Source organism: Tiliqua scincoides, chromosome 8, assembly GCF_035046505.1.
Source record: "Tiliqua scincoides isolate rTilSci1 chromosome 8, rTilSci1.hap2, whole genome shotgun sequence".
Taxonomy (NCBI): domain Eukaryota; kingdom Metazoa; phylum Chordata; class Lepidosauria; order Squamata; family Scincidae; genus Tiliqua; species Tiliqua scincoides.
The window spans coordinates 18,193,078-18,264,701 of record NC_089828.1 but is presented as its reverse complement, the minus strand read 5'-3'; the positions used below and the strand labels follow the sequence as shown (position 1 = coordinate 18,264,701).

The 71,624-nt window shown below is 47.0% G+C and overlaps 1 protein-coding gene and 2 pseudogenes across 1 annotated transcript; 2 read left to right on the top strand and 1 right to left on the bottom strand.

Annotated features, from left to right (window-relative positions):
• Positions 1-4,433: 4,433 nt before the first annotated feature.
• LOC136659793 (5S ribosomal RNA) lies at positions 4,434-4,553 on the top strand (annotated as a pseudogene).
• Positions 4,554-30,645: 26,092 nt separating this feature from the next.
• Positions 30,646-30,765, top strand: LOC136659476 (5S ribosomal RNA; annotated as a pseudogene).
• Positions 30,766-32,170: 1,405 nt separating this feature from the next.
• TBC1D21 (TBC1 domain family member 21) lies at positions 32,171-62,376 on the bottom strand. The gene is made up of 10 exons (XM_066635461.1): positions 62,311-62,376; positions 57,543-57,650; positions 46,420-46,523; positions 45,536-45,630; positions 41,676-41,786; positions 40,919-41,019; positions 40,375-40,471; positions 37,639-37,736; positions 32,522-32,638; positions 32,171-32,323 (listed from the first exon to the last, which is right to left on the bottom strand). The coding sequence occupies exons 1-10, from the start codon at positions 62,374-62,376 to the stop codon at positions 32,171-32,173; spliced, it is 1,050 nt and encodes a 349-aa protein (XP_066491558.1).
• Positions 62,377-71,624: the final 9,248 nt, after the last annotated feature.

Sequence of the window (71,624 nt, the reverse complement as noted above, 5' to 3'; positions counted from 1 at the left end):
CTTTGTCACTTGGGTTCTCAGTATAAATTATTGCAAATGCCATACCATGAGCTAAGCCCATGGGAGCAGGAAGTTGTATTTTTCTCATAGCAAGCTTCACAGCCTCTAGTTACTTGAGTGGCTTATGGTTGATCTAAATAGTAGGGGCCTGAAAATATGATCTATTGAAAGCACAAACTGCGACAAGATCATTACTGAGTGAGGTGAGCGTGGGAGAGCTTGCCCAGTCCTAGTTCCAGTCACCCGTTCGTCCTATGAAAAAAGCAGAAGGTCAAGTGACTGCATCTATAGCCTATTGGAAGATGAGCTGGTGACACAAGCCCCTGATGGTACCTCTTTTATGGAAATGGAAAACAACGATTGAAGATAGATCCGAACACCAGGTAGTATTCGTCACTGGGAATAATGCAATTTGACTTCTCTTGTCCTCTTTCAGTGAAACCTTGAAAGACCTGTGATTATGGTGGTGAGTCGGATGAAACAGTATGATAGGCAACACTTTGTCAGAGACCCTGTTTGCCAGGTGGAGGTTAAGGGTTAACACCAGCATGAAGGAAAGAAAAGCGGCGTTGATAGATTGGGGAACAAATGCTTTGTCCCATCTCTCCATGATGCAAAAAAGGGACAGTCCCAAATAAGTGAGGATTATGCTGCTACTGAATAATCTACCTTGCACCACTTATTCATACCTTCTCTGATCTGAGTAAAATGAGAGAGAGAGAGAGAGAGAGAGAGAGAGAGAGAGAGAGAGAGAGAGAGAGAGAGAGAGAGAGAGAGAGACTATCTTAGATCTTTTGGAGATGCTGTGAACGGAATATGGCATCTGGTATATGCAAAGTCCACACCCTTCCAATGAGATGTAGTCCCTGATATTACATCATATTTGTAGGATTGGTTCAGGTCAGCCTACCAAAGGACAGACTTCCATATGGCTTGGAGGAAGGGGTGGATCCAGAGTTTGTGTTTGGGGGTGACGGTATAAACACTATTTTAATGCCAGAGCCCAGGTCAACCAGGTGGGTAGATTTGGGCTCCAGGTTGAACTTTGGCCTCCGTGGCCTCCGTGGCCAAGGTTTTCTGGGTGTGTAGACCTGGGCTCTCATTCTGACTGCCCTCTTGCCTGCCCAGTGGGCATTCCCCTGGCGTGCGACTTTGCTCCCCATTCTGGTGGGCACCCTTCTCCACTGTCGCAACCGTTTGGGGGGGCACACACCATGGCCCCCCTTTGGATCCGCCCCTGCTTGGAGATAATAAGCACATGATAGAGTTTTGAATGCGAATTTTTATATTTAGAGATATCAGAGTTCTGCACATTTTTCTGCATAAGCTCAAATGTAAAATGTAGGTCAAATGTAAAAAGCGCAAGATCGAGGTTACCTTTATGTCCCTTTTTCAGACTGGAGAACTGAAGATAAGATGGACACAGTGCTTTGCCTTAAGATTGTGAGTTTGCAGATGAAGACATGTCACCTATACTTGAAGCTCTGGAACATCAATAGGTAAACACAGTGTATAAAGTCACCAGTTCCTACTTTGTCACCACCATTGCTCTTCTTAAGAACTGGTATATGACATTTTCAACCAAAACCAGAGGTCACAGTGGCTTATATAGCAACAGAAACAGGAAAATAGATGCGTCATCCCAAAAGGGCTAACCATCTTACAAAAACCAAAGACAGAAGTGAAATAGCTGCAAGCAGTCCTTGGAAAAGATGGTGTGCCTTGAAAATTTTAGCACCTTGTCAGTGTCCCTTGAAATTGAAAATCACTGCTATACACACATACCTGGGAGTAAGTCCCATTGAACTTACTGCTTCTCCGGCACAGAGGGGGGATAAGATTGGCCATAAGGCAATCGCTTTAGACAGTGGATGGGGAGATTTGGGGGGAGTGCCACCTCCATTGGCTTGTCTGCCTTCACCATTCCTCTTTCTTCCATTGCGTAATTCAGAAATGAACCAGGGAAAGGACAGGAATAGGAAGTGTGGAGGAGAGGAGAGTAGTGAGCCAGAGTGTTGGAGACATTCTATCCCATGTTGGGAATATGCACAGTTTAGGCCTAGTAGCATGTAGAGCCTGAACCAAACTAAACCAGTAACAGAGAAATGGCTTGCAGTTCCTAGCTGCAAGGATGTGAGTAACAACAGCCAACGAAATTGACAACTCAATGGAAGGCAATAATGTAGGACCTAGGCAGACAGAAAGGCACCCATCAAGGATGGAATGCAGCTGTGGATCTCCAGTGGGGAGGGGAAGAACTAAGAGGGCTAGCATCCAGCCCCACTTCTGGAAGATTCTGTCCCCAAGAGTTTCTGATTGGACAGTTTAAATAAGTACAGAGTCGCTTCCATTCTGTTAGCGTGAGAAGTATAAGAACAAAGCCCAAGGGGTGTGTCTGGGTCTTTTGGTGGAAAAGGTTGTGGGTGCAACATCCTGCAGGTTGAGAGCCTGGTCCACCAGGGCCATGTGGCCTCATAGGTAACCTGGAGCTGAAAGATCTACAAAAGAAAGCTGACCCAGGTAAGAGTTAAGGAATAATGGAGATAGCCAGCTAGCTTTGTTATTTTAATGCTGATATGTTTCCTAGAAGTTTTATGCCTCTAGCATTTACTGCCTTTTGTAACTTTATGTAACCCTATGTACTTAATCAAGTAAAAATCCTTTTACTGTTTCATTGTCTGTTGGGGACAAAGGTTCATAATCCTGCCTAGCCGTTCAGCAAGCTACCAAATACTCATTGAGGACTAGTAACTTGAGGACTGAGGCTTTAATTAAAGAAAGTGCTCAGTGCCTGCAAGGGATAGAAGTAAGCCTAGAGGGTCTCGGTGTCCATGGACTGAGACACTGGCACATACAGGGTGGTGGCAGTACTATGGAACAGGGGTCCTTGAGGGCTCTAGGGTTTGAGAACCAAGAAATCTGAGCCCCCCAAACCCCTGGAATTTATGACACACTACTATATTCTCCTCCATGCTTTCTCTCCCACATCCTTTGTAAATCCAGAGAGTAGAAGGAATAGGAATGGTGTAGGCAGTAGAGGGCACACTCCAGGGTAAAGGGGTTCCATTTGGCATGTTGCCTTGGGCACTGTAGTTTGGGTAAATGGTGATGAGGCAGGGCATGAAATGTTTAAATGAAGAATCCACAAATGAAACATTGCTTACATCCTTACTGTATGCTGAACAAATGCACATGGGCCGGACCAAGGCAGCAGACCAGGGAACACAGTGCCTTTTGATGAAGCGATTCTGATCAAAAGCTTGCACTGTAGCTGAACCGAGGCAAAACTTTTGCTTGCTTGCTTCCTCTCCCGCACAGCCAAAAGGCAGAGCATGTGTCTGAGCAAGTGATGAAAATGAGCTTCCAAACTGTTTTGGCTCAGCCCTCCTTTTAATTACTAGCATCCCCAACATCTCACTACGTCCATAGTTCTGACCTGGACGTTTTATAAATGAGAGACAATTCCAAACAAACTGCTTCTGCTCTCCCTTACTGTACAAGCCACCCCAAGGCCAAGTCATTAAAATTAACTCCGATGGCAGCACCAAGACCTTTCATTAAAGGAACAGCATCGGCTGACTCACCGCCCGCATTTGCAAGATTAATGGAGGCCTCCTGCTTCCCCTTTCTCACACCTGGGATCTGCCGTTTTTCTAATTAGGGAAGGCATGAAATAATCATTGCTATTACTGGTAAACTTTTTTCCCCCCTCTTTTTTGCTGAGGCAATACTTCCCTCCAGGAACACACGAGGATCTATTCGCTCAAAAAATCCGTAGCTGGAAAATTGGCCTTTGTTCAAACTTGGGCAGCTTTCCGCCTTGACTGTAAAGACAATAATACTTAGGATGGTTACAGCACTTTCTGAGCGGACCAAGCTCTTTCCATGTATTATTTCCTTGTGAGCCTTACAAGAATCCTGGAAGTATTCTTGCCCTCGAATTGCAGCTGAGGCTGGGGGGGGGGGAGTGTCCTGCCTAAGGCCACTTTGTTCATTCATGGGAGAGCTGCAAATGGAAGCACGGAAGTCCTGTTTCAAATCGCAGCTCAGTACCTTAGTTGTGAGTTGCAACCCACTGCCTAACTTCTGTGCTACACTGGCTCTCTTGCAAACTGGCTCAATAGAAGGAGCCTATTATTGATCCTCCTCAATTGGTGACCTTTTCGGATACTTCACATGGGCACTGCAGGTTCACGTGGTAGCCTGAGTGTGAATGTTCGATCACAGCGAAAGCACCACATAGAGAGCTTTCATCATCATTATCATCATCATCACTGTCTTTGTAATAGTAGTTATGGTGGTGCTGGTACACCATCTGAGCATGTCACCTTACAGAAAATGAGAGGATAGATACAAACCTCGAGGATCTTACAAAATAAAATTAGAAACAAGGGAGAGAGCAGAGGAGGGTGGTGGTGGTGAATAAAAGAAAAATATGCAGCAACAGTTACCCTGCACATGCCCGATCTTGTCTGATCTCGGAAGCTAAGCAGGGTCAGGTCTGGTTAGTACTTGGATGGGAGACCGCCTGGGAACACTGGGTGCTGTAGGCTTATAACATAGTCTTTTGAGACTGAAGGTTGCCAACCATTTTTCTTAGTCTTTATTATGGGAATTAGAGGGTTAGTTCGACACAGATAAGGTGACAATGCAGCAGCTTAAAGACTAACACATTTATTTCAATGTAAGTGTTCAAATGTTGCCTGCAAAAGCTTATACAGCAAAACCTCAATATCCACTGGAGTTCCATTCCAGAATTCCCAGTGAATGCCAAAATCAGTAGATACCAAAATCAGTGGACACTGTGGTCCACCTTTAAATCCCTTGTAACAAGGTATGGACGCTATACCGCATTCAGACATTAGATGGGATGAATAATGGAATCTAATGGAATGAAATCATTCTGATATATTCCATTATTCACCCAATCTAGTGGCTGAATTTGGTATAGCAGCTATACTATGCATTCTGGGGCAGAAATAGAGATGCAAGGAACCCGGAAGTGGGCCTTTAAAGCTATCTTTAAACCCAAGAAACTTACAACCAGTGTGGTTTAAGAGCGTGGGAGTAGGAAATGGAATTTTTGCACCTTTTTTCCTTGTTACAAGGCATTTAAAGGTGACCCCAGTATCAGTGGTGAGTCAAAAAAGTAGATATCGAATCAGTGGATACCGAGGTCCCAGCTGTATTGAAATAAACGTGCTATGCCCCAATCATAACCCCCTTCCTGTCCAGGGTAACTAGCATTGTGCCAGAGGAAGTGGCTTTCACAAAGCAACCTCTGTTGATGAGCACGGCAAGTCTGCCAGTGAGGAGGTTGCAGTAGCTTCCTGCTCAACAGTGGACCCATGGACACCTGCCAGAGCAAGGTAAGTCTGTACAGGGGGGTGAACAGGCCAGGGGGGAGGTGGAATGGGAGAGGGGGTGGATAGAATGGGACAGTGACAGGGCAGGAGGAGGATGAGATCAGACCTGGCAGCAGGACAGGATCAGTGGCATACAACAAATCCTGGCACACAACAAATCCACAACAAATCCTTCGTGGGCCTGATCCACCTGCATGGAGCAATGAGGGCTTGCAGCAGTAATTGAGATGGTGCAGGTCAGAGTTGCCTCATAGTGGATGCTGGGGCTTACCCTGAGGAAAGGGGACAAATGTTCCCTTGACTCCAAGGAGACCTCCAGGAGCAGAAAATTCCCTGCTGAATGCCATGGAAGCCACACCAGCATCCCTGTGTTGCTGCACATGGATTTAGTTAGGACTGGGCTGACGGTTTCTAAAATGCTATAAGTCTTGATGATGTTTTCGTTGCAGCAAACAAACACAGCTGCCCCTTTGGAAACGGTCAAAAAAATAGGTGGATTTCAAAAGGGGTTTAAATGAAGTAAGAGAGGTGGCATCTAAGAGGAGTCTTCAGGCATCAGGGCACAGCAAAGAAGAAGCTGAAGAGATGATTCTGCCTCTTATATCACTGTAAATCATCATGCATAATGTTTTTCAAAGGAGTAATTTTCAAATTCATCTGCTTGGGACATGAAGCAGCCACTTCCCTCTGCCTGTCCACCTGGATTATTTCTCCTTTTCCTGCTCCTTTGATTGGAAAATGGAGGGAACAGAGCAGAAGTGTGAAGCAGAGGATAATGGTGGGCTAGAATGTGAGCAGGGTTGGAAACACACTCGTCCAGCGGTTCTCACACTTTTAGTACCGGGACCCACTTTTTAGAATGAGAATCACCAGGAAGTGATGTCATGACCAGAAGTAACATCATCAAGCAGGAAAATTTTGAACAATCCTAGGCTGCAATCCTACCCAGACTTTCCCAGCAGTAAGTCCCATTGACTATCTTTGTTAAAAGCATATACAGAGCAGCCCGCTAAAAGTACAGATCTGTAACATTCCCCCAATGCAGTCACATGCCATGGTAGCGTCAAGTCCAATATTTTAAAAATAAAATATTGAAATGAATGGCGACCCATCTGAAATTGACTCGTGATGGTCCCGACCCACAGTTTGAGAAACACTGCTCTAGTCCACCGCTCTTCTCTACACTTTCTCTTCTGCAGTGTCTCCTTCTTCCTTTTGAAATCCAGGAAGTGCAAAGAAGAGGGATGGGAGTGGAGGATGGCATGGTGCTGGGTAAGGGGGCAGGATTAGCTGCACCGCCTAAGGAGATCTTGAACCAACCCCGAGTGAGAAATGAACTCCATGCATGTGTGAGAACTGGCCCAATCCTCATTCCCCTCACTGTGTAGCTGGCATTCCTAATGACCTTTATGCTTCCACATCAAACAGAATGTAAAGACAAGTGGTCTGAGATGCCTTCACTATCACCGCCACACAACCTAGGCTCTGCTGCTTAACGTGGATCAAATTCAGAAGGCAAGTTATGGCATTGTGCCAGCACTGCTCCAAGCAAGATGCCCTCGTACCTGCCCATATTCCTGGCTCCTTTGGCATTTGCGAGTGCCCCGGCACCCCCAATTTGCTGCCTCCGCCTGGGCAACTTTCTGTCACAACCAGAATTGACTGCGCACACCATGGCCGTATCTTTTTAACGATGGTGCATCCTTTCCCTGATCTGAGCCAGGTAGGTGTAGAGAAAGCTTTGAAGACTGGTAGCCTCCTTCCTCTGCCAGGAGAGAAACAGATTGATCTGTCCGCTTGTCCAGATGAAACTCGCAAGAGCTTGTCAATCTTCCTCCGGCTTTCACTTTCCGCTGTTCTCCCAGCTGTTCCCTCGTTCAGAAAATCCGCTGCCCTCATTTCCAATTCTGATTTAAATCCAATGAATATTTTAATATCCAACTGGTATTTCACAAGGGAAGCAAGCGCTTGCTTCTCTTCTGAACACTTCTTTGGGAGACTTTGTAATTTTCTGTACATTTTTCTCCCCCAGACTTTGTCCGTGTCCAGGTGCGGTTTGCAGGCTGGATTGGAAAAGTGGAAGAGAGATTGGATGGAAGTGGAGCACGACCCTTCACAAACCCGCACCATTGAAAAAGTGTGCTTTGGTGTGCTCTCAACATTGCAGAGGGTGCTTGGATGGACTTCCCAGTTGCAGAGGGCTGTACAGGATTTAGCATTTGTACTCACGGTCCTCGGTATTATTGCCAGAGATCCTGGAGCATAACTCCTCATTCTTCCTAAATGCACTTCAAATGATCGTTTGGGTTATTGGGACAATCCTGTGAGGTAGTGTTGGCTTCAGCTTTTTAGGGGCCCTGGAGCAAAAATCTGAGGGGTGTGTGTCAATTATATAATACGCTCTCCCATGTTTTGGAAAGCAAGTGCATCCACCAGCTTCATGGTGCTTGAGAAGCAGGTGGACTAAGGCTTAACAGATGTGGCCTCTGGTTGGCTTGTGAGCATAGAGCCATGTTCATATGGGATTAGGCTGTTGGTCCATCTAGCTCAGCCCAAGTGTTGATTGATGATGGCTCCCCAGGAGTCAGACAGGAATTTTTCTCTGTCCTACCTGGCTATGATGAGGATCAAACCTGGGACCTTCAGTATGCAAACCAGGTTCTCTGTCACTGAACCAATGACTCTCCTGTTGTTGGGGGGGGGGGGGAGGAACAGGACTGATACGAAGTTGCTGAGGGATGAAGAGACTGGGTGTTGTTGCCATTGCTGCCCCACAATTGCCTAGTCAGCATCCCCGGTAGTGAGGAGCAGAGGAGAAAATGGAGGGCACCCATCTCGCAGTGCTCTGGGCACCCACAAAGTCTCCTCTCCCACCCTCCCAATCTGTGAATGAACTTCCTCGAAGGCACTTGCATCATTTAAAAGGACTCTGAGGAAGACCTGCTGTGGATAAAGAGGGCGAGACAGGACAGCAAGTTGTAAGTTTCTGGGTTGAGTGACTCATGGTACTGCTGCCTTTGCGGGGAGCTTCAGGCAGCTGTGGGTACCAATTGGAAACCTTTTTTGCAGAGCCCAAAGATCACTGCCAAAAGCTGTAGAATATTAGAGACATAAATAAAATTTATTATAGGCTTTTCATTTCTATGGTAGAATGGAAAGCAATCAAAATTTTAATGCAAAATTGCATACATGTAAGATTACAACAAATAAAATGTGTAGCTTACATTACCGGCGGGTCCCCGCATCAGCAGATCTGGTATCCACTTCCTGTTTAGCATGAGGTCTAATTTCATCAAGCATTCAGGGTGCCAGCAGCCTGCTCTCGTGGTGCTATTGTGGGAGAGAAGCCCCAGAATTTAAAGTGCGTGAGCCCATTCAGGCCCCGTTTGGGCCTGACTCTGAGCATAAGCAGAGTGCTTTGGCCAAAGTTAGGCCATATACTTAGCTGCTTGGGTCAAAAAGACATTTTAAAAGATGCCCCTTGAATGCCCTTTCATGTCTGTGTTAAAAAAAAAAGCAAGTGGTGTTGCAGCTAGTACCCCAAAACAGGAAACTGCTAGCTAACCGAAACAGACAGGTGGTTAGAAGAGAAAAGGGATTTTTGCAGGCGAGTTATGAGCTAATACGGAGAAGAGAAGAGGGGATTTTTACGGTAAGAAAGATTTTACATGTTTCTAAAGTGCCATATTTAGTAAGAGTATGCTGGACAGGAATTGAGTAAGGGGCTGTATAGGCTGGGACAAAGCAACATGTGATATGCTGTTTGCCAATCAAGAATGTATCCAAGGCTCTGCAATTTACATTCTGCCAATCAGAAGTCTAGCCAATGCTTTGCAATGAAAGTTTGTTTTGTATATCAGCTCAGAGAAATTCGGGGTCGCAGACTTTGGAAGCTATTCCTCTGTGACCAGCAGCTGGCTGATAAGAAATAAAGCTTGTTTTCCTTGAAAACCTCCTGGTGTCCATTTTCATCCTTGCCTGTAACCTGCAACACTATAAGCCGGAATGCTTATAGTGTCCTATTTAAAGCAAGTTGCAGTTCCTGGTAAGCCATTAAAAGTCATTAATGGGTGCAGGGGGAACGTGGGGGGCTGCTACAGTATTAAAACAGACATTCCCATATCTGCGATTTCTGAATCCATGGGGTGTTCATGGAATGAATCCTCCATGGATAGGGGGGCACGCCTGTAGTTACAGTTTCTCTGTTTTTCCAGAGAAATAAATTTTTATGCTGTCCTAAAATTAACATATTTATGTAATTCATGAAGAATAAAAAAAATCAAAATATAAACAAACACAATTGACTTTTTAAGAATTCGGAAGAAAATGTAAATTGTTGCTGTCCGCTTGAAGACCCGCAACGTGATGTTAGGTGTCCTTTGCAATGTGTTGTTGTGTTTATTTGACAAGACTAGAGTACATTACCTTGGGGTTGGGGCTCCTTAGGCACAGGGCCCAATTGGGAACAATTGGTCCAACTGGCTTAAAGTCGGCCCTGGTTTCAGGGATCACGTGAGTGGGCTCCTGGGAGTCAATGGGCTGTCAACCAGGGCCTCATCTGGCCAACCTCTGACACCGCCTCCAGGGGCAGGAGGTGGACATAGGTGGAGGGAAGACACCCCACCAATCTGCCATCAGAGGTAACCACCTATGCCAACCTCATAGATGGATCAGCCTCCCAGGGCTGCATTTCTGCAACAATGCATCCAGCGCTGTTAAATGTGCCTCTGCGCACGTGCAGTAACATGGATGGTGTGGACTATTTATTTATTTATTTATTTATTTATTTATTTATTTATACAGGTATTTATATACCGCCTTTCTTTGGTCGTCAGATTTCTCCTCAGACTTTACTCCAAGGCGGTTTACGTAGGCAGGCTGTTCTAAACCCCCGTAGGGATTTTTACAATTGAATAGTTCTAGTCTTTCATCGAACTCCTCGTTCCAGCTGGATTCCTTCCCAATCTGGCCTCTCTCTGGCCCTTCGCCTCCCACGCTCCACTTGACGGCAACTCCTCTCTGCCACCGAGGGTCAGCTCATCAGTATATCAGCGTATCATCAGTTCTCAGGTAATTCCGGTTGTTTCGAACTGGCAGCCTCAGATCTTCAGGCATACAAGGCGGCAGCTCTACCAGCTGAGCCAGACCTCCTGCCCACTGTTTAGGCTGCCTCAGGAGAAGGGGATTTTCACTGTTTAGCCTCCTCTTTAGGCTGCTCACACCTTTCCGAAATGCAAACGCTTCTTCAGATAGTTTCCTGCCAGTGTTTTTACACACCTGCCCTGAGTTGTTGCTTAGTGAAGTAATTTGACCACTTGCAAAGGATTTATCAAGTCTCCAGCAGAAGTTGAATATTTGACAAAATGTTTCTCCGCAGGCACCAAACATGAAGGGGAAAAAAAGGATGAAGATAGCAGCAGCAGGTTGAGAGGAAAGCTGGCTATTGATTATCTTTGGGATAGCTGGCCAAACAGGCACTAGATTGAGAGAGGGAGTCATTTGGTGTGTTAACGTAGCACAATGAAAACAGTGTGTTGTATGTGTGTGTTTGTACTGTCACAGGCTTCTGCCATTCCCCAGAGATGGAAAAGGAAAAGACAGTGCTGTGGGGGTTATACTGAACGCCCTGCTCCAATATCTGAGCTACCAGCAGGGCCCTGAAGGTACCTGCACTGGGCCATGCCATATATAGTGCAAGCAGAGACGACACTAGGATTTGCTTCACCTAGCAAGAGCTCATTGTATGAGAGCTCTTTGTGTCACCCCCAAGATGAACCTCATACCGGACCATACAGATTAAATTACAATATCATACCCGCAGCCTAAATGCTGTGGCATCACCAGGGTTGGCGTCACCCCCATTCACTTTATTTTAATATATAACAGTCCATGTCACCCAACAAATCAGTAATCAACAAAAAAAACACCAGTGGCCATCTTGATGACACTCACACAACTGAATAACAGCCCAATCCTGAGCTGCCCAGGGCGCACAGGCTCAGCAGCACAGAGGCCACTAGATCCTGCATGCCCCAGGTTACTGCAGAAGGTGCCTCAGGAGAAGGGGATTTTCATCCCCTTCCCTGGGTAAGGTAAGCAGCCCTGCAATGGGGCTATTCACTTTACCACTCGTGCGATAAAGGCGCTTGTGTATGGTGCAGAGCCCTCCATGAGCACCTTGGATCCTGCGGAGCTAAGCTCCGCTGACCCTCCTCCCTTCCTCCCCCAGGCACGCCTCCAGCCTGCCCTCTCTCCGCCCCCTGCTGGCCTCCCACCTCCCCGGAATGCCTCCTTCCCGCCCCACCCCTGCTTACCTGGCAGTGGCTTGGCAGTCCAGGAGACCGCCGAGTCGCAGAAACTGGGTGACCGCCCCGTGCTAGTCCAGCACCGGCCGGCACTGGGCTAGCACGGGTGGGAGCCTGGCAGTGAGGCTTGCAAACATGCCTTACGGCATGTTTGTGACAGTACTCGGCAGCACGGAGCCATGCCACCGAGCACAGGATTGGGCTCTAAGAGTTCTAGCATTAGCCGTCATACATGGAAATGAGAGCTGACTCATACTAACATCTTATTGGTTCCCTGCTGTGTTCATAATAACACCTTATTGGCTCTCAGAAGAATCGGTTTCATTGGTTGGTTTTGAGTTAGAGAAATCCACTTTTTGTTACATAAGGCAGTGGTGTTTTCCTTTTCTGGTTATTTGGCTATATCTTTTGATAGAATACAGATTATTCAATGCTTTTGTTTCATTGTATTCTGCATTAAACTACCTATCAAATGCTATATAACACAATGGTATTTGAAAATACTAAGAGTTTCACAATTCTGGTCAGTAGTGGTGTCACCCCTCCCCCGCTAAATGCATCACCCGGTGCAGTCTGAACTCCCTAGTGACACGTCTGAGGTTATTTCTTATGTTCTGTTATCCTGTCCTTTTTCCTTTGTACCTGGAGTTCAGTTTCTTCTGTCCAGGCCATGTTGTTTATTACTTTCTTACTTGTTAAAAATGTTATTCTTCAGAACCAGCCCTTCCATGACACTGACTGGCCACCTCAGGAAGATTGGGGGGGACCAACCTCCACTGTTCCTCCCCCTGCTTGCTAGATTTGAAAGGAAGAAGGGAATGGAATGGAAGAGGGTCTCTGACGTTCTTGCCCACCATTCTTCTGTCCTCCATACTTCCTTTTCTGCTTTGAGCTGCTGTAGCCCACCACTTTCCTCTCACACATTCATTTCCACCCAGTTTCCTCATTCTTTTTCAAGTGGGAGGAAGAGGAGAATGAGGAGGAATGATAGAGGTGGGCAGGGAGGAGCCTCTTACCAACCTGGTGCCTGAGGTGACTGCCTCAGTCAATCTCCTGGATGGACTGGCCCTGGGCAATTGATCATTTTGATTGAACAATTGATTAGTGAAGGAGCATATTTAAATACATGTACACGCTAGTGCTTCAGATGGCAAACTCCATCTCAGAAGAGGCATTCCTTCCTGTGTGTGAGCCAAGAGGGGAATCCCTCTTTTAAGATTACTACTGTGAAACAAACAACATCTTAAAAACAAAGGTGGGGGGTGTACGTGCTTGTGTTACAGTTTTTTCTCCTGTGCAGCTGAGATTGATGCAGATTTAAGTGATTATTTAAGTAACTGATGCAGATTTAAGTGATGGACGTAACGATTAAAACTCATACACTTAATCAGCAAAGACTTCTTTAATTGGATTACAATCCTCACAAATAGGTCTTCATGCTGGAGGAGATCTGTCTAGCTCTTCCTAGGATATCTGCCTCACAGAAGGCTCCAGCCACAAGACTTAATTGTACTAAATACAAGTTTTGGCATTTCGCGGCTTTCTCTTCATTTCAAGGCACTTTCCCTCAAATCGTACCTCGCTCTTTGAAGTGACAGACAACGTTGTCTTTGATTTGAATGGAAAGGGACTGAACCCAATGTCTTGCTGGCTTGATCTAGACTAACAGAACAGCTTGCTAAGGACTCCTGATAGTATCTTATCATAAGAGTCTGAAAATAATATCCAGGCAACATTCTTCCTTCCTTGATCCCTGTGCAGGTTACGTTTCAGAAGCCTTGATAACATTCCTTGTAGCCATTTTTTTTAAAGAGGTGCCAGAAGGCACCTCTTTAACCAGATTTTTCCTGTTAAAAAATGATCCTTGCTGGCCTTGCTTTGAAACACAGCTGCAGCTAAAGTGAGGGCTGCCAATTTTTATTCTGCTCGAGCTCCTATTTCTTTAAGAGCTTCAGGCCAAGCAAAGAACAAAGGCAACCGATACAGTTTCTCCAAGCATAGGAATGCAGTTGTAATAGGCATGGTGTTTATATCATGCTCTGGTGCTTCTGAGCAAGTGGTATAAGTGCCACTTTTAGGTCTGCAAAGGAGGTGGTACTTGTCATGTAGATTATTTTGCATGTGTGTGAAGCAGCACTGCTGCCAAAGGGACCCTGTGACACAGTCCAATCAGGGCTGAGGCACAGGATGCCAGCAGTAAGACAGGAGAGTGCAGAAGCCTAGATCCAGTCAAATCCTGGGGCCTAATGGTGCCCGGGGCAGGCAACACTGTGATGACAGTGATGACAGTGTGATCCCTCCGCATCATCATATCATCCCTGCACCTGTATGTTACCTCCCTCCTGGAAGGGCTCTATTTCAGAGCCAAACAGGAGGGGCGGTTTGCCCCACCTGCAGGCAATGAGCACCCCCCCCCCCCATGGAAAAGCAGGGAACCACACAAAGACCCACAGCTGGGGGTGCACCGTCGGCTGTGTAAGTTCGCAACTGGTGCCCCCGTTCATTAGCGCCCAGGACAAATGCCATAGCTTGCCACACCTTAGATACGCCCCTGCCTAGACCATGCCTTTCAAATGAGGTACAGGCAAGGAGAGGAGGAGGACACCAAATAGAGAAGAGACAAAGAGTCAACAGCCACTGAACAACATTCACAACTGCTGCAGAAACAATTGTGCGATGAGCTGCTCAGTCTTGCATAACAGTGGTTCTCCCTGGGCAGCTGTACTTGTGAAAAGCAGCCTGTGCAAAAATGTGATACTGGAAAAAGAAGTCGATACACTCTGATGTAGACTTCTCACCATCCTATAAGATGTGTCAGTACTGGGATGGGTTCACCCGTTGGTCAGGTTGTGCACAGGCCAAGGATCCAGTGCCCAGTGCCAGTGGCAGCAGTGGCATGAGTTGGCCAAGAGAATCATGCTCCTGTTGCACCTGGCACCCCATCTGCAAATTTAGAGGTTCCCGAGTCATTGTGGGGTTTCTAAGAAATGCTCCCATTGATCAGTGGGGAGTGCAGGGGAAGAAGGGGCTGTTGCACAAGCTTCTTGGACAGAAGACTCACATGGTGGTTCCTTCTCCCACTGTTCCCAAGCAGCCAATGCACTTGCTCTCAAAAGCCCTTGTGAGGATATGGGGTGTAGAACATGGTGGTGACTCTTTTTCCTCCATTCCATGAGTGGGAAGGGGAGGAGCTGCAGCCACTGTTGAACAGTTCCCTCCATTTGCTAATGGGGAGAGCTGGAATAACCACCACCTACTGCTGGTAGGATTGGGGAGACTTTGAATCAGGGCTTTCAGCCACATAGTGTAGGCACTGGTCAGTATGATTATTGATGAGAGGTGAGGGGTGAGGCTTAAGCATCAGCTCTAGTACAATGGACTTCAATCTTCAAGAACTGGGGCCCTCAAATCACTTTCAACAGCCTGTTGGTGAAGTCTAACAGTAAAGGGGTGGACTCCTGAAGGAATTGACACTCTTATAAGGGAGTTAATTCATGTAGGACCCCTGATCCTGGTTACTGTTCAAATACTGCAGGCCTGAGCCTGAAAAACAAAATGGCAAAATAGTGCGATTAATCTGTGCAACTCCTTGCCACAAGATGTGGTGATGGTCTCTGGCCTAGATAACTTTAAACAGGAATTGGAGAGATTTATGGAGGAAAAGTCCATCACAGGTTACAAGCCATGATGGGTATATGCATTCCTCCTGGTTTTAGAAGTAGGCTACCTCAGAATGCCAGATGCTGGGAAATGGCAACAGGATGCAGGTCTCTTGTTGTCTCGTGTACTCCCCGAAGCATTTGGTGGGCCACTGTGAGTTACAGGAAGCTGGACTAGATTGGCCTGATCCAGCAGGATTTTTCTTGTGTTCTGATGGCAGTAGCAGCACAGCCACAACCCACCTGAGTTTGGGTCATGACCAACTTCTGGGTCCTGACCCATCTGCTAACAACCTCTCTCCTCTACACTTCCCCCCTCCCAAGTAATTTTACCCTTTTACTCTTCAAATCCAGGGAGCGGCTGAGGCTGGCAGAGGCAGTTGTATACAGGCAAGCAGGCAGTGGGTACCCCCTGGCCATCTGCCTGAGGCAACGGCCTCAGTTGGCCTCATAGATAAGCCAGCTTGGGTGGAATCTCTTCAGTTGAAACACAGCTTCTTCATCACTGAGATAACTCAGGTGTCACCCCAGCATCTATTTTCTAAAGAAATTGTCAAGCATTTCCAATAAACTTATTCTTATCCTATAATTTGCCATCTACGGAATCATATAACCGTTAAGGTTACAAAGAAAAGAATAAACTCGCTTTCTCTTTGCATGCAGAGCCAGACAGCTCCAGGACATCGTGAGATGGAACAGAGATGCTCACGGGTGCTCTGAGACGAGAACTGTTTGCCTGATGTGAATGCAACCTGTGTTCCATGGAGGTTTCCCCCACTCCTTTAAGCAGTAGAAGCAGGTCCTTTGTCTGGTAAGTAGACCGAGATATTCATGCAACTTCCTCTAGCTGAATGCTTCTTGCTGACAGCACTGGAAGGTCAACAGGAGAAAGTTGCATGCATATATCAACCAGTCCTATGTATCTGGAAAGGAAAGAAAAAGAAAAACAGATAATCGCCAGAGCTGCTGTGCTTCAAATTTCATCCTTGTTTATTTGATGGTGATGATGACCAATATTATTTAGCTTTATGTAGATCATCATCATGTTCAAAGTGCTTCACAGATATTCTCTCAGCAGTCCTTATACCTGCCTGATGATGCAGACCCAGAGCCGGCCCAACACCTTTTGGCATCTGAGGTGCTCTCCGGATTATAGGGGGGAGTCTCCTGGGGACGCCTTTAAGTTAAATGAAGAAGCCCTATCAGGGATCTGGTCATAGATCTCATGTGGCACTTCTGCTTCAGTCTTCAGCCCCACCCCAATTTGCAGTACAGATGTGCGCCACTTAATGAGCGGTCCCCCAACCCCCGTTGTTATGCAATTAGGTCATCAAATGAATTCAGTCCAATCTGTTGCCTTTGTTGTGTAAACAGACACTTCCTACCAGACACTAGCTGGCTGTAGGTCTACTGGAGATAGATTGCCTCTTCTTTGCGCAACAGTGCAAAGAGATAGATTGCCTCTTCTTTGCACATCAGCCTCTCTGTTGTGTAAACTGCTGTCTATGGGAGACATGATTGCCTCAATAAGAGCATCTTTATTGTGCTTTGACCACTGTCATATATGCGGTCCATTGTTAAGTGAATGGTTGTTAAGCCGCGCACACTTGTAAAAATATACCAGTCTCCTTTCTCTAACACTTCCACCTCTCTCTGTCTCTGTTCACTTCTGCAACATCACACATTCTCACATATCACAAACGTTTATCATGCTGCAAGTCAGTGACGTGCAGTGAAGTGAATGGCTGAGGAGGCACTTGCTGTGGTGCCGCAAAGCATTCTGGTAACAAATAGTAACAAGTAAATAGTAACAAGCACGTGCCTGCGACTACACAGGGAGAGAGACTAGAGCTGCAGCAGAGGAGAGCCGGCAGGAGCTTCAGCCTCTCCTGTGATCAAGCAGTTACGCGGAAACTGAGTGGTGTGCTTGCACAGGGAAGGCTGAGGCTATTTTCCTTGGAGTGTGCCAGGTGTGTGCCTCCCCTGACCACACAACAGCCTCTTTTCTTCTCCAGCCATCATCTGCAACTCTTGAAGCACCCTCTTTTCCACTCTCAAAGATCAATATTTTGCTGCCCTGGTCTTGGGCCAAGGGGAAGGAAGGCAAAGTGAGAAGCCGCCCAGGCTAACACAAGGCTTGCTCTCCTGCACACAACTGCAGCTCAAGCCTGGAAGGCATCCCCCCCCCCCCGGCCTTCGCCCTTTCCTTTTGCTCTGCATCCCTTAAAAAGTGCTGGCTATTGACTGCGAAGCAGGTTTCGCAAACAGCCGCTGGTCACTTCCACCACGCAGATGCGGAGGCAGCTTTTGCGGCCTGGCTGGGCTCCCGCTGCTGCATTTGCGACGTGTTTTGCCGCTTAATCGCCTGCAATGGTCTTGATTTACTCTGATGGCACCCAGAAGAAGGGCCTTGATGGAATGCATCTCATTAACCATTCTGCAAGGCACTTTGTATCTTATCAGTCTGTAATGAAGCTGCCCTCCCGTTAGGCAGATTTGTAGCTGCATGAGGACATGAATGGATGGCGGGGAGAAGGAACAAAAAGGGACTCCTGAGTACTTAAAAAAACATACCACACACACAAAACCTAATCTTCAAAGTGCCAAAGTCATCACATTTGGGAACACAGAAACCAGAATAGCATCTTCGCTTGGCAAATTGGATTGAATCAGACAACAGGGAATTACTTCGACCCAAACTTGGAAAATAAGTTTATTTTTGAGCCAATCCAAATTCAGATTGAAGACCACACCTCCACGAACCTCAGACAGCCCAATGCATCCAACACAGGATTGAAAGTGAAAGGAGTGCAACTTGGAGTAAGGGAACTTATGTCCCTGTACTCTGAGTAATATCCCAGCCACCTCAATGGGGCTACTTGGATCTATGCTAGCTAAATCACTGGCACAGACCTGAGCAGCCTGCTGTAATGCCATGCTGCATGGGAGTGGGGTTAGATCTGGCCTAACTGCTGGCTAGTCCCATCCCCCATCCCTCCATGCACGAGCCCTTCCCCCGCCTGCCCTCCCCCGCCTCAAAATGCCCCAGTTCTGCCCTCCACATCCCCACAAGCCTCCCTTGGCCAGCATGAACTCACTGGGTCCATCGCTGGATCCAGTGCAGGGAGATCATCATGCATATTTGTACCAGCATCCCTGACTCCCAACGTGGCACGAATGTGCTTTACAGTACGTTTGTGACACATGGAAGATGGCGCAGGTGAGTTAAGCCAGCATATGTGCTGGTTTGGATTGTGCCCTCCCTTAAAAAAAAAAGGTCTAACTCCTGCCCAGCAAGTTCCTAAACCTACTCCCCACCCACTGATCCTCCTGGCATTGTCATGGGAAAATTACATTTTCCAGGGCAACAAGCACTCAGCTCTGGAAGGGGGGAAAGGGTGAGAGACCCTCTCTTCATTTCTTCTTCACACTTGTCACCTCTACCAGAACAGGCCAGATAAGTGGGTGTAATGTCCATGGCGGGCAGAGGCCCCTGCCCTGGGGTCGATTCCGAGCACGAGGGGCTTACCCGGTCTAGGCGTGGTGGTTGGCGATGAACAAATGAGTGGGAAACAGGTATGGCAGCTTTACACAGATGCTTTATTTGAGTCAGCCTCTTTACATTCATGGGGGCTCATTACTTCACGACCCCCTTCCGTCTAGGCTGACTGATGTCGCTGCCATCGGCGCAGCTCAGGCCCCGGTCGTTCGGGTCCTTTGGAGCTTGTGGTCCAGGCCTCCCTGCCCGGGCCCCTCGGCCCTGTGCCTGTGTTCTGGAAGACCCTGCCCCTGCTGGCTGGGGTCAAGCTCACAGTCCCTTGGTGTTGGCTCCCTTCTCCATAGGTTCTCCTGGGCTGTAGTTGGCATCCCATCTCACCCACCAAGGCTCTCCAGGGCACGCCCTCTGCATCTGGGCAGGCCCTGGGTCAGGGAAGTCTCTGTCCCAGCCTTCTCCCTCTAGAGCTGACCGCAGCCCCCTCCCTATGGAGGCCTCTCTCCTTTCTCTTTGGCCTGGGTTGCCTTCTCCCACCAGCTTCCCTCTGGACTTCCACCCCTCTGGAGAGGAGTGACCTACCTCTTCCCTCTCCAGCTCCCTTATGAGGCTTACCTCTGGTCTGCCTAATCCCACCCTTCCGGCCCACATGTCTTCCTGCTCACAGCTGTTCCCTGTCCCTACTTCTGTGTAGGTGTCCAGCACGGGCCTCCAGTCCTGCTGACACTCAGGGCTTACTCCCGAGTAGGCCTTGACTCCCGAGGAGACCCCTGTGTCCAGGGAACTCCTGGCCACCTGAGCCGGGCCCAGGTGACAGTGGGGTAGAAAGATAATGTGTTGACTGGGTACAAGGTACACTTACTGGGAAAAGTGGGCAAGACACCCTCTTTACAATGCAATGCAATGTGCAAGCAAAAATCTGTCACTTTTTTGACCCCCCACATCTGCAAAAATCAGATTTCAGTCCAGGAGAATATGCCCCTCCAGCAGTCCCACATCCACTCTAGTTCAGCCCTCACGGAGCTGTTGTACACTGCTCAGTTCTGCGTACAGAAAAGCCCAATTCCCTCCCTCTCTGCTGAAATGAAAAAGAAAATCCTCTCTTAACATGCTATGATTTTTTAATATATGTAGTGAGGCAGTGCTCCTCATAAGGAATAATCTTGTTAAGAATCTCAGCAGGGATGGAATGTAATTAATACGAACAAATTCATTTTGCAACAATCCCTCATTCACCTGCAAAATAAATCAGCAGCTGTCACATAGTTCATTTCTCCCGCATAAAGAGAAAGATTTCTCCTCATTCTCTCTCCCCCCCCACTTCAAAAAAATACCCAATATCATATTTTTCCTGTGATATTGGGCCAGATACACAATGCAATTAACCCTGGGATACGATGACTATAATAAATCCTTCTCTATTCTAACAGGTTGCTCTAATTATGGTTGTTGTGTATGGGAAAGATATAGCTGAGATGGGAACAAGAATTTTGTCTTTGCGTATCAAAACTACACAACCGTTGCTCTGTTGTTGCTGAACCTCCATGTTCAGAGGCAGTATACCATTGATGACCAGTTGCTGGGGGAGCAGCAATGAGAAGAAGGGCTACTGCCCTTACATCCTGACTGTGGTCTCCCCAAATGCACCTGGCTATCCACTTAGGAATCAGGACTCACTGGATCTGGCGTGTGACCTAGCTGATCTCTTATGGTCAAAGTTCACATTACAGAGAAGGTGAGGGTTTGGTTTAGGGTGCATATGTAGTAGGGGTGTAGTAGGGGTGCATAAAATGGCGTTAAACCTGTTGGCAACCTTCAGTCTCGAAAGACTATGGTATAAGCCTACAGCACCCAGTATTCCCAGGCGGTCTCCCATGCAAGTACTAACCAGCCTGACCCTGCTTAGCTTCCAGGATCAGACAAGTTTGGGCATGTGCAGGGTAACAGTGGCAGAGATAAAGCACCAAAAAATGCATTATGCAGAAAAGTCCAGACAAGAAGCTTCACTTGAAGCTTGTGTTCAAAAGTCAAAGATAAGTTTAATGTAAGGAAAATACATCTTGGTAGAAAAGGATGGATGTGGATTCTGTGGCCTGCCTACATATCTTCTCTTGGGGGAGGGGGAAGAGACTCATAACCTTGCTTGCTCTCCACAGGTACTTTGTGGCTCTATGGCTTCTGTCAGAGAGGAAGGGAATGGTTCAAGCTGAAAAGACCTCAGATGTTGGAAATGGTGATCTGGCAGGAACTGTGGCGGGGTTTAATTACTGAAAGCTCGTTAATCCCCTACCACAGTTTGGCTTCATTTTGCAACCCTGGTATGCTAAACAGAATACCTAAATTCTGTATGCTAAATCTCTTGTGTATTTTTAGGGTTGGTTCAAGATCACCTGACACCTGATCATGCCAAACGTGCCTCCCCTTATTCAATGATGTGTCAGGCTGTGCTCCTCCCATTCTCCAATGTTCTAGCTCAGCAATCACCTCCCACCCACAATTCCTCTTCCTCTGAGACTGCACCTTCCTTTTCCAATCCAGGGAGTGAAAGGTGAAAGAGAAGCAGTGGAGACAAGCAGATGGATAGAGATGGGCACCTCCCCACGCACACAAATCTGCTGCCTGAGGCAACTGCTTCAGTTGGCCTCATGGCTGGGCCGGCCTTGTGTATTTTGATGCTTTTGGTTCTGGACAGAGAGAGAGAGAGAAAGAGAGAGAGAGAGAGAGAGAGTTTGAGGAAACTGCTACCACACCTGGGGAAGGCAGCAGGGATGCACTATTATCCATGGGAAGGTAGCGATGAAAAGGAACCATAGATAGAGGGCTCTTTTAAGGCCCTGGAACTAGACTGAGATTTGCCCTTTAAATCCTCCAAGAAAGATTCATTGCAAGGCAAGTCTTGGCACCAGCAGCTATAGGAATTCCAGCATTGCTTGCTGGTTTTTTGCATGTCACACAGCTGTTAAGGGTTCCAGAGCCCTGCCAGAAACAGAGGGAGCAGAAAAGAAGTGCCACTCCTGTGCGTCACTATTATGCCTTCTTTTTTTGCCTTCTTTTTTTTTTTTTTGTTATGCTGACCAAGGGGAAGAGAATCAGAATAATTGAATTGTGACATTCAGGAGCCAGGGAGCTGACAGGGAACATAATCAGCTGGGTAATGAGATCGTGTTTTCGGTGCCGTGAGCCCATCACTAAAGGGGTCTTGGGTGCTTCCCAACAATCAATGAGTGATTCTGGACAGGAAGTTGCCAGAGGTTGAAACCAGAAGGGCACAGATCCAAGCGACTCATCAATCCCCAGGACGGGCTTGCCAGAAGCCCCAGGTGGCCAGCCTGCCTGCCCTTTTCCTCGCAACAATATCCCTCCTGCGACTCTCTGCCATTTTCAGTTGTCAAAACCAGAGTCTTTCTGTGCTTCAGCTGCATAGATCTTCTCTCTCAGTTATCCATGGTGTCTGTTTGTGTGTGGCAGAGGGAGGGCGTGGATTGGGAAGCCTCCCACTGAGATCTTAAAGAGTTGCACTCATTAAAATCTTTCCTTCCACTGATGCCAAACAGCCGGAGAAGCAGGTTTTAATTACAAACACAAAGGTGAAGAACACAGGGAAACTTCAAAATGTTCTTTGTTCAGGGCTTTTCATTCGCTTCAACGTCCCTTCCTGGAAGTCAGCATCAAAAAGCCTCCAAGCTGCTACACAGACAAAAGCAAAAACTCACGTTCTTGTCTCCTTCGTAGTTTCTGTTGTATGGAAGCTAGCTGAACTAGTGACCTCCCAAAAGGTGTTGTGACCTCTGGAAAACATTTTGTATCCATTTAGATGAGGAATCGTTAGTACACCTGCCATTTCCCCAAAAAGTTCTTGTACGGTTGCCAACTTTTTTCACCTTCCCGGCTCCTGAGCCTTTAGCAGCAGCCTGACATGCAGAAATGCAGCTGGTGTATTCCCCCTCCCTCCATTTCATAGATGGAAACGGAGACATCTGTGCAACCTTCCAATTTCCACTTCAAGCATCACTGCCTGAAGCCCCTCTGTGTTACTTACAGCTGAAGGCTCTGCTCTTCCTGTTATATCAGGGCCATCCTATCTGTGAACTCAATTGAGACTGCACAGCCATCCTAGGACGTCCTAGCATTGGAGAAAGTGTGCCAAATGCTGTTGTCCCACTTACCTGGTGATGCACCAGGCTCTGCTCCTCCCATTCCCTGGATCTAGCTCACCACTCTGCTCTTCTCCTCTTCCTCTGAATCCTTCCTTCTGTTTCCTCTTCCATCCCAGGCCCCTCTTCTTATTCCAGTCCCCACTAGTCACCTGCCTGAAGCAACAGTTTCTTGGATGGACCAGGCCTGTGACACCTCAGGTGGCAGTCAACTCAGGTGATGGATTGATGGAGGCCACCCACTTCCATTGCTCCTTTTTCTGCCTGGATTCAAAAGGGAAGAGAAGAATGACGAGGAAGTGCAGAGGAGAGGAGAGTAGCAGGCTAAAGAATTTCTGACACTCTAGCCCAGGGGCGTCCAAAGTTTTTGGCAGGAGGGCCACATCGTCTCTCTGACACTGTGTCGGGGGGGGCTGGGGGGGAAAGAATTAATTTACATTTAAATTTGAATAAATTTACATAAATTTACATAAATGAATACATTAACGGTGAACTTATATGAATGAATGAAGGTCTTGCAATAGCTCAAGGCCTATAAAAGGCCTTGCACAAAGCAAGGCTGGCCTTTCCTTTGCTGCCGCTACTGCATCAAAGACGTGAAACAGCAAGCAGTGGAGGGAGCCCTCATCCCACAGCTCGCGCGAGGGGTTGAACAGTTGCCCTCACGCTGAGAGCAGTTGTGTCGGGCCAGTGTGGGCTCCAACAGATCTCCAGGGGACCAGAGGCTCATTGGAGACTGGGGGCTCCCTGAGGGCCGCATTGAGAGGCCTCGAGGGCCACAAGTGGCCCCAGGGCTGGGGTTTGAGCACCCCTGCCCTAGCCCATTACTCTCCTCTCCTCTTCACTTCCTCTTCTGTTCTTCTCTTTGAATCCAAGGAGTGGGGGGAGTGGTGGAGACAGGCAGAGATGGGAGAGGCTGTCGCTTGGTGGTAGAGCACCTGCTTTGTATGCCATCTTTTGGTTTTTCCAGTTCAGGCTAGGATATACCTGTCTAAAATTCTGGAAAGCCACTGCCGTATTAAGCTGAGTGGACCTAAAGACTGAGGGCCCCATCCTATAGATGTGCAACGCTGGCCCTGAGCTTTAGCACCAGTGCTGGCTATCGCAGACGTGCTGCAAGGTATGTGACGGCCTGCATGGAGTCATCAATGGCACTAAGCCCAGTGCTGGCCGGACACTGCCCAGAGTTAGGTAAGAGCTCTGTCAGCAGTAAGACCCCAGGGGTAGGGGAGGAGGCATTCTGGGGTGGGGCGAGAAACTGGGGTGGGAGGGGGGTGGGACTGGCTGAGCTGTGCTCCACCAGATCCTGAACTCTGAAGCTCTCAAGTCTGCACAAGCAAAATAACCACAAAGGCTTAAGAAACCCCATTAGGGGGCTTGGGGCTTCCCCCGAGGGAAGGGGACAAAAGTCTCCTGAGGTTTCCTGTGGAGTGCCACGGTTGCCACGTTTTGGCACCACAGCACCTGACCCAGCCATTGGCTTTAGAATTGGAGTGCCTGTCAGTATAACGACACTTCTGATGGAGGGGGAAGACCGTGGGTGTTCCAGCCAATCTGTCTCCTGAGTTCAGTGCCTCAGTTGGCTTCGTGGATGGGACAGCTGTGATTGTGCAATAAGATCTAGCCATCCAGGGTTCTTTGTACTGACCTAAGGGAGGAACATGCAGCCTACTGTGGCTTGGGGCATTTCCCATTTCTGCCTTGGTCTCCTCCTCCGTTCCTTTTCTTGTCCACTTTAATGAAGTCTGTCAGGCTGTATTAGCAGAGGCTCTTCTGATCCCACCCAGGGAGCCTCTATTGCAAAACAAATACTCCAGCATCAGCAAAATGTCTGGAACAATAAAATCCAGTTGCCAGAAAAGATGTAGCTCTATGCTAATGTCCACTGGACCCCTTCCTAGCTTATTACAGGCTCTGAATATGATATCAGCAGATTTTCTGCTCCATTTGCCAACCTGAAAGAGAATGAATGAGTTTCTGATGCAGGGCAAGAACATAGGAAGCTGCTGTCTACAGAGTCAGACCATCTAGTCCAGTTCGCTCAGGGTTGTCAGCCCTGATTGGCAGCAGCTTTCCATGGTCTAAGACAGGACGTTTTTCCCAGCCCTCCTTGAAGATACTTTCAGGGACTGAACCTGGGACCTCCTCCATGCAAAGCAGATTATCTCTGGTTCATGGGATGGATGGATCGTCTCCCTTTTTCTTTAATTATCTTGGTGATTTATGTTTCTGATGTGGGTTCCGTGTCTTTTGTGGGAGGTGACAAAAGCCTGCAACATAAAGAGTAATTGAAGTGTCTCAGGGTGTTTAAAATAATGCCTTTGGCTTAGCATAATAGCTCCTGGATCAATTGTCTGGGATATGCCTTGAAAAGATTGTAGAAATTGATGTGTCTGAGGGCACAATCCTAACCCACTTTCCAGTACCTACATAAGGGCAATGCAGATTCTAGGCAAGGGAACAAAGATTCCCTTACTTTGGGAGTGCCATCCAACTGCAGGATGCAGCACACATCCCATTGGCACAGCTATGCCAGTGCTAGAAAGTTGGTTAGGATTTGGGCCTAAGGAAGGGTTTCTCAAACTGTGGGTTGGGACCCACTAGGTGGGTCATGAGCCAATTTCAGATGGGTTCCCATTCATTTCAATGCGTATTTTATTTTTAGTCTATTAGTCTTGATGCTACCATGGGATGTAACTGCATTTGGGGAAATGCTACAAATCTGTACTTTTTAACAGGCTACTATATACATGCTTTTAACAGTGATAATGGGGCTTACTCCCAGGTAAGTCTGCCTAGGATTGCAGCCTTTGGGATGTTTGGGGGATTTTTTTAAACAGATCAGCAACTGCTTGATAGGGCGAGGAGGGTTCTTCTTTCTTTTAAATAAATTTTTTAACTTATGCTTATTGTAAACTTTTTATTTACTTAATTAAATTAGATTTTGATTTTGTTGTATGGGTGTGTGTGTGCCCCCTCCCCAGCACCTTTAGGCGCTCTTCTTCTATCTTACATCATTGCATTTATAAAACCTGGAGCTGTTTTTCCAGCCTGGGTACAAGTGCTCATAGTGAGAAACGAGCTATTTTTTTTTTAAAACAGCAGTGTCCATTAAAACCATAAACTTTAAAAACTGCTGGACAGCAAATTAAAATGACAGTTGTCAGCAAAAAAACCCCACAACTCTCTTTTAAAAACAGGGCATAAATCAATAGTAACCAGTAAAGCGTTTAAAAATAGAATCATCCCCTTTTCGGGAGCAGCCACAGAATCTGAGCCCAGCTTATCTGCCCCTCCTCACTTGGTCTGACTGCTTCCTCTTCTGTGACCATGAAGCATTTGGCTTGTTGCTTGTTTAAATCTCTGTTGAGTGAGCCCGTCCACAGTTTCTAATCACAGAGGCATTTTCAGTAGGTGTTAAGCTCTCCTTCTTCTGCTTCAGTTAATGTGACTAACCATAATTCACAGGTTTCCATTTTCCCACATTAAATGTCACCGCACTAGCGGCGGCATTAGGGTTTGTGTCACCTGGTGCAGGCCAGTGTGTCACCCCTATGATGGACCTCCCCCCATGTAGTGGGAGGGACAACACTCTGGGCAGTGGGCATGGTGATGTACCATTGCCCCACCCCATTGGTTTTTTGGTTGTAACTTTTGCTAGAATAGAGAAATTTCAACGCGGTTTGTTTCATTGCATTCTGCATGAAATCACACATCGGCTGATATAGAACATGATGGTATTATTCAAAAATATCAAGATTTAAAATTTTTTGGCTGGTAGTGGTGTCACCCCTCCCCATGTGCGTCACCCGGTGCAGCCCGCCACTGATGACACCACTGGAACACACCCCCTTTCCTTCTAGTGCAGGAGAAGACATTCTCCCCAGGGCTGGCCCTAAACCTCCCATGGGCTGAGGTGGTGGTCAAGTACTAACCTCACTCAGAGATGCATCAACCATCTCCTCTGCTTTTCCTTCTCTTTTCTCTTGCTCCCTGAATTTGATCAGGAAGATGGGAAGGGAGAGGAAGAGGAAGTGTGTAGGAGAACAGTGGGCTAGATTATCATTCTCCACATTTGCTCTTCTGCTTCATTTTCCTCTTCATTTTTGAATGCAGGAGGATACTGTCTTCCATGTGGAATTCCGGGATTTCAGAATCCAGTAAGGGGAACAGCTGTGTAAATAGGCAATGACAAAGCTCCCAGCTGTTCAAGGTGGTCTTTTATGCAAGGCAGTGGACTTGGATAGGAGATTTAGGGCACTTTTGAACCTGCCTTGATGCACTTCAGGTAGAACACATCTGTTCTTAGGTGATGTTCCCCACTCCAGCGGAGGATGCCAAGATGAGACAGGAAAGATGTAGGTGTTAACTCAGTCATGTTTATTGTGCAATAATGGGAAAGGGGAAAAACAGAAATCAAATGGCAATGAAAAGAAGGTAATGCTTTTAAGTGAATAAATTGTGTCTGCTGTTGCTTGCTGTTGAGTTCTCAGCTAAAATCTATGAAAAGGATGCTGAGGTGCCTTTAGGAAGGGAAGGCAGAGAAAGGATCAGGGGAAGGCAGAGGGATTGAGACACACCAAAACATCCTATGGACAGAGGCAGGAGGTTGCCATGAATTTATATGGAGTCTTTTGTGAAATGAACTTTTCACAATGACAGGAAAAAGGAGAGAGAGAGAGAGAGAGAGAGAGGAGGGGTCGGCTTTTACCTTAGGCCTGAGCGTGGAGCACCTCTAGCACCAATGTTGGTCAAGGGGAATATGGAACTTCTTGTGTCTCATCCATGTGCCCTGACTTGTAGACATGTGTCAGCTACTCATACTGCATGACACTATGTAAACCACTTTGTGAAGAATTAAATATTATTATTAGTATTAATTATAATGTTATATTACATTATAATTATAATGTTATGAAATTACATTATAATTATAATGTTATATAATTATAATATAATTATAATTGAGAGCCATGTTGGTGTAGTGGTTTGGGAGGTGGACTTAGACCTGGACGAACCAGGTTCAAATCCCCAAGCCCCTCAGCCGCGAAGCTTCCTGGGTGACCTTGGGCCAGTCACTTTCTCTCAGCCTCACCTACCTCACAGGGTTGTTGTGAGGACAAGAAGGAGGGGAGCAGCTGTGTACAGCGCCCTGAGCTCTTTGGAGGAAGGGCGGCATAAAAATGCGAATAAATAAATAAATAATGTGCAGATAACAGCATAATTAGACTCGATATGGCAGGGGTTCTCATACAGGTGGGATGCGACTCACCAGCTCTGTCTCTGTCCTCAGAATCGCACCACCGCCGGGGACTAAGGGACTTTTTTTAAACTCACCTCTGCCGGCACCAGCCTCCAAGGGGAGCAGGGAGCCCCATGGAGCCCACTGCAGGTCTCACCGTGCCTTAGAAAGTCTAAAAATAGCAATTGCAGCCCACCTCCAGATTGTGATCATGAAACTGCAAGTGATTGTGATCACTATTTTTAGAAATTCTGAGGCCCTGAAGAGGGCTCAGTGGGGCTCCCCTCACCCCCTGGAGGCCAGCGCTGGTAGAGGTGGGTTTTTTTAAAAAAAACATTTGCCCCCGGCAGCAGCGTGATCTTGGGGGTTGTGTCGCCACCTTCCCTCTTTTCCTGCAAACACTTAGAGCGGTACTAACTCTACATGAGAGTTTGAGAACCGCTGTAATATGGCATTAGTTTTCACTTTAAATAGCAAGTGGGGACAGTGAAACCACAGCGGGTATTTTGTTGGACCTCCTTACTGTGGTTTGAATCTCAGTCGTGCCCCCTTGGGAGCTATTTTTAAATACAGGTGGGATTTTGGTATGCGTGCATTCTGGGGCAAACCTGGGAGGAGCAAGGAACCTTCGCATGACCCGGAAGTGGGTCTTTCAGCCTGAAAAATGGCACTGGAGGCTTGGAAATGGCACAGTTTTTCTGTGCAATGGTAGGAGCCCTGATTTTCACACTTTTGTTTTAAAGGCCTTTAAACCTGGACCCCAGTATCCACTGACATCTGTGGTAAGTCAGATCTGTGGTTGCTGGATCCATGGATACTGGGGTTTGATTGTAAAAAAAATTATGTTGGCTTTCAACTGGTTGAAGCTTTAGAAGGAAGTTCTCAGTGCCTAGCAACTGTTACCCTGCACATGTCTGATCTTGTCTGATCTTGGAAGGTAAGCAGGGTCAGGCCTGGTTAGTACTTGGATGGGAGACCGCCTGGGAATACCGGGTGCTGTAGGCTTATACCATAGTCTTTCGAGACTGAAGGTTGCCAACCAATGCAATCTCAGTGGCAAGAATAAATTGACAATGGAACCAACTGTTGCATCAAGGAGGAAAGGTGAACTTCTCCGGAGGTCTTCAAGCAGAGGGGGGTGAGTCATTTTTGGGGGAATGCTCTAGCTCAAGATTTCTTTTGCATCAAATCAGGAATCAGATTAGATTGCCTACAACCCTCTCTCCAGCTACATGAGTTCTTTGTCCAGCACCTACTATTTGAGACTCTTCAACTGGGGAGGCTCCACTACCAGGCATGAGGGCCCTTCCTGCACCCCAGCAGCCCAAAGATATTTGCAACAGGCACCCACGACCCATTTTAGTAAGCAGCAGGACCAAAGAGATTCTCAGCATGCACTCCAGGGTTTGTTGCATTATTATTTGCCTTGACACCTGGGCCTTCATCGTAGGGTCCCAGGTTGACTCACGGCATTTTAAAACCCAGAAAAGAGTAAAAACTGCCATCGCTGAGAAGAGCTGCTTGGGGGGGGGCATGTTCACATGCGCACTAGCACAAATGGGTGCCCTTCCCCTCCCGCCTGCTCTGAACCTGTCGCATTTGATAAGTGTCAAGTCAAGGTTCTACTGCGTCTGTCAAGGTCACTTTCAACATGTCACAGTTCGGCAGGCCGCCGCGCTCCACTTCATTTGCAATTTTCTTCTTTGAGTGTTTGCTTATTTTGGGTTTTAAGTAGCCAGGATCCCTTGGAAAGAACTGCCTGCATGTCCAACTCGAGGAGAGTCAACAAGGCGGAGGCAAAGAGCAGGCCGGGGTTCAGGAGGGCAGTGGAAGCAAAGGCATGGCGAGAACCTCTCTGGGTCGTCCCTTCTCTTCTAAGTGAGCATGAGTGTGATGGGGTCAGGTGGCAGGACTTTTTGCCTGCGTGCGGAGTCAGAAACGGCATCAAACGAATGCTGAATTTACCGCATGGAAACTTAAATACAAACATCTCCCTGGGTGACCGATAATTGATTAAGGAACATGCAGAGGCAGCATTCAGGCTAGTTATGACACCAAATCTTAAACTTAGTCACTGCGGAATATGAATCTCAGCCTCGAATATGAGCCAGGCACTCCTCCAACTCACACTTGTAGCACACAGACCCTTTGGGGGTATCTGGGGATGGGTGGGTTGATTTTTGCTGGAGATACAGCGTGAGGAGCAAGTGTTAACCACCCCTTCCCCCAAGGCCCTCTGCAATTGCTTTTAGTGAAAGAGGAGGCATTTCATATGAATATACAATGGGTCCTCCTTATCCATGCAGATTTCTGTGGATGCTGAGCCTGTAGCTGGAGGGCCTCAGAGGACCTTCCAGATGCAACCAGAAGTGCCTCCCAGACAAATCTAGGAGGCACTTCCAGTTTTGCCGGAGACTTCCAGTCATGTCTGCAGCAACTGTTACCATGCACATGCCTGATCTCCTCTGATCTCAGAAGCTAAGCAAGGTCAGGCCTGGTTAGTACTTGGATGGGAGACCGCTTGGGAATACCGGGTGTTGTAGGCTTATACCATAGTCTTTCGAGACTGAAGGTTGCCAACCATTCCAGTCATGTCCAGGAGGTCCTCTGAGGCCCAACCATAATAATCTGCAGAATTTAATATCCGTGGGGGTCCTGGAAGAGATCCCCCATGGAAACTGAGGGTCCACTGAATACTCCTGCCATATACAGGGTCTGCTCATTGGTCCTGTTAGCTTAGTATTGTCTGCTCTGGCAGCAGCTCTACAGGGATCTCTCTTTGCCCCAGCTGGAAATGTCAGGAATGGAACCCAGCACCATCTGCATGCAAAAGAGATGTTCTACCAGTGCTGATGGCCCCCTGCTGGCTTCAAGCAGGCCTCTTTAAAATGCAGATCCATAGTTTGGCCCTCAAGTTTTGCAAAGCCAGTGCTAGGAGAAAAGTGCTTGCCACCCTTACACCTTTTTTGAACTGACCCACAGAAATGGAAGTCAGAAATCTGTTCCCAACTCCTTTCTATTCTGCATCAAGAACATCAATCTGGGTCACATGGGTCATTTGATATGGCCTCTTTAATATAGTGGTTGGCCGAAGAACTCTTTCAAGTCCGCTGGAACCTGAGGACAAATTGGGGACATGTTAGGATTATAAAAAGAAACCCATTCTGTCACTCTCCCTCTTCCTACTATAGTTTTCTGATCTGGTAAAAGATTCTGCAGTGATTCTCCTGCTCCCAGGCAAGAGAACTACCCTCACCCCAAGTTCAGCAATCTTTAATCCACACTCCCTACTAGTTTCCCAAGCAACTGGAAAGGAGTGTGGTGCAGGACCAGCCCAGGACCCCCCAGTGCCTGAGGCGACATGTTAAATGCTTCCACTGGATGGAGCCGAAGAGGAAGTGTGAAGATGAGGAGAGTGGTGGGCTAGAACATGGGACACTCTAGCTCACCACTCTACTCTCTTCCACACTCTTCTGTTCCTTCCCCTTCTTCAGTCTAGGGGGAGGATGAGCAGTGAGGGAAAGTGGACAGATGGAGAAGGGTGCCCCCCCAATCTGCTGCCAGAGGGGACTGCCTTAGTTGGCACCCTGGATAGGCTATGATAGGAAGAATGAAGGACAATCGGTGATGATGGATCTGGCTCAGCAGATCTTTCCAAAATCCATGCACCTGATACTGATATACTTTCAGTGACAAACCATTTCCTGCTCCTTCCTGAATCTCTCTCTCTGCTCAACTTGGCTTTCCCACCCCATTGGAGGGTCCTATTATCTCATTCTGGGTAGTTCACATATACTGGCAAACCATGATTTGGCATCACAAGAGTTTGGCTCAGGTATGCACACTTCCTGTACCTCCCCCCCCTTTCATGTTCTGTCTCAATTACTGCTTTCCTGTTCAGTGGCAAGTGTGGTTCATTTCATCCCAGAAGAACCTCTGGGAGAGTTTGAATCACAAGTACATCTCCTTTCTGCACCCAGTTGTGCTGGCCTGGCGAGGGATCTGGTTCTTCACCTTGTCTTTACGTCTGAAGAGAAGGTCACATGTGCTACGAGCTCTGGAGATCACGTCATTGGCTTCCAGGTCTATGATATTGTTGCACAGCTATGCAAGGGAGAAAGGTAAGAACATCAACTATCTCCAGACTGTTGCCTGCCATGTTACAATCAATGCTTTTTGTTCTTGAACAGTACTTGAAGGGTATCCAGTACCTGCCCCAAAACCCAGGCATAGCTCCCCAGGTTATTTGGATATGTGAATCCTGTGTTTGAACTTTGAATCCCCCCTGGCAGCCTAGCTCACCATTAAGATATCATCTGCATTCATGTCTTCTCTGAGGATCTGATCTCTCACCATCTGCAGCATGGTGTAGGCTACAATGACTTGGAAGTTTCTGCAGGGCAAACCAGTTAGGAAAACCTGGGAGAAGAACAACACACACCAGGATCAGCGACTGACCACCAAGGATCCCCACCTCTCTTTACTTTGGCTGAATTATACCACTTCTCTGTATATTTATTAAGTGAGCAGCTCTATGCAGTCAATGGTGTTTTTTAATGGGATGCACTGTGTTCAAAGAGGGATGGGGGTGACAAGGCGATCCGATCTACAGTGCAAAATTTGATTGCTACAAATCCATTCGCTTTGTATCACTGCATGGATCCAATTCTTGGCACCATCAGGAGGAACCTAGAAACCCCTGGGGTTGGGGGATAAGAATAGGCCCTCAGTTTGGCTGTACTTGTCGTAAGAGGAGACTAAACAGCCACCAGGTAGATGGGACTCGTCAGCCTGGGAAGGCAGCTCATCTGAGAGAAGGAAAACTCTGATCCCAAACCTCCACTGCCTTGTGGCTACATCCAGTTATTGAAAAGGCTTCAGGAGTCAACCTCGAGGCAAAATCCAGAGCCGGAGTCCCTGAGGCAGTTCATGGCTGAACACAGTCACGTTCTGGCAACTCCTGCAACACCGCTGGAACCAACCGTATTGGCCTCTGCCTTTCCATTGGACCATTTCAGCGATGTGGTGAGGGGGGATTTGCTGCATGGGTGACAGTCTATCCTCCATATCTACTTTACCCAGGCTTCGCACACTGGAGAGGACACTCTGTTCCAGAACCACCATTCAGAGCGCAATACCATAGTCTTCCGAGACTGAAGGATGCCAACAAGATGATGGATCCAATTCTTGGCACCATCAGGAGGAACTGCATAAATGCAACTACCCCACTCACAACCCTCCTTCCCGAGGAAACTTTCACATCTTAGGTTGTCCTTTTCTCTTCAACTGCTGTCTTTCCATTCATGCCCTTTTCCAACAATTCACATGTCTTTGGTTGCAAGTCCAATAAACTGACCAAGCAGTCAAACACCAACTTCACTAAAGGGGACTTCATCCACTAAAATGGAGTGTTGGGAGTGTTAGGACAGACAAAAGAAAATATTTCTTTACCCAGCGTGTAATTAGTCTGTGGAACTCCTTGCCACTGGATGTGGTGATGGCATCTGGTCTAGATGCCTTTGAAATAGGATTGGACAGATTTCTGGAGGAAAACTCCATCACAGGTTACAAGCCATGATGGTTATGTAAAGGCTGAAATTAGCTGGTTGCTCATTATCAGGGCCAGATACGAATTTTTTTTCTACTATCCAAATTGGCCGCGGATGGCAGTTTTTTTACCTACCCCAGGCTGGTGAGGGAGGGAAGGTTCATCCAGTAGGTTTCATGCATTAAAAATTGGTCACTGCGTTGAATAAAGTAACACAAGTTAAACCTAACTGCAGTCTGGTGTCTTTGCTGTGGGTGTGTGTGAGCATAAATAGAATGCTAGATGGAGGGAGGTGGCAGCAAGATGCAAGTATCTTGTGATCTTTTGTGTGCTCCCTCAGGCATCTGGTGGACTGCTGTGAGATACAGGAAGCTAGACTAGATGGGCCCTGGGCCTGATTCAGCAGGGTTCTTCTTATGTTCAACAATATCAAGGTGTACTCCCTGCTTGTGCAGGTGGGGAGCAGGTAACAAAATTCTTTTCATGCAATTGTGAGACCGCCCTCGGGCTTTCCAACCCAATTATTTGTGACTTAATAAAGCTCTAGAATGTAGAGGAGACAAGGAAAGGTGCTATTTGTAGGCTTCCTTAATTCCTTCCCTGCTGTCACAAGATTGAAATTATTATTATTATTATTAACAACATGGAGCCTCTGAAGTAGACCATGGCCAGGATGTGGAGCTTGCTATGGTAGAGGCAGAGCCTAGTGACACATGGTGGATCAGGAGAAGAGCCTGGCTGTGTCTGATGCCTCAAGGCTTGTTAGAGATGGGTGGAGACATGACTAGCCAATGTCTTTCAGAAATTAGCCTGCCCAGGGATGAACCATCCATGACGCTGGCAGAGGTAGTATTCTCATGCAGCTGGGCTTCCACTTCAGTCCACCTGCCTACTTCTGCTACTGCTCCTCCTCCCCAAATTCAAAAAGGAAGAGAGGAATGGAGCAGAAGTGTGAAGGAGAGGAGAACGGTAGGCTAGAGTATCCACTGGAAGAGAGGATATTCTCTTCCTCTCTGTTCCCTTTCCCTTTGGAACCCAGGGAGTGGGAAGAGAAGCAGTTACTGCTGCGGAAATTGGTACACTGCTGGGAAAGGGAGGGCAGTATTTGGGACACTGCTTTACACAGTGGGAGGACTTGGGCTGGCCCAGAGCTTGGCCCTTCACCCTGAAATTTTACTCCTTGCCCTGGCTACCTTGGAAAGGAGTTAGAACTCTGAAAGCTCAGGTCAAAGCTTTCAATTGGGCAGCCTGTGTAGACAACAAAGAATTCACTTTGTAATCAATTCCTGGTGCCTGGAGGACTCCTAGAGAAATTAGCAAGTAGTTTGACTTACAACACATTAAAAAAAAGAAAGGGAAAAAGAAAGAAAGAAAACCTGTACATGCAAGGATTAATTGAATCTTTCAAGCCTGGCTTTGGAGACAGCAAAGAACTTCCTGACCCAGATGGTGCTTTTGCCCTCCATGTAATTATAAGCAAAAGGCTGGCATGTGAGGACCTCCTCAGCGGGAAGAGCGAGCACCGAGAGACTCCACGAAGACATTAATTGAAATCATCAAAGCAGCCAAGGTGCAGGAAGGAGACTGAGAATACTAAGCAAAGCTGCAAGGGGCAACCGTGTTGGTGGTTCTCAGAGCTTGCAGCTACAGCAAACTTGACCACCAGCTTGAAAGGCACATGGCTTTAGAGAGGAAGGGGAAGCAACCAGTAACACAGGCCGGCTGTGTATCTGGCATGAATCACCAGTGCCCAGATAGCATTCATGAGCTGTGGAACAGCAACATATCCCTGTGGCTAGACTTCCAGCCCCCTCCCTTAATTTTACTGAGGGACTCAACAAAGCTGCCAGCAGCATTCTATGTGGCATTCAAAATCCAGCACAAAATCCACCGTTTGACCTAGGTCAGATTTTTCTCACTGACATTCAGAAATGGATTTCTAGGGTAGTGTTAAAGAATGGTTCTTTTTCATGAAGCACATTCATTCCCATTTTTCCCCCCAAATCCACAAAGGAGTAGGAGAGCTTTGGAGGCAGGCAAGTGGGCAGAAGAAGGCATGTGCCAGTCAATCCACTACCTTAGGCGAGCACCTCAGTCAGTCTCATGGACAAGTCATCCCTGTTCTTATAGATACTCCTTTGGTTTGCTTGGGAATTTCTCAGATGTTTCTCTTTGAGGGGAACCCTGATATTCTGAATAGTCCTTTTTTTGACATGTTGGTGTCAGTACAGGTAGATTATCCCTTATCCAGACATCCAAAATCCGGACTCCACATGAATTCCACATACACTTTGGTCCAAGACTTGGTTTCTGTAGTGTAAACACTAGAAGATCTTGTGCTCATTCCCATGTACAGTGCAGGTACAGGCTGTAAGTTCTATTCTCTGCTCTGAGGTGTTTACCTGTACAGACATCATTGAAAAATGTCCAAGAAGCCAGCACACACCCATATGGGTAACCGCAAAAAGAGCAAGTATTTCTCATTATATTTATGCAATTATTCCAAAATCCAGACAAAGCTGAAATCCAGACACCTTCCCATTCCAAGCAGTCTGGATAAGGGATACTCAACCTGTAACAATGCATTAAGAAGTGCATATGAAGCTGTGGTCCATCTAGCCCAGGATTGGTTCCTGGGCCAGCCCTCCTCTGAGTTGGTTCTCCTGAGACTCTGGATAATGTCGCTTCCTTTTTATCTGGGGTAATAGCCAGGCAGAGCCCTGGGACTCTGGGCAGCGACTGATGTTTATGCTTATGTTGTGTTGTGTTGTCTTTGTATATTCCTGTTTTGTTTTGTTCTTTCTCTGTATTTTATGCCAATAAAGGTCTTACTGAACTGAACTGAATTGGTTCTCCAGTGTCATGGGTAACAACCTTTGTCAGTGCTGCTATCTGATGTCCTTTTTTTTTTTTTTTTTTTTTTTTGGAGATGTTGGAGATTGAATGTAGAACCTTCTACATGAAAAGCATGTATGTGTTTTACCATATTGAGTCTACCGAGTCAGATGACTGATCTGTTTGGGCCAATACACCTGACTGGTAAGTTATCCAAAGTCTCAGGCAAGAACCTTTCCCAGTATGTTATGAACCAAGATCCCTTTAATGGTAGAAGCTGAGAAATTGAACCTGCATGCAGCCTGTTCACTTTGTCATTGAGTTATGGCTGAGTAGTAGCTGCTACTAGAATCGAAAGGAATTTGCTCCCAAACATCTCCTAAAAATGTTTCTCTGAATATTGCTGTTTTAAGATCTACTGGCTATTCTCGGAATATTTCATCTCAGCACTTGATAGCCAGTGATATTTGTTTTCAATGTATGACAATATCTGACACTGAAGACATGCAATGGCGTTAAGTATTTGATTGGATATGATAGTCGCGAGACATCCTATTTGAGACCTGCCACACTCAAAACAAGCAAGAGTTACTTTTAGACAACAGACTTGATTTTTTGAGGCCAAAGAAAAATCACATTCAAATCTGAGTCTTAAAACTGCACATAGGAAATCTGAAATTCTACCAAACTGTGAAATTTTGATCTGGAAGTAGCTAGAACAATTGAACTAGGCCTAACAATTGAACAATTGTTAGTCCTAACACTAAGAAATAACTGCCCAAATAGATGAAAAGCTATTACTGGTGGTGATTCACTGGATTCTATTCTCTGTTCACTCTTTATCCTCCCATTGGTTTGATCATGGAACCAGAACAAGTGATGACTTCCTACTGAATCTAAAGTTCAACTCAGGTTCTCTTAGACAGTCTCTAGCTTTTGGAGTTTCCCCAAACAAGCTTCAAACAAGTATTGATGCATGCCCCGTATCAGCAATCCGGGATCAGATACTGCCAAACAAACAATCAAACCCACTCACCTCCCACAGTCTCCAAACGTCATCAAAGGACTTGAAGACTCTCTGGAAGAAGAGGCAGAACCATGGGAACAATGATTGCACAACTCGGCCTTTCCCTTCTAGAAAGTGTAAGTAAACCACAGTTAAGGAATTCATATATGCTCTTTTCTCAATAGTAGGCACATAGTTGAGGGAGAGGGGGGAGGAGCAGAGCTCTGGGACTTCTCCTATAGCAGGACCACACAGGTACTGCCTTTGAAACTTTTTTCCATAGAATCTTTGCTAAGGAGATGCATCAGGTTCAATAGGAGACAAACTGAGAAATTTGTCTAAGGGCACATGCCATGCTAATGTAGAGGCAGTTGACTTTTCCAATGGCTGCTTGAGAAACAGGATGTGGCTCATGTTACATTAAGGCTACGATTCTCTGTCCACTTCTCTGGAAGTAAGTCATATTTAATACAGTGGGACTTCTGAGTAAACATGCAGAAGCCGGGTACTCTAGTATATATCTCTTATTTATGGAGAATATTTTTTAATTCCATTTTCCAGTTTTAAATGTTTGATTTAAACTACTGCAAACCCACTCTAAGAACCTAGGGTGAAATGAGCTAGATCTTTAAATGAAATATAATAGGTTTCAAAGTAGGAGTGAGTGGCAGGCAAAGAAAACACCCTAATGAAGAAATTGGAAGTTAATTTTGTTGTTGCTATATTGTCTTAGTGGGGTGTTGGCTGTAGGGGAGGAGAGTCATGACAGGCCCTCCAACATTTACCACTACGTCGCTGCTCCACATGGAAGGACCGGCTCTAGAAATGCCTCTTCACTATTGCTAAGCAAATCCATGCAGAGGCATCACTAGGGTTTGCATAACCCCTTGAAAGAGCTCATTGCGTTCCCCCCTTGTTAGACCTCCTTACATACCAGACCATACAGAATAAATTACAATATCATACACACAGCCTAAATGCAGTGGCGTCACCAGGGTTGGAGTAACCCCACTGATTTTACTTATTTACTTATTTAAATAAGTAACAGTACAGGTCATCTAACAAATCAGTAACCAGCAAAAAAAGCCAGTGGCCAACTTGATGACACTCACACAACTAAATAAGAGCTCTAGTATTAGCTCTGTTGTGTTGAAATGAGAGCTGACCGATACTAACACCTTATTGGTTCCCTGCTGTGTCATAATAACACCTCATTGGCTCTCAGAACTGTCTGTCTCATTGGTCAGTTTTGAGTTAGGGAAACTCACTTTTTGCCACATAAGGCAGTTGTGTTTTCCTTTTCAGATTTTTTTAAAAGTTATAACCTTTGATAGAATTAGGATATGTCAATGCAGCTTGTTTCATTGCATTCTGCCAGAAATTACACCAGTGGTGGTATTAACCCCCAAGTGTTTCACCCAGTGCAGTCTGCACCCCTCCGCACCCCCAGCGACGCCATTGAATCAATGCATATGATAGTCTCCTATGCCTACTCAATGTGAGGGCATAAGAAAAGCCCTGCCGGATCAAACCAAAAGACCATCTAATCCAGCATCTTGTTTCGCACAGTGATCTGCTTCTGGGAAGCCCACAAGCTGGAGAGAAAGGTTTGCTATCTGCCTCTACTCATTACTACCCTCTAGCTCAGGGGTGTCAAACATAAAGCCCACAGGCCAGAAGTGGCCCTTGAAAGCTCTTTGTTCCCTCCCCTCTATAATTAGGCACTCCCACAGTCACTTTTTCAGCACTGTCACTTCTACCAAGCCTCTGGGAGGCAGTGACAAAAGGAGGCCTCAGAAGGCAATGATGGAAGGGCCAGACCAAGAGAGGTGAGAGAGGAAGATGCTGTTTAGGGATGCTGGAAGAGCCCAATTGTTATATAGGCCACCTTTTCAGCAGCACCGCTTCTACTGAGGCATCACTTCAAAGACCACCTCTCAGCTGCTGAGCAACAAAGTGACACCTTGGCAGAAGTGGTGCTGCTGAAAAGGTGACCCGCATGATAACCGAGCTCTCCCAGAGTGTAACTGGGTGCTCTCAAATTTTGAAAATATAATCAAGATTTGCACGTTTTCTCTTCTGTCATATGCAGCTAATGAGTTCCTGTGTGAGAACCAAGTGCCTATTTCTGGTCATCACCTGCTTAATGACATAATTTCCTGCTTAATGATGTCACTTCTGGCTCGGTTTCTGGTACTTGGATCAATCTTCATGATCTTGTCTGATCTTAGAAGCTAAGCAACATCAGGCCTGGTAATTACTTGGATGGGAGACCACCTGGGAATACCAGGTGCTGTAGGCTTATACCAGAGTCTTTCGAAACTGAAGGTTGCCAACCAATGATATCACTTCTGGCCCACAGTAGGCACCATGGATGCTAGCTTTGGCCTGCGGTATGAAAGGCGTTTAACACCCCTGCTCTAGCTGGTATTCAGACATACCACTGTGTATTCAGACATACCACTGTGAACCTGGAGATAGCACAAAGCCAACATGACCAGTAGCCACTGATAGACCTGTCGTGAATTTTTCCAGTCTCCTTATGAAGTCACCCAAGCTAGTAGGTTTCACCACCGCTTGTGGCAACAAATCCCACAGTAATTATGTGCTGTGTGATGAAGGACCTCCTTGTGTCTGCCTGGACTATTACACCACCAACCAAGTATTGTGGACAGCTACGTTGTTGACAGCCACTTTGTGGTTTGAAATCTCAGGCAGGTAGCATGACAGTGGGTGAACTCTAACCAGCCAGGTGGTAAAGCTTACCTAGGTGCTCAGCGAAGACAGGATCCAAAAATGCAATCAAAGCTGTTAGCATAGTTAGATTCTTTTCCACTCCAATGCTCAAGATGCAGCTGTTCTCCTGGACCAAAAGAAAATCCAGGATGTGACAACATTCAAAAGAACACCGAGACCAGATGGCCTAGCCTGGTGACATCATTCTCTTACACAGTGAAATCCACATGGCCACACCAAGACACCTGGGACATCAGGGTGTTTATTCCATGGGCAGATTTCAATGCTCTGAGACCTGTATGCAAAGAAACTTAATCAAGAATCCCTGCAGATGTCCAATCTTTTACTGCCAAGATAGAAACTCCTAAACCTCACTGCTCCAAGATCCGGGTTGTGTTTACCCTGTGCTCAATAGGGCTAACCTGGGCATGCCTGTTAGTCATCCAACTAGCCAGTTAGCAGAGGTAGAATTTTTCTTGGACAAGGAGGTACTGATTTGTCAAGGGGTGGGCCCAAGGCAGACACACAAATGGTACTCTTGAACCCTACTGGAAAGGTCCATGAAGACACTTACTGTTTTCTGCAGAAAGAACTGAAACAGCCAGTAGATTTCATGCTCCTTTTCCACAAGCAGCAGGAAGAGCAAGAGCATCTCATGGAAACCCTGCTGGTATTCTGCCAGGCAGAGGGAAAGGAAAAACAGATGAACTTGAGAGTTCCAATAAGTTTTGTCCTATGGTTCCAGTTTTCAAGCATCCACTTCCCTACCTCCATCCAGTTAGCAAATCACTCTCTCTCTCTCTCTTTCCAATAAAATCCAGACCAATTTGATTCTCCAATGCTACTCAGTGGAAACAGGGCTGGTATCAGCACAAGATCCCTTAGGTAACTGCTGAGTGTCTAGGGCCCACTGCAGATGTTTGATATGGCTCATGGAAGAGTTCCCCTTCCCCTCGTGGCAGATGCAGTGGGCCAACTCATTCTCAGTGGGCCAACAGCAGCAACAATGTTTTACCTGGTGGCTGCAGCAGACTACCACTCCCTCTAGCACTGAATCATTATGTGGGATATTGTTGGGGTGGGTGAGTGGTAAAACAGCAGATGGCAACTGTAAGCTAGGATGTCCTTGTTGATGTTGTCTGTCCTTCCAGTAAGGGACAGGAGGCTATTCAGTTACAAGGTGGCCTGCAAGAAGTTGCCTTGCCACTGGCACCTGGAGCTAGACTGCAGCTTCACCACCTAGAAGAGCTATCCTGTTTAAGCCCAGTATCTCTCCTTGAAATTCTCATCTCACACTGACAACCGACTTTCTTTCCTGCTCTTCTACTCACCGGCTTCCACATTGCACACGTAGTTCACCAGGAGAAGCTTTTCCAATTGGTTTTTGTCTGCAATGGTGTTGCCTTCGGCATCTTTGATATAAAGCCTCTGAACATCAGACTCTGCAAAGGGGGGAAAAAAAGAGCCAAATGGAGCTACAGCGAGCACAGGCCATGCCAGAGTACAGGATCAGATACTCCAAGCCCTTTGAATGACAGCCAGCTTGCCCCAAGCAAGGCTCTGGATTCCATGCCAAGCATCATGATTTATGCTGCAGTGGATGTCAGCAGGTCAGAAAAAAGATGTTCACTAGCAGATTGTGACTGAACATATGAGAAGATCTCTGAGTCCATTCACTTCCTTCCTTCAAATTCAATTAAACACGCATCCCCCACTGCTTGTTTTAGATCTCTGAAACTTTTCATGGCCTTGACCTACACTATGGTTTTGCACTTACCTAGAAATAAAATGAATTTGGAGAGACTCCCCCTCCCCACCGGAAATTCTCTGACCTCGTGTTTCCTTGTGAAACCTGAATATATATTTTTTCTAAGAACATTTTTCCCTGATCACCAATTGCTATTGTTAGATTTAAAGTGTTTAGAAAAATACAAGTTGCCCAAATTATGTATTCATGCATGTGTGAAGGGCATCCCCAAAGAGATCAGGGTGTACCTTTTACCTTCTTTCATTCTTTCCAGACAGTCCTCAGTAAGATTGCCAATTTGCCCACAATGACCCCCACATCTTTTGCTTTCTTCCCCCCTTGAGTGAGTGGATGGAAAAGGTTAACCTCAGACCATTTAGGGATAACCACCAAGCCCTGCCCCTTTATCAGCGAGCCCCACCCCTTACCACTGGTCCTGCCCCTTTAATACCAGTAATTAATTCCCCTCCTTTTTTTTCAAAGGTTGACCGTCTTATGATGTCATCAGGCACAGGGTGACCAGATACAGTGGAGGACAGAGTGCCTATACCTTTAACTATTGTATAGAAGAGGGAATTTTGGCAGGTGCAGCTCAACATGGAAGAGTTTAAAAAACTGTACCTGCCAAAATTCCCACTTCTATACAATGGTTAAAGGTATAAGCACTTTGCCCTCCATTGTATCTTGTCACCCTGACCAGGCACCACCACTCTATCTGACTTGGCAGCCCTGTTGACCAGGTGTATGCAAAGGTTATCAGATCATAAATAGTCTCTGAGTCAGTCCTCTGGGACAAATGGATCCACAGACTTGATGGGCCTCTCCTTGCAAGTAATGACCAGTAATAGAGAGTGCAGCCACTCCATGCATGCCCTGTTGAGTCAGGCAGATTAGATGTAGGAAAGTTAAAATGCAGGAGGTGTGGTCTGGAAATGGATCAAGCTCCATGAGCTGAAATAGGGCCCAATCCTATCCTAAAGGGCCCAATCCAATCCAATTTTCTGATGCCGGTGCTGTTGTGCCAATAGGAGAGGCAGGCACAAAGGCCTCCTCAAGGTATGGGAACATTTGTTAACTTACCTCAGAGCTGCACTGTGGTTGCACCGGTGCTGGAAAGTTAGATGGAATTGGGCCCGTAGTGAGTTGACCAGAGTGTTCAGGACAGATGCCTGAGATTTCTCAGGAGCAGCCTGATGAAGTCATAAGATGACGCCTGATAACATCACAAGATGGCCACAAGATGGAGAAAAATGGGGGGGGGGAGATCTGGGTGGAGGGCAGAGTCCAGCGGCAAAGAGGCAATAGAAGGTTGAAGACCACCAGCACTCCATAAAATAGCCTAAGATTAATATTTGCCACCTGTCTGCCTGAGAAAAGACAAACTGGAGAAATGGTCATCCGGGACAAAGTTGCAAAGTTGAGTCCATTAAGAGGTGTTGTGGCTTAGTCACTAAGGAATGACGCTATGGATCAGGAAGTTTTCTTTTCTCAGGTTATAAGTCTGTCCCTATGTTCAGCCGCAAGATATCAGATGTTAAGTTCTATCTTCCCTGCCATGATGAAGCAGGAGGAACAGGTGCTGGCTGAGATGAGTTGACAACAGGGGTTGCCATCTCTTTTGGAAGAGTAGAGAAGTCTGGAAATTGCTCATTGCATATTTAAATGCATCGATGTGTTTGGAGATGAAGTAACCCTTTTTCGAGTGCTGAGACTGAATGAAATCCTGCTGCCAAAAATCTGCATATTAGGAACAACAACAACAACAAAAAAAAAACAACACACATCTGGGTGATTTAAAACAAGGCAGGATGTTGTAAAATCTACCTGACAAGGAAGAGATATACTGAAGCCCTGCCTGCCCTTGAAGATTGCACTCTCGAAGAGCAGCTATCGAACAGCCTATCTTTTTTCTATAAAAGCGGAGAACGATTTCATTTTACACCGTTCCCGAGAGCAGGAAGGGCAATAAAGGGGAACATTTCCCCGGGTATGTGACCTGTTTAAGGAATTCTTCAACAAAATGGGAAATCTATTATTTCTGAAGGGCCAGACTGGGCCTCACCAAGCACTAAATCTTAGCACTGGGCTGATTTATACAGGTGACGTTGATTTGTAACATTAATTTTGTGGTATCATTTAATATACAACAGGGAGAAGCCTGAATAGGGACCTGAATATAATCATAATATTCACTTTACACGCGTCCTTTCGTCTGTGAGAAAAATAGGCCCTCCAGCGCCTTCTCATCGGACTTTCTCCAGCTACACGTTTCCTCTCCATCTTCCTCTTTGGCCTACTATCTTTTTACCTGTAGGTCTTTCTCTGGGGGCATTTTGATCTGGCACTCAAATGCTGCTGGATTCAGCCTAGGACTTACCAGCTCTAGTTAATCAGACATGACATGTCTGTAAAGAGGACTAGTCGTAAAGAAGGAGTAAAGAACAGTGCCGGCCACTCCATGAGTCCAGCTGGGGTGGTAGTTTCAGGCATTGGACTGGCAGGAGGATGCTTACCTCCATCCATCCCCCTAAAGGAATAATGCAATGCCCTCATGCCTGGGGCAATGATGTCATGATGTCACTTCTGGGTTTTTCTCAAAGGAGACAGTGCTCACTCTGGCAGCTTCACAACCCCATTCTTTCTCCTGTGGAGGCTCCCCTTTGAAGGAGAAGGTACAGAGGATGTGAAGTTGCCAGTGCCTCCTCTGTAACTAGGGTGGAGCCTGGAGGGCAGTTGCCCCTTGGGCTCTGCCCTAGTTATGCCTCTGGACCCACTTACCTCCACTGCTTCTCCTTATCCCTCTTCCAAAGGAAGAAGGAAACAGAACAGGTGCAGGGGTGAAGAGAGTCATCCGAGTTGCTCTGGCTCACCACTCTTTATTCCTCTGCATTTCCACGTTGGTTCCATTCTGCTCTTCTTTTTCAAATCCAGGGAGAGGGAGAAGCAGTGGTGACTGGAGTGCCCACCAGGTAAGAGGGTACAGTCTTTTGGTATACCTCTACTGGTGCTAGGAGAGCTTGGGTCAGAATGCCACAATTTGAAGAAGTTTAAGATGTCAAAAATGTGAGTTGAAGCTGGGTCAGGATTCCACGCTTTGATGTTGCAACTTGAATGGGAATGTTGAACTTGGGGATTGCACTGCCAAAGATACATTGCTTGTCACCATGTTTTGCTCATGACCAAGAAGTAGGTAGAGTGTAGGGACCCACTGTATTATGAGGGGCCCAGTGCAAGGCTTTGCCTCAGGGATTCTTAAAAAGCTTCTAAAATGGGATAAGGGGGAAGGAAAAAAAATTGAATAAGGGTCTCAACGATTTTCTGTTTTTAAGCCATTTAAGTAAGGGTATCTCAGTCCATCGGCTTGAGCTGATAACATTTGAATTCCACCTGAGCATTGACAGGGAAAGCTTCCTCCCTCCTCAAGTCAGCCATGTGGCTACTTACTGATGAAGTTCCGGACCTCATTGAAATCTCGGTGGTCTGTCTCCAGCAGTGGCTGAATCTTTTCACACATGTTGCACAAGGACTCATAACTTTTCCTGTGAGGAGAAACAGTCATTGGTTGGAGTTAGGCCAGGTTATTCCCAGAGAGGATTCACACATAGATTTTGTTGTGTTGAGCACAGTCAGGCTTTGGTGTTAAGCTTTGGTGGACCTCCAGGCAAGGGCCTCTACAGGAGTCGCCCAATGTTGGAACCCCTCCCCACATGCACATAAGGTCCCCAGCCCATCGTACTGGACAGTACAGAGGTATCAGAAGCAGCATCTTCTTCAGTGCCACTCCTACCACCCTGATAAGCCAAAATCCATGCGGAAAACTTAATGGGCAGCAGCTGGAATGGCAGTCACCTTCTCGAAGCATCCATTTTTTAAAAAATCAATGCCGATTGATCTCTTTTCTGCACATATGCTTTCCTGCTTCAAACAATGTTGCATCATGGGACACATGGATAAAAAAATATGGCCCCTCCAAAGAGACAGTTGAGTGGTGAAAGCTCAGGCCAGAAGCTGCTACATACTAATAAGATGAACAGTTTTTATTGAAATATTAAAACAAAAGAGGCTTCCCCAAAAGCAAGTCCCCTTCTTTTCCATCTGTGCCATACGTTTGGCAGGGCATTCATTTCAGAACTAGCAGGAATGGATATAAATGGGGTCCATTCCTATCGGTTTCCATTTACTCCAAAAATGAATTCATGTGCTTAATGTTTCCAGTGGCCCTGCTTTTGCTTGTGAGATGTGGGAGAGTATAGGGGAATGAGCCCCAGTGTGTTGGGGAACCTCTCTTCCATGTGCCTTGTGTCTCTGCTTCCTGGACATATTTGTACCTCCTTGCGCTGTCTACTGTGAGCCTCTCATCAGATGAACTTCTCCAGGAGTAATAGCCTGTGAGAAACTTCCATACTTCTGATCTCACTGAGGGATCAAGACCCTGCAACAAAAGAACACAGGAGAATGCAGCAAAAAAGAAGAACCAGCCAGGTTCCCCCCTCTCAATTTGCCCTTAGAAATGGAGGCTGTGTTGTTTGTAAGATAAGGGTTTTGTTTTGCTTGTAATCATTATCAGAGGCCAAACTTGTCCAAGGCCTTTATATTAAGGAAGGGATAGAATCCAGCAAAGTAGAGATTGAAGGTGGGTCCGACTCCACCGTAGAATCTCTGTGGGTTAAATTACCAGGCTTGTGCAGCGATGTAATACTGGGGGCGTGCTATCGTCCTCCAGACCAGAAATCTGATGGGGACCTTGAAATGAGGAAACAGATCAGGGAGGTGACAAGGAGGGACAGGGTTGTAATCATGGGGGACTTCAATTATCCTCATATTGACTGGGTCAATTTGTGTTCTGGTCACGATAAGGAAACCGGATTTCTTGACGTGCTAAATGACTGTGGCTTAGATCAGCTAGTCACGGAGCCCACCAGAGGACAGGTGACTCTGGATTTAATTTTGTGCGGTACGCAGGACCTGGTTAGAGATGTAAACGTTACTGAGCCATTGGGGAACAGTGATCATGCTGCGATCCGTTTTGATGTGCACGTTGGGGGAAGAATACCAGGCAAATCTCTAACAAAAACCCTTGACTTCCGACGGGCAGACTTCCCTCAAATGAGGAGGCTGGTTAGAAGGAGGTTGAAAGGGAGGGTAAAAAGAGTCCAGTCTCTCCAGAGTGCATGGAGGCTGCTTAAAACAACAGTAATAGAGGCCCAGCAGAGGTGTATACCGCAAAAAAAGAAGGGTTCCACTAAATCCAGGAGAGTGCCCGCATGGCTAACCAGCCAAGTTAGAGAGGCTGTGAAGGGCAAGGAAGCTTCCTCCCATAAATGGAAGTCTTGCCCTAATGAAGAGAATAAAAAGGAACATAAACTGTGGCAAAAGAAATGTAAGAAGGTGATAGGGGAGGCCAAGCAAGACTATGAGGAACGCATGGCCAGCAACATTAAGGGGAATAATAAAAGCTTCTTCAAATATGTTAGAAGCAGGAAACCCGCCAGAGAAGCGGTTGGCCCTCTGGATGGTGAGGGAGGGAAAGGGGAGATAAAAGGAGACTTAGAGATGGCAGAGAAATTAAATGAGTTCTTTGCATCTGTCTTCACGGCAGAAGACCTCGGGCAGATACCGCTGCCCGAACGGCCCCTCCTAACCGAGGAGTTAAGTCAGATAGAGGTTAAAAGAGAAGATGTTTCAGACCTCATTGATAAATTAAAGATCAATAAGTCACCGGGCCCTGATGGCATACACCCAAGGATTATTAAGGAATTGAAGAATGAAATTGCAGATCTCTTGACTAAGGTGTGCAACTTGTCCCTCAAAACGGCCACAATGCCAGAAGATTGGAGGATAGCAAATGTCATGCCTATTTTTAAAAAGGGAAAGAGGGGGGACCCGGGAAACTATAGGCCGGTCAGCCTAACATCCATACCAGGTAAGATGGTGGAATGCCTCATCAAAGAAAGGATCTCAAAACACATAGACGAACAGGCCTTGCTGAGGGAGAGTCAGCATGGCTTCTGTAAGGGTAAGTCTTGCCTCACAAACCTTATAGAATTCTTTGAAAAGGTCAACAGGCATGTGGATGCGGGAGAACCCGTGAACATTATATATCTGGACTTTCAGAAGGCGTTTGACACGGTCCCTCACCAAAGGCTACTGAAAAAACTCCACAGGAATTAGAGGACAGGTCCTCTCGTGGATTGAGAACTGGTTGGAGGCCAGGAAGCAGAGAGTGGGTGTCAATGGGCAATTTTCACAATGGAGAGAGGTGAAAAGCGGTGTGCCCCAAGGATCTGTCCTGGGACCGGTGCTTTTCAACCTCTTCATAAATGACCTGGAGACAGGGTTGAGCAGTGAAGTGGCTAAGTTTGCAGACGACACCAAACTTTTCCGAGTGGTAAAGACCAGAAGTGATTGTGAGGAGCTCCAGAAGGATCTCTCCAGACTGGCAGAATGGGCAGCAAAATGGCAGATGTGCTTCAATGTCAGTAAGTGTAAAGTCATGCACATTGGGGCAAAAAATCAAACTTTAGATATAGGCTGATGGGTTCTGAGCTGTCTGTGACAGATCAGGAGAGGGATCTTGGGGTGGTGGTGGACAGGTCGATGAAGGTGTCGACCCAATGTGCGGCGGCAGTGAAGAAGGCCAATTCTATGCTTGGGACCATTAGGAAGAGTATTGAGAACAAAACGGTTAGTATTATAATGCCGTTGTACAAATCGATGGTAAGGCCACACCTGGAGTATTGTGTCCAGTTCTGGTCGCCACATCTCAAAAAAGACATAGTGGAAATGGAAAAGGTGCAAAAGAGAGCGACTAAGATGATTACGGGGCTGGGGCACCTTCCTTATGAGGAAAGGCTACGGCGTTTGGGCCTCTTCAGCCTAGAAAAGCGACGCTTGAGGGGGGACATGATTGAGACATACAAAATTATGCAGGGGATGGACAGAGTGGATAGGGAGATGCTCTTTACACTCTCACATAATACCAGAACCAGGGGACATCCACTAAAATTGAGTGTTGGGCGGGTTAGGACAGACAAAAGAAAATATTTCTTTACTCAGCGCGTGGTCGGTCTGTGGAACTCCTTGCCACAGGATGTGGTGCTGGCGTCTAGCCTAGACGCCTTTAAAAGGGGATTGGACGAGTTTCTGGAGGAAAAATCCATTATGGGGTACAAGCCATGATGTGTATGCGCAACCTCCTGATTTTAGAAATGGGTTATGTCAGAATGCCAGATGTAGGGGAGAGCACCAGGATGAGGTCTCTTGTTATCTGGTGTGCTCCCTGGGGCATTTGGTGGGCCGCTGTGAGATACAGGAAGCTGGACTAGATGGGCCTATGGCCTGATCCAGTGGGGCTGTTCTTATGTTCTTATGTTCTTAAGAGTAAATCTTTCATTTAAATCTTCATGTTCTAGTTCTGCATCCAGCCAGCATAAAATGCTGCATTTCCTCGAGCACTGGTGACCCTGGCCCCTGTGCTGCCCTGGGCCAGGACAACCAAATGCCATTCCCCTCCTCACCAGGGGCCTTCGGAGGGCTGGAGAAGGCCACACATGGCCTCCTCTGGCCCTCCGAAAGGCTTCTGAGGCTTTCAGAAGACCTTTAAAGGTCACTCCTGGTTTTTGCTCAAAAGAAGGCCTTTTAAAGGCCAGGGAGGCTTAAAATGTCACTTCTGGTTTTCTCCCAAAAACCGGAAGTAAGTGTGCAGCCTCCTTTGGGCCTCTGAAGGCCTCTGGATGGGGCAAAGAAGGTGTCAGAGGAGCAAGGAAGGCACCGCCACACCCTCAGGCATGGTGCCCTGGGGCATTTGCCCCTTGACCCCCCTGAGAATGCCAGTGTCCTCAACTATTGCTGGCACATTGCTTGCCTGCAGCATTGGAGACAAGATGCTTATCCCACCAATTTCTTTGCTTCCTCTCCCTCTTCTTTTTGGAATCCAGGAAGTAACAAGACATGAAGCAGAGGCAGAGTAGAAAGTTGGTGAGGGAGTAGCATTTGGCATGGCAAGGCAGGCACTACACAAAGGAGGGTGTCAGTATTTGGAACATCACCTCAAACATTAGAAAGTCTGGGGCTGGCCCCTCACCTTGCTTCCATGTCGGGACTCTAAAGCCCACTGGCTCCCACCCCATTTTGGTTTCCAACACATCCAGACTCAGCACTTCTACATGATCAGCAGCCCAAACCTTTCACTCTCAGACCATAGCATGCAGCCATGCCAACAGAGCACACACTACAATCAATAGTGGGTGAGGGGGGTGATTAGACAGCCAGTGAGAGGTATGCAAAACATTTTTGCTTATCTCCTGGTAGGCCGCCTGATCTCCTGTGGGCCTCTTTGGCCCCACACCAGTCATTTTGCTGGTGTAAATGCAAGGAGAGGAAAAGGCCAGGGTGGTTTTGAAAATTGGGGATAAGATCTGGCAGTGCTTTTGCCACTGAGTTCCACCCCCTCCAGCCCTCCCTGCCTTCTCCCCTCCCTGCCCCAACTCACCCACAAACTGTCCCCTCCACTACTTTACCTGGGCCAATGGAACATTCAGGAGATTCTGGCATAAGTAAGGAGCCACTGGCCATTTCCGAAAGCAGCTTCCTTGCACGCAATGGCAGCTCAGGGCCATTTATGACAGCAGAGTGATAGGTCCACTGTCATAAATGGCCCATAGGATTGGGTTGTAAAATCTGAATTGATGAACTGAATACTTCCACAGGTCAGCTGTACTTCGAGGAAGCTAAGAGCCCAACCCGGAGTATGCTTTAATCCCAAGCAGGTTGGAAAAAACACTAGAGAATAATTCAAACGGAGTAAGCAATCACAGGCAATCATACAGTTTTTCCAAGAAGTACAGCAACAAGTTCAGAGGTGCTCTCCAAGTCCCAGGGACAGATGCTGGGAGGCGTAGGTGACAGAAGTGAAAGATGCAGATGTGAATATCTCCACCATTTTAAATAAATTGCACCGGGGATAAATGGGATTTGCTGAGGTTGCATGGCAGGAGCTAAATTTATCGTGGCAAAGATGAGCATTTATAACAATCTGTAGAGTGAATGGGGGAAAGGGAACCTTTTCACAGTTCACTCTGAAAGTGCCAGGTTTCCGGGGTACATCTGGGCTTTTGTGGCTGTTTTCAATGAAAGTGGAAAAGGATTTCTTCACTCACTGATGAAAATAAATGGACAGTTTAATGACTGCCGGCAAAACTACTTTCTCAATAGGTAAAGCCATACATTTGCAAATGCAAGTAAGCCTATATATAAATGTGTGTGCGTGTTGTGTGTGTGTGAATATATATGTAGGAGGGTATATTCATTCACACACAGAGAGAGAGAGAGAGAGAGAGAGAGAGAGAGAGAGAGAGAGAGAGACCAACCCAAGACCTCCCACATCAAATTCCATGCCCTTTACCCAGATGTGTGCCAGTTACCACCTCTACCAACCTGTAGTGGTTATCTACACAGGCGCAAGTCTAAGCCTTGTATGTTGGCAATGAAGCAAAGCACATTTTGCACATGCGCAGAGCAAACTCGGCGCAGTCTTGGCGACATGCTCAGTCTGAGGCTTTGTAGCCTGTCAACAAGGCGATGTTATAAAGAATCATATCTAGGAATGTGATTGTGGTTTAGCTAGAAAGCCAACTGGTTACAGCCAGTGTGAGTCTCATCATCCTTGTGGAAAAGTCCCTATTACACAGACTATTGACTCATGGTTTAGTATTGTAAACAAGATCAGAGAATGGAAAACCCCAGCCTGTTGTGAATTGTATGAGAAGGAATAAAAGGCAGAGAAGGCTGGATCCCAGAACTTCTTCTTCTGCATCAAGCCTTCCTTCTGCATCTCGCTTCTATACCTGTCTGTTGTATTCATTGCTCTAACACTTTGCTGCCTCGAGATCCAACTTTCAAACCCTCAGAGTGCTTCTGCTTTTAAAACTCTCAATCAGGCCCTCAAAAGCCTTGGGTGCTCCCCAGAGCAGCATCCTGCGCTGCTACACCAACCCTTCTCTTAGCCTTGCTTTCTGGGTATGAAAAGAAGGTGGGGAACATAGCAGAAGACGAAATGTGAAGGAGAAGGAATTGGTGGACTATACAGACACTCTAGTCCATGACTCTTGTTTCCTTCACACTTCCTGTTCTGTTGGGTTCCCCTCGTCCTTTTCAAATCAAAGGATCCAGACTAGTCGGAGGAGTAGCGGCAGCAGGTGAGCAGCCTGTGCCCATCAATCAATTGCCTGAGACAAGTGACAGCCCAATCCTACACCTATCTACTCAGAAGTAAGTCCCATTAGAGTCAATGGGGCTTACTTCCAGGAAAGTGTGGATAGAATTGGGCTGTAACTCAGTTGGCCTCATGGATAAGCCAACCCTGATTGATTTGTAATTGCATTTATTTTAGTTATCTACACCTTCTTTAGACCTCTTCCAGTGAATCAAAGTAGTTTGGTTTGGTTTGCAAAACCAATAAACAGTTGTAGAGTCAGGAAGGCCTTGTGTGTGATTGAGGTGAGGAGCCTTTTCTCTGGCGCCTCCTTCCTTCCCCCTGATCTGTCCCATCCCAGGGCCAAAATGGTAGTTTATTGCCGCCAACGTGAAGACGAAACCCAGGCATAGAGACAGACTTGGCAGGCTTCCCAGTTTCATGGGGGACTCCCCAAAGCCTGTACAATATCATGTCGCTCAGGGTTCAGGAGCACCAAGTCAACACTGAGACAACAGGCAGGTGAAGAGTTAAAACTAGAAGTGGTTTATTGAGGAGGAATAATGCAACATGAATATGAAAAAGCAGGCTAATGGGTGTTGGAGTTCTCTTGTGCAGATTTTAGGAAAAGTAAAGCAAGTGATTTCAGGCAAACACAAATCCAAATAATTCTCTTCCTCTTCCAGCTAACTGATCCCTAACTATGTTCAAGTTACAGCACCAGCTCTCAGGTTCCATTACACCTCTCCACGTCCACAGTGGTATCACTGGGAGGGTGCAGGAAGTGCAAGCCACACCAGGTGATGTGCACGGGAGGAGGGACAGCGACACCACTACTGGCAAAAATTTTGAAATCTTGTTATTTTCAAAGAATACCATCATGTTATATATTATTTGATGTGTAATTACATGGGGAGTGCAATGAAATAAGTTGCATTGAAATATCTCTATTCTATCAAAGGTTATAGCCAAGAACCAGTGGGGGGAGGGCGATGTTGCTTCACTATGCCCACCGTCCGGGTTGCTGCCCCACCACTGCATGACGGGAGGTCCAACCTGGGGGCAATGCGCTGGCCTCCTGCACAGGGTGACAAAAATCCTAGTGACACCACCGCACCTCTGGCAGGTGGTGAAACACAGTCTGATCAGAACACACAGGAACATCCTTGGGCTTGACTTGAAGTGACTTTGATCCAGTGAGCTTATAGCTCCATTACCATCTAGCCATCCCTACCTGCCCTCTGACTTTCAGTGTTACTGTTGGTAGTCCTCTATTTTTAGCAAAAGTGAATACAGTGAGAACCTCAGTATCCATGAGGGGGTTGGTCCCAAAACCACCAAGATACTGAAATCTGTGGATGCTGAAATCCACAGTGGGCCACGGTGTGGTGCCATAATAACTCACCTAGAGGCCTTGCAGGTTCTCCTGGAGGTCGTGCCAGGCACTTCAGAGGTCACATTGGCCTCCCAGCCTCCTCAGAACACCTCTTGGACATGACCGGAAGTCAAAATAGTGAATTAGAAGTGGCTTCTGGTCGTGTCCAAGATGCCCTCTAGGGTGCAGGCTTGGCACAGATGCTTAAAACCACGGATGCTGAGCCTGCATATAAGGAAGTCCCACTGCACCACTCGTCATCTTGATAACAATGCTTAACATTTGTGCAGCGTTTTTGCTCTTTACACGCATTATCTCTGTGCAGTCCTGCCAGGGGTCCTATCAAGTCAATGTGCTTGACTCCCTGTATTGACTCCCTGTATTGACTATCTGACTCCCTGAGGCAGGAGGTCTGGCTCAGTTGGTAGAGCTGCTGCCTTGTATGCCTGAAGATTTGAGGCTGCTAGTTCGAAACAACTGGAAGTACCCGAGAACTGACGACACGCTGATATACTGATGAGCTGACCCTCAGTGGCAGAGAGGAGTTGCCGTCAAGTGGAGCGTGGGAGGCGAAGGGCCAGAGAGAGGCCAGATCGGGAAGGAATCCAGCTGGAAGGAGGAGTTCTATGAAGGACTAGAACTATTCAATTGTAAAAATCCCTACGGGGGTTTAGAACAGCCTGCCTATGTAAACCGCCTTGGATTAAAGTCTGAGGAGAAATCTGACGACCAAAGAAAGGTGGTATATAAATACCTGTATAAATAAATAAATACTGCAGCTGAGGCTGAAGTGGAGTGGTTGGTTTAAGACCAGCTAGTGGGTTGTAGCTGGAAGTGAGAAATTCAACCATCTGTAGCTCTTACCTACTGCATTACCTTCAAGTATCTTTTAAAAGGCATTGGATAAGGATAGTATGCAAATATATTAAAAAACGTATGTGGTTGAAAGGTTACAAGGCCAATCAGCGGTCATGTCTTTCGTCAGCTGACAGTTCTGCTCCCAGAGGCCTGTGTCAAGGAACTGTTCGGTGAAGATTTGGATGTTCCCCTGGAATCCCAGTCAAAAGCAAAGCCTTCTGACCCTCAAGGCTATTTGCCGGGCAAAGGCACTTCCACACCCATGAAGAAACTCCCCCTGGAGAGAGATATTTCTTCTGAAAGCCGCCAATGCTCCAAATCACCATGGCAATGTCACCTTGGCAGAGGAGATGTGCTAAATGAGCTTGGAGGGGGAAAGTCACAAATCTTTCACACGGCTAGGATGTTCGTAGACAGCTACTCCCCACTCAGCAATTCTGGGGGACGGGAAATGAGGCAAGGTTGCCCATGGCCCAGAGGGGGTCACAAAAGGATAATTTTGTCCTCCTTCAAGAACATCCAGACTGGCTCATCTTGAAGGAACAGTCCTCCCGGGGAACAGTGCCTCTTGCTTAATCTTTTCCATCTTGGTTTATCCTCCACCCCCCACCCCAAAAGTTTATTTGTATCTTTTTTAAAATAATTTTTGCATAGCTGTTACAACGACATAGCTGAACAACGACAGCCACTCTTTATAGCCTTCATAGATCTCACAAAGGCTTTCGACCTGGTCAGCAGAGACGGCCTCTTCAAGATTCTCCCCAAGATTGGATGTCCACCCAGGCTCCTCAGCATCATCAGATCTTTCCACAAGGACATGAAGGGCACTGTTGTCTTCGATGGCTCCACATCAGACCCTTTTGACATCCGAAGTGGAGTGAAGCAGGGCTGTGTTCTTGCACCAACCTTGTTTGGGATTTTCTTCGCTGTCCTGCTGAAGCAGGCCTTTGGAACTGCAACAGAAGGCATCTATCTCCGGACCAGATCAGACGGAAAGCTCTTCAACCTCTCCAGACTGAGAGCAAAATCCAAAGTCCAGCTGAAATGTCTGCGTGACTTCCTCTTTGCCGACGATGCAGCTGTCACTACCCACTCTGCCAAAGATCTCCAGCAGCTCATGGATCATTTTAGCAAGGCCTGCCAAGATTTTGGACTGACAATCAGCCTGAAGAAAACACAGGTCATGGTTCAGGATGTGGACTCACCTCCCTGCATTACAATTTCTGAGCATGAACTGGAGGTTGTCCATGACTTTGTGTACCTTGGCTCAACGATCTCCGACACTCATTCTCTCGATACCGAGCTAAACAAGCGCATCGGTAAAGCAGCTACCACGTTTTCCAGACTCACAAAGAGAGTCTGGTCCAACAAGAAGCTGACGGAACAAACCAAGATCCAGGTCTACAGAGCTTGCGTCCTGAGTACACTTCTGTACTGCAGCGAGTCATGGACTCTTCGCTCACAACAGGAGAGGAAACTGAGCGCTTTCCACATGCGCTGCCTCCGACGCATCCTCGGCATCACCTGGCAGGACAAAGTTCCAAACAACACAGTCCTGGAACGTGCTGGAATCCCTAGCATGTATTCACTGCTGAAACAGAGACGCCTGCGTTGGCTTGGTCATGTCGTGAGAATGGATGGTGGCCGGATCCCAAAGGATCTCCTCTATGGAGAACTCGTGCAAGGAAAGCGCCCTACAGGTAGACCACAGCTGCGATACAAGGACATCTGCAAGAGGGATCTGAAGGCCTTAGGGATGGACCTCAACAAGTGGGAAACCCTGGCCTCTGAGCGGCCCGCTTGGAGGCAGGCTGTGCAGCATGGCCTTTCCCAGTTTGAAGAGACACTTTGCCAACAGTCTGAGGCTAAGAGGCAAAGAAGGAAGGCCCATAGCCAGGGAGACAGACCAGGGACGGACTGCACTTGCTCCCGGTGTGGAAGGGATTGTCACTCCCGGATTGGCCTTTTCAGCCACACTAGACACTGTGCCAGAACCACCTTTCAGAGCGCGATACCATAGTCTTTTGAGACTGAAGGTTGCCAATACAATTATTAGCTGTTACAATTGATGGGGGGAATCTGCCTCCCCCCAAAAGGACACAGCATTTCAAGTCCCTTTCCTGCTCTGTGTGTGAGAGGCTGTTATGTCTGGTGGGTGTGGGGTTGGGCCACCCCGTTCACCCCTGCATGCTGTTGGCTCCAAGTTGGACTCCTTTGGATGCAATTGGATGCTGCAGAAGGCCTCCAGAAGCCACGGGAAAGTCACTTCCTGTTTATTTCCGGGTTTGTCAAAGTGATTTTTGGTTGCTTCCAGAGGCCTGTGGAAGCCTGGCATTGGAAAAGGAGGGTGGGTTGCTGTGCCCTCCACCGCAGAACAGGCGGGCTGCCGTAGGGGAAGTTTGAGAACCTTTGCTACAATCCTTTCACTTGGGGATGTAATGTGCTAGCCCCTTTAGTTGGTTTTGTTTTGCTTAGGTTGCAGTTAGAGATGTACCCAGAGCTTTTGGCATGTCTTGGCCTCCAAGACCTCCTACACCTGACACAGTGTGCCAAATACTGCCCCTGTCCTTACTGGGTGATGTGTCAGCCTCCGCTCCTACCAGTAGAGGCAAGTGGGGGAGACGGAGATGGGCGCTGTCCCATCAATCTGCTGCCTGAGGCGACTGGTACAGTTAGCCTCATGGATGGGCTATTTTGGTACTAGTCATTATGGCTGTATGTACCTCCAGACAGGTACAGAAGAAGTGTGGGAGCAAGAGTAGAGATGGGAGCCTTCAATTCCTGCTTGAGGGCTTCCAAGAGCCATTGGCCACTCTGTGCTGTGTGGTTTCTAGGCCAGCTGAGCCTTTGGCCTGACCCAGCAGCGCTCTTATGTTCTTATTTTCAGGCAGAAAAGGTCAAGGATACATCTAAAAATGGTAAATGATCAGCATAATGAAAAAGGAGTTTTGCTGCCAGCCATTCTCTTCTCACCCCTTGCCCTGCGCATACTAACCCTGTTGCATTGTTCCTCAGTGGGCACTCACCCTTTCCAGGATTTGGGAAGAGATGTATTTCCGAGACTTCCGAAGATGTCCACTCTCGTCAAAATAACTGGCCCACTCAGAACTGTGAATGGGCAGTTTCTTCATCCTCTGGAAAGAGAGTCAAGGGATTGAAGTTAACCCATTTTTGCCCAGCCCACAGGTGTACACATTTGGTCCCTGTTACGTATATGCCCTTTGGGGCAGAATTAACGGGATTTAAAGGGGGGGAATTGGATACTTCAGTGGATTATTTCAGTGGTTCTCAAACATTTTAGCACCAGGATCCACTTTTTAGAATGACAATCAGGACCCACTGAAAGTGATGCCACTAACCTGGAAGTGACATCATCAATTTAGGCTTCAGACCCAATCCGTGATCAGCCAAAGGTCCCACTACGCAACATGCTTGTGCTGTTCTTTTGCATAGCTCGGAATTCAAATATTCCAGCTCAGAAACCATAGCAGAAGGCAGACTTGGATCCTTCTCCAACCACTCAGCCCTCCCCCCTGTCTAGCGTCCCATCTTCCCACCTATTCAGGGCAAAGCATCATGCCTCTCTCCCACCAAGAACCCATCCTGCCAGCAGGTCTGTACCCTGTATTTGCAGCTCTGTATTTTCAATGGCAGCTGAACTAGGTGCTACACGGCCCACCTGAAATTGGTTTGTGACCCACAGTTTGAGAAATGCTGCCTTATTCACTCCACAATGCAGAGTGCAATCAAAAATTTTGCACAAGTAGAGCCAGTTAATAGATAGATAGGTTTGCCCATTGTTTGAAAGAAAAAAAAAATGACCAAACGTTAATGATGAAAAACTCATCATTGTTTTCCCCCTAAACCCCTTTTCCATAGTAGGGACAACTCTATATCCGGTACTGCTTAGGAGTGAACCACGTGCATTGGTTGCTTTAAATCACTCCGCAGGTTGGCTGTCCCCATGTGGGGAGTCATTGGCATGTCACAGCTCCCTGGGAGGATCTAGTCATTTTCTCCACATTACTGCAAATAGCGCATGAAAGTTCTGCTGTCGAGCCTGGCAACAGACCCACCTGGCTTTTCATTACCTCCCTTTTGAAAACGGTAGATTTTCCAATTGGAAACTTGAGCGGGGAGATATTTGTCCGAAGATTTAGTCACCACAGCTTTGTAAGATTGAATGCATAATTAGTTACAAACAACCTGATGAGGGGAACTTGGGAAATAAAATCAATGAGATCAGGTAGAGTGGCCATTTAAGTAAATCTCATTAGAAACCCAGAAGGTCTGCAGCCCACGGAATCGAAAAAGAAATAATGGGATTCAATTCCAAGGCACAGGAGTTTCTTTGAGTCAAAAGAAAGCACCTCCCTGGAAATGGTGAGCTGGCCACTGTCTGCTGTGAGTGTGCTGGTGATTACCTGCTGTAACCCCCTAGCAAAGCCCAGGGTTTTGGGGTGCTCAGAGTTGTTGGTTCTGAACCCTAGAGCCCTCAAAGATCCCTGTTCAGTAGTACTGCCACCACCCTGTAAGAGCCAGTGTCTCAGTCCAGGGATACTGAGACCCTCTAGGCTTAACCAGATCCCTTGTAGGCACTGAGCACTTTCTTTACTTAAAGTCTCAGTCCTCAAGTTACTAGTCCACAATGAGGATTTTTGGTAGCTTGCTGAACGGCTAGGCAGGATTCTGAAACTTTGTCCCCAACAGACAATGAACCTACATGGTAAAAGGATTTTTACTTTATTAAGTACATAGGGTTACAAAAAGTTACAAAAGGCAGCAAATGCTAGCGGCATAAAAACTTCTAGGAAACATATCAGCATAAAATAATAAAGCTAACTGGCTATCTCTATTATTTCCTAACTCTCACCTGGGTCAGCTTCTTTTGTAGATCCTCAGTTACCTATGAGGCCACATGGTCCTGGACTGGGGCAGTATGTGCACCCATGCCAAAAGACAAGAACCAAAGACCAAGACAAAGGGCCCAGGCACCCCTTTGGGCTTTGTTTTTTATACTTCACAGGCTACCAGGATGGGGTGACTCTGTACTCATTTTAAACTGTCCAATCAGAAACCCTTGAGGTCAGAATCTTCTCGAAGTGGGGCTGGATGCTAGTCCTCCTAGTTCTCCCCCTCCCCACTGGAGACTCCTGGGCACCTCTCTGGCTACTGAGGTACTACATTTATCGCCTTCCATGAGTTGTAAATTCCTTGCAGCTAGGATGCAAGCCACTTCTATGTTACTGGGTTACTTTGGTTCAGGCTTTGCAATGCTACTAGGCCTGAACTGCACATATTCATGACAGACGCAAAAATGAAAAAGGGGTCTCCTTAACTCCATCCACACCATTCTTTCTTTAGATCAGTGATTTTCAATGTTTTTTCTTCTGGCATGCTGACCTTTATGGTCTTCTCTAGGGTCTTCACATCTTGTGATGTCATTTTCGGCTTCCAGGAGACTCTTCTAAGTTCTGCGGCTCTGATTCTAGGGCAACTGTCCATGAAATTGTCCTTCTTCCACAGACTCTTTAGCGTAACAATGTACTCTAGCATCCCCATCTACAAATAAGAGCATCCCCCAGAGGTTCCTACGGCCTTGAGGGGGTGCTCTCATTGCTGGCAGGGAGAGAGGGACAAGCTTCTACTGCCCATTGGGGTGTGGTGGGGGGGGGCCCATCGCACCATGGGGCCTCCTCCAGCAACCTGGCACCAGAACTTTCAGATGTACACACTTTTTGTGCATGTGTTGCACCCAGGGAATACCTACAGCTAAGGGACTTAGGGTCCAATCCTATCTAACTTTCCAGAGCTAATGCAGCCATGCCAACAGGGCATGCACTGCATCGTGTGATGATGGGGGCAGTCACAGAGGCCTCCTCAAGCTAAGGTAACATTTATTCTCTTACCTCAGGGCTGCACTGTAGCTGCATTGAAAGGTTTGATAGGACTGGGCCATATTGTATAAGCAGAACTATCCACAGAAGTCACCCCGACTATCTGGAAGTGACTGTCATTTTGGTGGCTGAAGAAGCCACGGCAGAGCTAAATACTTCAGATGTATCAATTTTCTAATTTGCATATGGAAATCATGTCTCAAAATACAGGCTTGGTCTTGTGCAAATTTGCCAGGTCTCCAACTTTTCCTCCAGCTCTGGCATTTTCTCCCCTTGATCCAAGCCTATAGCAAGGTCAGTGTGCTCAAGCCAACTGGATTTGTCCCAGAAACGCCTCTGACATAGCACTCTTTGCTTTCTCTTGGTCTTTGCTTAGACTACGATACCGATGTGGGGATAATTTCATATGGAAGTGTTTTTCTCTATCTTTTACAATTAACTATGAGAAAAGCTTAGCCTGTTGTCCAAAACTAATTCGGGCAGGCCTGTCTATGAGACATGGAGGTGGTTTTTGGATTGGAGCCTGGTGCAAGAGGACAGCATGAAGTGCCCCTCCTTGCACACCACAGTCCTGGTCTTGATCTCTCCAGCCATGGCTGATATTCTGAGTCATCAAAAAAGCACAAGCCCGTATGATGCATTTAATGTCATAACTGGTGGTTTCAGGGGCAATTCTGCGGGTGGAGCCTTAAGGGGCACGTGTCAGCAGGCCAGACCCATGTAAGAGTCCTCATCCATGCCTAACCAACCCCTGAAGCTCCCAGCTACTGGTAAGGGAGGACCCATGGAGGCACTTGTGGAGTCCTACAGCAGCAGCAGCAGTGGACTGTCTCCTCCCCCCACTGCCTTTTCATAATTTCACAATTTCCAGATGTCCTGTCCCCCCAGTGATGCAGCAGAGATGGGCATCTGGGAATTGTACATATCTGGTATCCAGCTCAGGACCTCATTCGCCTGAGTCACCTGGCACAGCTGAGCTCCCAGGCTTTTCCACGGGGCAGTAGCCGCGACACAAGGCCTCCCCACCTTGCCAGTGCAGGAGCCTTGTTCCTTCCTCCTCTATTGCAGATGGGCAGGTTCTACTGTGTTCAAGAGAGAAACCTGGTCGGGCAACTGACATCTGGGTTAAGGGGAGGAGAGTGGCCATCAGCAGACTCCAGAGAAGGGAAGGCAGTGAGTGCTTGCAGGAAGGGGGACGACGACTTGGAGCTGTCAGGGTGGGCTTATGCAGCCCAGCATAAGGGCTGCATGAGAGGAAGGGTGGAGCAAGAGGGTGATGCTCTATATAACCCCAAGCTAGCTAGTGATAAGGGCAGTCTGGAGGAGGCTGGCTAGGATGCTGGCAGGGCAGTGATCCTGAACAAGACTGCTGGTAGGACCAGTGGAGGATGGAATCTACTGGCTCCCTTGTGAAACTGAAGTGAGCCCAGCCACAACTTTCTCCACCTCCAGCAGTGACCTCTTGTGATGGTGCAATATTGGTTACCCCAGGGGCAGTCTTCTCCAGCAGCACTGAAAATACAACAGTATTGGGAGAAAGGAGAATGTTTTGCTGCTCCACACTGCCTCTCTGTCTGCTCCCCATTTGGTACCCATTTGGAAAGATCTTCAGGCTGAGTAAGAGGAGTCCTTCAATACTACTGTTTCACTGCTGATAAAGGAGGATCATCGCCCATCTGCTGCTGAGTTCCTGGGCACCATGAGGGGATAGCTACCACACATTCTTTCCAAACCTTGGGTGATGTGCTGTTGTCCTTCCCAAAGCTGGAGTTGTCACTGCTTGATTTGACCCGTGTATGGGGCAAGCTCAAGGGGAAGAAGATTGTCAGTTCATACCTGAACCCAAGAAGCTGGGTTTAGGTCTGATTCATTTGTGTGATGCTATGCTAGAACTCACCAGCAAAGAGGAGATTGAAGCTCTGATCCCTGAAACCTCTTGAAATATAAGATCGTCCTCATCCATAGCTTAGCTCACTGATGCTCACTGATCTACAAAAAAGAGTTTTCAATCCGTATCAATTCAAATCAAATGGATCTGAAGTCTCTTAACACTCTTGACTGTCTCCTCTTCCAGCTGAATGAACCCCGTGGAAAAGCAGTTGCTGGTTTTTTGTTTTGTTTTTTTAAACAGAAATTGGTTTCCATAGTGCTCTGAGGTCACAGAGGCATGATGTCACTTGGCGGAAGGGTACTTAGAATGACATTCCTTCAAGGGGCAAAGGCTTTGAGGAAACATCAGAGACATTTTCATCTTTAGAAAATGGTATAACTCTTAAAGCTGAAGCCTGAAGTCCTGTGCACATTGACCTGGTAGTAAACTAGGGTTGTCAACCTTCCAGAATTGGCCTGGAGTCTCCCATAATTACTATCAATTCCCAAATGGCTACTGAATGTAATCCTGGAAATTTTAACAGGGCTGTGTAGCTTAATGGTGTCATGTGATCTAGGAAAAATAAATATTCAGGAATAGCTTTGGTCAGAGTAGTCCCATCTTCTCTGCTGCGTTTTGCTCTTTATTGCCTTCAATTTCAATTACTTGGGCAGCCCAATCCAAACCTATTGAGCAGTCTGCCTGTGCTGACTGCCGTACGGTATCCCAAGAAGCCCTCCGTGAATACACGGAGGTGAGTGCTGCTGGAGTACTGACAGATTTTCCTGGACCGGCTGAAGCACAGAAAAGTTGTCAGAGATGGTGGGGAAAGATGGGGAAAGGCAGAATGGGGATGAGGGAATGGAATGAGGCAGTGTTGGGGGCGGTTGGAGGGCAGAATGGGGAGGTGGCTACGAATGGGTGGAATGGGTCATGGAAAGGGGTTGTTCAGCGGCAGCCACTGAATCCTAAACCCTTTCTGGCCCCGATCCACCATCCCAAGTCAATGCAGATCTGTGCCAGGTCCAAGTAGACACCCCCCCCCGTGCCACCGAGACTTACCCCCAGGTAAGGGAACAAATGATCCCTTACCCAGATGAGACCTCCATGACACCTGCCCCCCACTTCAGAATGCAGTGGTAGCCTTTTTGGTGCCGCTGCATCTGCAGGGCGGGAATGGAGAGGATTGGGCTTTTAGACTATTATGTTGGTTTATTTTTCTGATTTGGTAAGTTGCCTTGAGCTTTACTCAAGGATAAAAGGTAGGATAAAAACTGAATATATGAATGGACAGCAGAAGAAGACTGTGGACAGAAGAACAGCAGTGTGGACTGGCTGAAGTGGCTTCTTACAGCCTCCTTTGACAGAGCTTCTGACTTCAGTCGGAAGGCTCCTTTTTTTTTACACAAGGAGTTTTTACACAAGTACATACTGTTATTTCTTACATTTTTATCCCACCCTTTGTCTCGGGTTCTCAGGGTGACATATATGATCCTTCCCCACCTGTTTTATCGTCACAGTAATGTTGCTGAGCAACTGTGATGGGCATAAGATCCATCAGTGAGCTTTGTGGCCGATGTCAGGTTTGAACCCAGGGCTACAGTCCTAGGGCTCAATCCTAACCAACTTTCCAGCACAGAAGTAAGGGCAATGCAGCTCTGAGGTAAGAGAACAGACATTCCCTTACATCGAGGAGGCCTCTATGACTGCCACCAAACTGCAGGATGCAGCACATGTCCCACTGGCACAGCTATGTCAGTGTGGGAAAGCTGGTTAGGATTTGGGCCCTAGTCTGATATGGCATCAACTCTGCTATGCTAAAGATCCTATTTCCATGATGGAGAAATAATGGGGGAACTGTATTATTGATAAATAGATGGCAGATGCTAATGAGTGTTTTGAGGTGCTTTCCACCCCACCACTAGACCCCACTAGGGCTTTTTGGGGGGTCAACACAGCTATGTTAACATGTAGGACCTTCTGCATGCGAGGCAGCCACTTTACCACTCAGTTATGGGGTTGCTCCTCTTCAGCAAGTATTTGTTGAAGAGTAAAGCTTCTGGAGGCCCTTCTAGGGAGGAAGACTTCTCGTCTCTAATGACCCTTCTTCCCTGGCCAAGGAAGCCGAAACAAATCGCAAATGGATTGAAAGGGGAATGAAATGAAGAGGAAAAACAGAAGAAGCAGAAGACCCTCCAAACCCTGGGGAAAGTTAATGGAGAAGGGAAAGTTGGTTAATTACCTGCCATGAAACTGACCCGCTCCAAAATGAATTTTTAATAGAAAAATAATGCACTTTCCTAGCAATGTACATTTCAAGCAAGCAAAGCTGGAAAGATCACCAGACCCTTGCATGCTGCACTGGAACTATGCCTTCTGAACTGCAAAAAAAGATGGGAAAAATACTTGCTGTGTCCCCAGAAGAAAATTATGATATTAGCTCCATAAGTCCCGAGTTCCATTTCTATATATGAAACTAATTTGCTCCCAAGGGTTTTACTTGTCCACTGAGGATCCCAGTGCCAAATATTCCTTGGATGTTATCTGAATATTTTATGTATCGATGACATCTGTCCCTCACCTTTTTTTTTCCATCGTGGAACTCATCGTGGAACTGAAGATGTCATACTTGGGCTTCCCAGGTAGTCACTAATCCAGGCACTGACCAAGCCTAGCTCTGCTTACCTCCAGCAAAACGGCTGATTCATGTGTCCCCAGGTCATGTCAGGGGCCTTAGATATTTAAATATTTGACACATACGTGCAAGGTATACAATGTCACTAGAACATTTAACAATCTTTGATTTCAATAGCTGATATTTGACCGTATATATATTTCACTTCATATGAGCATTTATGTGCAATGACAATAGTTTGTCATGCTAACTGATAACCAATATTTGACAATATCTAATGTTTTTACTTGATCATTGGACATGCAACGGTACTGGCAATATCAGAGACTTGACAGCATATGAGATTTAATATATAAAACTTGCCAAAATCAAAACAATCAACAGGGGCCAATACATACTAACTCAGTGTTCCCAAACATTTTAGCACTGGGACCCACAACAACACACTACCGCAGTGGTTCTCGCACATTTAGCACTGGGACCCACTTTTTAGAATGAGAACCTGTCATCACTGGAAGGGATGTCATGACTAGAAGTGAAATCATCAAACAGGGAAATTTTTAACAATCCTAGACTTCAATCCTACCTGCACTTACCCAGGAGTAAGTCCCATTTACTATCATTGTTAAAAGGATATATATAGTAGCTTGTCAAAAGTATAGGTCTGTAACATTTCACCAAATGCAGTCACATACCATGGTAGCATCAAGTCTAATATACTATTAAAAAAAGAATAGAGACCCATCTGAAATTGGCTTGCGACCCACCTAGTGGGTCCTGACCCACAGTTTGAGAATCACTGCTGTATCAGAGCCCACCTAGGTTTATGAAACTTAAAAAAGACATCTATTTGTTGGTAACCTTCAGTCTCGAAAGACTATGGTATCGTGCTCTGAATGGTGGTTCTGGAACAGCGTCTAATGTGGCTGAAAAGGCCGATTCGGGAGTGACAATCCCTTCCACACTGGGAGGAAGTGCAGTCTGTCCCTAGTCTGTCTCCCTACATAGCACCCATCTAACACCTATATAGCACCTATATAGCACCAATCTAACACCTATATAGCACTTATATAGTGCCTATCTAGCACCTATATAACGCCTATCCAGAACCTATATAGTGCCTATCTAGCACCTAGCACCTATATAGCACCTATCTAACACCTATATAGTGCCTATCTAGAACCTATATAGCGCCTATCTAGCACCTAGCACCTAACACCTATCTAGCACCTATATAGGACCTATGTAGCGCCTATCTAGCGCCTATATAGCACTTATAGAGCACCTATCTAACACCTATAAAGCACCTATCTAGCGCCTATTTAGCGCCTATCTAGCACCTATATAGTGCCTACCTAGCACCTATCTAGCACCTATCTAGTGCCTATCTAGCATGTATATAGCGCCTATCAGCTATCTAGCAACTATATTGCAGCTATATAGTGCCTATTTAGCACCTATCTAGCACCTATAGTGCCTATTTAGCACCTATCTAGCGCCTATCTAACCTATCTAGCACCTATAAAGCACCTATCTAGCACCTATCTAGCACCTATATAGTGCCCATATAGCACCTATCTAGCGCCTAGCGCCTATCTAGCGCCTATTTAGCGCCTATATAGCACCTATCTAGTGCCTATCTAGCATCTATATAGCGCCTATCTAGCACCTATATAGCACCTGTATAGCGCCTATCTAGCACCTATATAGCGCCTATCTAACACCTATAAAGCACCTAACACCTATTTAGCAACTAAATAGCGCCTATACTGCACCTATGTAGCGTCTATTTAGCACCTATCTAGCACCTGTCTAACACCTATTTAGCACCTATATAGCGCCTATTTAGCACCTATCTAGTGCTTGTATAGCACCTATATAGCGCCTGTATAGCACCGATATACCGCCTATCTAGCATCTATCTACGTAGCATCTATATAACATTTGTCCATGACACATTGCTGATGCATTGATACATATTACAATAAAATTTATTTACTTTACATCAAAGCAAGAGGAAAGATATGCCAGTCAAGTACAGTCACATCATTGGAACACTAGTTTTTTTTTACAGTATTCATGACTTTTAAAAAGCAAAGTACAGAAGATCTGAATTTATTGAATCCACCTGGTTGAGCTGAATCCTCCCAGCTTTCTGAGTTGAATCTCCTTAAAACCAGGGGTGGATCCAGTGTCTGTATTTGGGAGGGGGCCATGAGCACTACCTTCAGAGCCCGGGTCAACCAGGCAGGTAGACCTGGGCTCTCGACTTGGAGCCCACGTCTAGCAGCTGGGTAGACCTGGGCTCCCGCTGTAAAAGACATCTAGAAAGAACTTATTTACTTATTTATTTAAAAGTAATAATAAACCCCCAAAAGATTCTCAAACATTTATCTCCCCATGTCTGTACATGCTTGCAAACTGCAGGAGCTGAACTCTTTGCAGGGCAATTAGCAGCTGTCCTGCAAGCTGCAGGAATTCCGCTCTTTCTGCAAGACAATTAGCAGTTATATGGTTTTTGAATAGCCTCAGGGCTTGAGGCAATTAGTTATTGGATCTTTCCATTACCTTTATTTTTACTGGAGGCTCTGCTCAGATTCTATGGGACGTCGGGTCGTGGCCCACCAGTTTGGGAACCACTGTGCTAACTAATCCAAAACAACTGATTTACAAAGCTTGAGATGGAACTTTGCATTCAGAATTTGAACAGAAACAATTCACAGTCGAAATGCAATAAAGTTGGACATCTTGCTGAGTAAAATTGCCTACCACTCTAGCCTACCACTCTCCTCTCCACACTTCCTCTTCTGCTCTCTTCCCCACTCCTTACTTTTCCAATTCAGGTAGCAAAAAGAGAAGAGGCTGGCACATACCAGGAAATGGGGCTGAGAGTTTGGCACAGTGCCTGGTCTTGGGCTAGAAGAGAAACCTGCCAGTGGACCTTTTACATTCTCTAGTTTTAAAAAATAAACACCTGCCTATTTTTTATTTTTGCAAAGAAAATAGCTGCCATGAATGACATAATACAATGATGGTCACATAGACTTTCACCATGGCCTTGTGGAAACTAGCGTGGGATCCTCCTTGTTGCAAACATCCCTTTGCTGGAGCAAGCATCTTGATAAGAACTCTTTTTAGCTTCCCTGACAACCTTGTCCATCTTTTATAGATGGAAGGTTCTGTGAGTGCTTCTTTTTTTTCCACGCCCTTCCCCCCCCCCTGCTTTTATGAAAAAACTGCTCCATCAAAGAGATCTATGAAAGGCTCAGTTCTCAGCCAACAAGCCATCTATTTAAAGTTTACATACCCGGCAACACTCGGGAAGATGTATTAATGGGAAATGGCTGAAGGAGCCTCAGCCCACGGCTTTCCACAGAGAAGGCTCTGTTCAAACATGCAGCCATCAAAGTTTAATGCTCTCCAGTTAACAAAACCTAATGTTCACTCATAATTCATCTCCATCCAGTTTAAATGCTTGAGAGAATTGGTTGCTTTGCTCAGGGCCTGTGAGCGGCTGGAGCAATGGATGGTGGCCGGGTCCGGTCTCTTGCTCCTGTTCAGGAGGGCTTGGCAGGCAACCCTGGGATATCACCAGGGTGTTTCTTCATTCTCAGACTCTTTCTTACAACCTTGGTCTCCGTTCCACTCCATTTCACCTCTTCTCTGGCCACCTTCCTCCTCATCACCCTGTTCCCTTTGTACCAGGGCCCTCTAGGGAAAATGCAACTTGGAAACAGACCACGGCTATCGAGGTGATTAAAAACAGTTTTGTTGCTTTTTAGTCAGAAGTAAGCCCATTGTGTTCACCAGAGGTGTAACTAGAAGTCCCAGCACCCAGGACAGTGATGTCATGGCATCACATGACATCACTTCCAGGTTCTTCTCGGGGGAGGAGATGCTGGTGGAGATGCTTCACTGTCCCCATTCCTTCTCCTATGGAGGCTCCCCTTCAAAGAAGGAACTGGGGCACAAAGTAGCTGCAGTGAGTACCCTCTCTTGTACTCAGTGAGTACCGAACTATAAGAGGCAGTCACTTCTGAGTTCTCGCTGGAGGAGGAGGCACTGGTGGCTTTGTGGCCCCCCCTTGACATAGTGCCAGGGGCAGATGCCCCTCAGACTCCGCCCCATTTATGCCCCTGGTATTCAGTTAGACTTAGAGCCTGATCCTGTTGTCCACGCTGCGGACACAGTCCCAAATGTGCTGTAAGGCACGTTTACGGGACTTAGTGCTGGGCTCCCGCTGGAGGTGGCTCAGCTCCGGCCGGCGCTGAGTCACCACCTGGCGGGTGCCCACATTCTGCGGCCTGGTGGTGCCTGTGACCGCCAGGCTGTGGAACGGCAAACAGGGGCAGGGACGGGGGTGTTCCGGGGAGGGGGGAGGCCAGCGTGACGCGGGGAGGGGGCGGGGAGGCCGGCGTGATGCAGGGAGGGGGGGCGTGCCAGAGGCATGACGGGGGCGGGCTGGTGGAGGATCCACGGAGCTCTGCTCCGCAGGATCCTCGGCACTCGTGAAGGCTGCGTGCCTTACACGAGCACCTTTACTTTAGCAGTGCCCAAAGGGCGCCACTAAAGTAAGTAGCCCCATTGCGGGGCTGTCTCCCTTACCTGGGGGAAGGGGACGAACGTCCCCTACTCCCAAGGTGCCTCCCACAGTAGCACGGGAGGTGCTGGATTTGGCAGCAGCCCTCGTGGTGCCGCCGAGCTGGGGCGCCCTGGGCAGCCCAAGATTGGGCTGCCCATTAGGATTGGGCTGTTAGACTGTAATCCTATCTTAGTCACCAGAAAAAAAGACTCTTCTAGCTATAAAGCACCAGGCTTTAGGGGCAGGCAGGTGCCTCCCGCAGTAGCACGGGAGGTGCTGGATTTGGCAGCAGCCCTCGTGGTGCTATCAACTGGGGAATCGAAACATTGAACATTTGAGTTCAGCTTCTGTGTCTTTGAACTGTTCTGTTCAAACACAACCTAGAAAACCGGTTCAGGAACTGGGACGAATACTCTAAAGAAGTTTTGAACTAGATTCATGCACGCACGTATGAGATTCATGCTTGCTACGCATGGTCCTCTCTGCAAAGCCCTGTGTGTAGAAGTTTTAGTTTAGCCTCTAAAAACGCCAATGTCTGATTTAAACTCCAATGCCCTACTTTTAAAAACAACTTACGCATTCTTTTAAAAAATAAATCACCTGCCTGTCTCTCCGAGAGCACTGAGCTAGTCATGGGCAGTGTCAGGAGGTCAACTAGGTTGGGTGCTGGCTTCTCAGGGACTGCCTGGTTAACACCTGAAGCCCCCCAGCTCCCATCCTTGCATGGCAGTAGTGGAGCACTTTCATGGCAGTACTCAGTCAAGCTCATAGCTTCGTGGCAGCCTCCTTGTTGGTTTCTTGTTCGCCCCCCCCCCCCAGGACCTTGGAGAATGCTTCCTCTACCACTCCCCCACTGCAAGCTGATTGGCTGGGGGAATTGATCATGGAGGAGGAGGAATTGGCACAAAACATCATAAAGCCTGTTCTTCTGCTCCCCTGAACAATTAGGTGCCCACCATCCCATCTGCTTGCCCACCCAGTAGAACCTGTGGCTCTAGGATCATGCTGTGATTTGTTTTGGGGCGGTGCGCTCCCTACTTTTACCTCATTCCTGAAAATGATAAGCAAGACCATCCACAGTAAGTTTCTCTACTCTGTGTGAAATTGTTCTAAGCAAGACCTCTTTCCATCTTTTCTGCCCTAGTCTTGAGAACTCCTGGGGTAGCCAAAACGTTCTGGCCCTGTGGTTGCTCCCTTTATTCAGTACTGCACCAGCATGCTAGATGCCGCCACTCTTTCTCTTGCTTCCCAGATTTGAAAAGGAAGAAGAAGGGACAGGATGTGTGGAAGAGAAGAGAGCGGTGGGCTACAGCAGTTTCTTCCATGCTTCCACTTTTGGTCCTTTCAGAACCAGGGAGCACTAGGTCGTGATGTGGACCGCCTTCAGATAAGAGGGGTTGGCATTAGGTGAGCTGCCTCTGGGGTTAGGAAATCTCGGTCTGGCTCAACCTAAAATGTTCCCATGATATGATTCCAGTAAAGCCATGCTGTTGGCGGGAGTGCTGTAAAGCGCACATAGCAACAATAAGTAAATGAGCGGATTTCCTAGGATAGATGAGCTCCTGGAGGACTTGGAGAGGGGAAAAAATGCTTCTGAAACCTTATTTTTGTCCTCTTTGTAATAAAGCTGTCATGATTACAAAGGCTGACACATGACATATGCAGACTCTCAGGGTGTTCTGCGGAGCAGTCCCCATTGGATTCCTCATCGCCCCCGTCCCCGACTCTTACAAAAGCCTAACTAACTGTTCACTTATTTAACTTCCACGGAACAGCAATCCAAGGGGAAGCTGTTCAATCATCCAGGCAGCCGTTTCATCACGGGCACATACACAACACAGCCATCGAGGGATGAACTACACTCTTCAGAAGTGACATGCCTGTGTCTTATATCTCATTTATAGTTGAAGGTACCAAAACAACAACAACAAAAAAAAGAGCCACATAAGAAACAACAGATGTAGACGCAGAAGCAGTGCCGGTAATGAGACAGGATAGATGGAAAACAGAGCCAGGATGCTGTGGTGGTTTGGGAGTTGGTCTTAGACCTGGAAGATCCCGGTTCAAATCCCTGGATGTCCATGAAGCTTCCTGGATTACCTTGGGCCAGTCATGATCTCTCAG

Excerpts from the sequence above, each read along its gene's own strand:
- TBC1D21 (XM_066635461.1), bottom strand. The coding sequence starts at position 62,376 with ATGGATGAGGACGATCTTATATTTCAAGAGGTTTCAGGGATCAGAGCT. Across the intron at positions 57,651-62,310 it reads CTTCAATCTCCTCTTTGCTG|AGGATGAAGAAACTGCCCAT; the intron begins GTGAGTTCTAGC and ends CTCTCTTTCCAG. Across the intron at positions 45,631-46,419 it reads ACAGTAGACAGCGCAAGGAG|GAAAAGTTATGAGTCCTTGT; the intron begins GTACAAATATGT and ends TTCTCCTCACAG.